This window comes from Staurois parvus, unplaced genomic scaffold (assembly GCF_062004578.1).
Source record: "Staurois parvus isolate SC_StPar_1 unplaced genomic scaffold, SC_StPar_1.0 ptg000276l, whole genome shotgun sequence".
Taxonomy (NCBI): domain Eukaryota; kingdom Metazoa; phylum Chordata; class Amphibia; order Anura; family Ranidae; genus Staurois; species Staurois parvus.
This window is the reverse complement of record NW_028318072.1, coordinates 462,713-534,801: the sequence shown is the minus strand read 5'-3', so window position 1 is coordinate 534,801 and position 72,089 is coordinate 462,713. Positions and strand designations below refer to the sequence as shown.

The 72,089-nt window shown below is 40.2% G+C and overlaps 1 protein-coding gene across 6 annotated transcripts; it reads left to right on the top strand.

The window, feature by feature from the left end:
• Positions 1–23,003: 23,003 nt before the first annotated feature.
• On the top strand, positions 23,004–71,860 carry PAX8 (paired box 8). 6 transcript variants are annotated; one of them, XR_016313371.1, is made up of 13 exons: positions 23,004–23,115; positions 24,408–24,517; positions 41,363–41,413; positions 42,414–42,579; positions 47,578–47,778; positions 53,023–53,105; positions 53,679–53,804; positions 55,664–55,839; positions 55,923–56,043; positions 61,583–61,681; positions 67,157–67,243; positions 67,336–67,410; positions 70,705–71,860. XR_016313371.1 is itself a non-coding variant. In XM_089681682.1 (12 exons), the coding sequence occupies exons 2-12, from the start codon at positions 24,493–24,495 to the stop codon at positions 70,779–70,781; spliced, it is 1,209 nt and encodes a 402-aa protein (XP_089537808.1). In that variant the 5' UTR covers positions 23,004–23,115; positions 24,408–24,492; the 3' UTR covers positions 70,782–71,860. The 6 variants fall into 6 exon arrangements, 4 of the variants coding, with proteins under 4 accessions (XP_089537808.1, XP_089537806.1, XP_089537807.1 ...); XR_016313370.1 differs by having other exon boundaries at positions 67,154–67,243; XM_089681682.1 differs by lacking the exon at positions 67,336–67,410 and having other exon boundaries at positions 47,581–47,778.
• The last annotated feature ends 229 nt before the right edge of the window (positions 71,861–72,089 follow it).

Below are 72,089 nucleotides of genomic sequence, written 5' to 3'. Positions count from 1 at the left end.
AATTGACAGCGCTATATAAGTACTTGAAATAAATAAGTTACATGTATTGGGATTTTGTTTAGCAAAGACATGTAGCAGAATACATTTTGGCCTAAATTTATGAGGAATTCGATTTTTAAAATTTTTTTACTAGACATGTGTGATAGCAAAAAGTCAAAAATATTGTTCTTTTCTCAAAATTGTCAGTCTTTTTTTTATTATAGCGCAAAAAATAAAAAACGCACAGGCAATCAAATACCACCAAAAGAAAGCTCAATTCGTGGGAAAAAAAGGACGTAAATTTCATTTGGGTGCAGCGTTGCATGACCGAGCAATCGTCAGTTAAAGTAACATAGCGCTGTAATGCAACAAATGGCCTGGTCAGGAAGGGAGGTAAATCCTCAGGAGGGCAAGTGGTTAAACCATATAAAACCTTACAATTACACTCACATGTATATGTACCTAAGGAGCGGCACTTGTACATGCAGTGCTTATGGTTAGAATGGTTGCTGCCGTCCCAAAGCCAGAAGCTGGCTTGAGCTTCAGGGATAGGATGTAACATGTCGGCTGGGGAACATGGCCTTCTTACTGTCAATGCTTTCTCACACTTATGGTGGCCATAGATGCTTTGATAAATAATCGATTTCTTTTCTGACCGATGTGTCCTGGTCATAATAATCAATCTATAGTTGACAACCCGTTTGGTTGATATGCCACACACGGGAAGTAGATTACGATCAATAGTTAGGATAGGATTGAAACTTTTCATAGTAAATTATTGATCATATCTCTGTTTTGACCATGCAATCTAATAATCTGATCAAAAGATCATTGTATTAATGAGCAAAGTATCTCAATGCTGCTGAAGGATACAAAAATATCAAGAATTTTCCACCCTGGCCAACTGACTCAGTTTGATCTAATGCAACTGAAAGTGAGTCTAAATCAGTCGGAAGGGGAATTTTGGCTATTTGATTTTTTGCAGATTCAATCGTTTTGATTAAATCGCAGATCAAGTAGATAAAAAAAAATAAAAACAATCAAAGCTTTTATGGCCATCATAAAATGGATACAAAAAGATTGATAACTTTCCACCCTGGCCAACTGACTCAGTTTGATCTAATGCAACTGAAATTGAGTCTAAATCAGTTGGAAGGGGAATTTTGGTTATTTGATTGTTTGCAGATTCAATCGTTTTGATTAAATCGCAGATCAACTGGATAAAAAAAATAAAAACAATCAAAGCTTTTATGGCCATCATAAAATGGATACAAAAAGATCGATAATTTTCCACCCTGGCCAACTGACTCAGTTTGATCTAATACAATTGAAATTGAGTCTAAATCATTCAAAAGGGGAATTTTGGTTATTTGATTTTTTGCAGATTCAATCGTTTTGATTGAATTGCAGATCAACTGGATAAAAAAAAAATTAAAACAATCGAAGCTTTTATGGCCATCATAAAATGGATTATTATTATTATTATTATACAGTATTTATAAAGCGCCAATAGTTCGCTCAGCGCTGTACATTACAAAGGGGGACAGAACATGTGACAGAACAATACCAATACAATGCAAAACATGAGGGGATTGAGGGCCCTGCTCTTTCGAGTTTACAATCTAGGAGATTGATAGAAAAAGATCGATAATTTTCCACCCTGGCCAACTGACTCAGGTGTCCGTTTATGAACCAGCGATAAATGATCGCTGCTCAGTTCTCCGGCATTCTCGGAGAACACAGTTCTCCTGTGAATGCCTTTTATAAAGCAGTTCTCCGAACGAAGGGAGAACGGTCTACAAACGCTGGAAAACAGTCTACAAACGCTGGAAAATGGCTGATTTTACTATAATCTCGCGAGATTACAGTAAAAGATCAGTTTACTAAACAGAGGTAAATTATCGCCGCTTAGTTTGCGGTTCCTCCGATTCTCCAGCTCTGGGCTGGAGAATCTGGAGGGAGAACACAGATCTCCAGTGAAGAGCTGAACATGTTACCCCCTCCCTCCTAGATTGTAAGCTCGTAAGAGTAGGGCCCTCTTACCCCTCGTACGCTGTCTGTCTTTGTTGTACTGTGCCATGTATTGTCCCCCCCTATTGTACAGCGCTGAGCAAACCCTTTGGCGCTATATAAACTCGTAGTAATAATAATAATGTTCTCCACTGATCTCCTGAGTGTCATAAACTCTGAATCACCAGAGAATAGCTGCAATCCTCTGAATCGCAGCTATTCTCTGTGTCATAAACGGACACCTATGTTTGATCTAATGCAATTGAAATTGAGTCTAAGTCAGTCGGAAGGGGAATTTTGGCTATTTGATTTTTTGCAGATTCAATCGTTTTGATTGAATTGCAGATCAACTGGATATAAAAAATTAAAAACAATCAAAGCTTTTATGGCCATCATAAAATGGATACAAAAAGATTGATCATTTTCCGCCCTGGCCAACTGATTCAGTCTGATCTAATGCAACTGAAATTGAGTCTAAATCAATCAGAAGGGGAATTTTGGCTATTTGATTTTTTGCAGATTCAATCGTTTTGATTGAATCGCAGATCAACTGGATAAAAAGCTTTTATGGCCATGATAAAATAAAAGAAAATAGACATTTTCTAGACAATTTTCATGGGGCCAAGGAAATTTACCCTCGTGCCAATCGTCCAACATTTTGGGTGTCTTAGGAACAACAAAAGAATAAATACAACTGGTGGGTGTCAGGAAGTTCTCAGGACTCAACCTTTTAACCTCATGGACCTCGGACAATTGTCAGTTGTGAAAAATTGTGATGTGTATTGGAAACATTGAGTGGTTTTGTGTAAGCTCTTCCATCATTCCCAGCAATATGATGGGGGGATTTAGATGCTCTGCTCCCATTTCCATCATCTCTTGTACTGTACTGGTGATGTTTATTTACAAACACCTTGCCTTTTGTTTGTGAATAATGTAAGGGGGGCGGTTAATTTGGGCTCCCTCCTTATCTGTGCCTCTGATCTAGAAGATAAGATATGGTTGGAGGGCTTCATAGGACACGACAAAGGAATAAAGGTTACTTTTGTCACTTCCTCTGATAAGGAAAGGCTTTGAACAGAGAATATCATTCTGGATGCTGAGGCATCAATCTGCGTTCTGACTATTTTATTAGCTATTTCACACTATAAGCCATGCCAAGAGTTCTGGATCCAGAGGTCAGAGTGTGATGTACTTAGCTCATAATCTGCCGAGTAAGATAAGCTTTTCCTGATCTTATGAAGGGGGCACAGTATGACTGCTTTGTAATCTCATTCCTAACAAGTATTGGACTAAGTAAGGGAAATGAGGCATGCAAGGCTGATAACCTGGAACCTTTTGCCAAAATATCCATCAATACATTTTACCAACAAATTGGATCATGCATGCGGCAATCTGATTATTTTAGAAGAAAGTTATCAAACTCTCATATGATCTCCTTCTTTAGCCAACACACACATCCAATTCAATAGACTTGATTTGTTAAAGAAGTCGAAGCTGTTCACATAGTTTAGTAAATAAGGTGAAACTCTGTTGATCTTGCGCAAGACATTCAAATAGAAACTATTTGATTTATTTCAGGTACTTATATAGCAGTCAATTTACGCAGTGTTTTACATATATATATATTATACATTCACATCAGTCCCTAACCCTCAAGGGGTGTACAATCTAAGGTCCCTAACTTACATTCAAAAACATACTAGGGATAATTAACCTACGAGCATGTTTTGGAGTGTGGGAGGAAACTAGAGTACCTGAAGGAAACCCACGCGGGCACAGGGAGAACATGCAAACTCTATGCAGGAGGTGCTGTGGTTGGGATTCGAACCAATGACCCTAGTACTGCCAGGTGGAAGTGCTAACCATTTAGCCACTGTGCTGCCCATTTACACATGGCTGGATAACTGAAATGAACATGGCTGCAGCTTACTTACTAAGCTAAGTGAAAAGCCTGTATTCATTTAGTAAATCCTCCCCATTGCATGCTGGGTAAGGCTAGACATACATGCATTGATTTCTTTCCTTCTCCACTGCTGGCTATTGTATTCAGACAGCCGCAGCTGTCTGAATACCCACACAGTGACTACATTTATTTATTTATGACAGGTACTTATATAGTCGTAAATCTACACAGTACTTTACATATATGTGTATATATATATATATATATATATATAGTACATACACATCAATCCCTAACCTTCAGCCTGCATTCACATATATACGGTGCGGTATATCGCATGTGATTCGCCCAGTAACTGCACCGCATTTCTGTGCAGATCACATGCGATTTGTGTGCTGTGCGATTGGAGCCATACATTTTGTATGGCTCTAATCGTACCAAAAAGGTGCAGGACCATTTTTTGGGTCCACACTAGAATCGGATCATATGGGTATTAACACCTATGTGATCCAATTCTGCACATCGCACCGCGTTTTGCAGACCGCTTTTGGGGTGTTGTTAACTTAACATACACCCCCGCAGCGGTTCGCATGAACAGGGTGCGATTCTGATACGGTGTGGAATTTGCACAGAAAACGCTGTGAATTCCACACAGCATCAGTGTGAACCAGGGCTCAAGGAGTGTACAATGTAAGGTCCCTAACTCATATTCATACATTTACATACTAGGGTCAATTTAGATAGGAGCCAGTTAACTTACCAGCATGTCTTTGGAATGTGGGAGGAAACTAGAGTACACGGAGGAAACCCACAGGGAGAACATTCAATCTCCAGGCAGGTGGTGCCTGTGGTTGGGATTTGAAATGACGACCCTAGTACTGCCTGGCGGAAGTGCTTACTATTTCAGCATTGATATTGCGACAATAGTTTGCACAGCACTTTACAACATGAGGGCAGACAGTACAGTTGAAATACACATTAATGCAGAAGGAATCAGAGGGCCCTGCTCGTTGGAGCTTACAATCTAAAAAGGAGGTTCAAGTGATTAAAAAGGAAACAACTGATTGGATGCAGCCACTGTTTGGCTGATAAATTTCCATCCAACTCCTTTGATTTTGAAAACTTTTGTCAAGCTAAATGGTGCCGACAGGACCAGCTCATACCTGCAGTATGCTGCAGAGTAGAGCCAAGCTCTATCACTTCATTTGTGCTTTACTAACAGTGAACTAGGATACATTTTCTAACTCAAGTGATTACTTGTAATAGGTGGCATATTTGTCATGTGACTGGACTAGTTATGCAATCATATCACCACCGCAAATTCCCCCACACCTAACTACAGGTGCATTCTAGCATGCCATCACTTTGATGGGACATAAATAGGAAGCTCATGCAAACACAGGAGAACAAACCTTTCACATACAGATAAGGAGTTCAATTGGTTGTACAATTGTGTGACCGTAAAGGATTTAAAAATGTAATTTGCTTTACCATGCGATCTGCAGTGGGCAAACGCACTGTGTTTACGACCTGTATTTGGAGTGTCATTAACTTAATAGTGACACCCGTTGTAGATCGCACCTGCACGGCATTTTGAACATTCTGTGCCTTCAAATTTTCTTGTCACTGCAGACAAAAACAAATGCCATTTTAACACCAATAATGGTTAGAAAATTGAGTGATCATTCTTAAAAGGAAAAATTTCAAATGATATTCTAATAATGCAGTGGTCTTCCAACTGCGGCCCAGAAATTGAATGCGTTCCTTTGCATGCTTTTATACAGCCCTTGGGGTACTATTACATCCAGTGACACCAACAATTGGGCATGTGTCCTCCCATTGACATAAAAAAAGGGGCACAATTCCTCCTAATGACACCAACAATGGGGCACAATTCCTCCCAATGACAACAAGAATGGGCCACATTTACTCCAAATGACACCAACAATGGGGCACTGCAGGAAGCTTAGTGGCTAAATGGTTAGCACTTCCACCTGGTGGTACTAGGGTCATTGGTTCAAATCCCAGCCATGGCACCACCTGTCTGAAGTTTGCATGTTCTCCCTGTGCCTGTGTGGGTTTCCTCCAGGTACTCTGGTTTCCTCCCACACTCCAAAGGCATGCTGGTAGGTTAATTGGATCCTGTCTAAATTGACTTGTGTATGTTTGAATGTAGGTTAGGGACCTTAGATTGTACACCCCCCTTGAAGGTTAGGGACTGATGAGAATGTACAATATATATGTAAAGCACTGTGTAAATTAACAGTGCTATATAAGTACCTGTAATAAATAATAATGAATATTCCTACTGCTGACACCAACAATGGGTCATTGTTTACTCCCACTAACAACAGTTTTTTTTCTACTCCCACTGGCCTCAGTCTGGCCCCCAACAGTCTGAAGAACAGTATACTGGCCCTTTGTTTAAAAAAAATGGGGACTCCTGTACTAGTGTATAACAAGCTATAGGTAGAATTGAACCATGCTGCTCATTGCAGAATTGATCAAAACAAATGGAACAAATTCAGCAGAATCTTTTCATTTTGACCAACCTCTATGTTGCCAAATTAGGGCAAAATAACAAGTTCATTTAATGCCCCTTCCCCCATCCCCACCTATCCAAGCCCTATACCTACCTTCCTTTAGCTCCCCCACTTTCACTTGAGTTCACCTTCAAGGTGAGATATGCGACTCTTTCTTCTCCCTTCCACAATATTGCTTTGGATGCAACCAAACCCCAGACCTTGATGCTGTCAAGAAGGAAGAGAGGGAGGTAATATGCTTTCATTACACCAACTCATATTGTACATAGGACTTTTTTACTTGGCCCTGACAGGTGAATGAAGTGGCACAGTAGAGAATGCAAGGTATGTATAAACAGTTGGGGTATTTGGGTGGAAAACTATCTTCTAGAACCCCCCACACATCCCAAATGTCAAAGGTAATACCAAGACCTGCTGTATCCCCTGCATTCATTAGTCTAAAAGCACCCTTATTATAGATTTCTCATTTTATCGGGTAGTACAATGACATGCCAGAAATATCGGACTCATAAGTACTTGTATCTTATTTGAGTGTGAGCTTTTGGTCAAGTTTCTATTAATCAGAGACTTTAGCAATGCAACATTTAGCAGTGGACAGACACTGAGTCACCTCTGCCCTTTAACTCATTAAACTTCTCTAGTAAGGGTTATAAAGTGTGTTTTCTTTTCATTAATTGATAGATTCTGTCTTCCCATGCTCAGGGTCATAAAGCTGACAGAACAGAGGCATTCTCAGCCTATTCCCACCCCTTATGCCTTTATGTGACAAGGGAATGGTCCCCCCTCCATTGTGAGGGTCACGACACCCTTCTTTGTAGGTATACATGTACTCCAGTGAATAAACAGGAGAGATGAGCTAATATTTATTATTATCAGGGGACTGAAAGTAAAAAATAATTGTCTTAATGTACACTAACACTAATGTAATAATGCGGAGAGCAATGTGTAAAATGCAGTAACACATACAAACCAATCAGAATTCAACATTTACTTATCCAATGCATTAAAATAAAATTTGTTTGGTACTTTAGTTTATTGAACTTTGCACATTACCACTGTTCTTGGCATTTCCTCATGAAATAACTATTGTGTTGAAATAATAAGGCGAGGAACTATGTGAAAAGTGCAGTAACCCATAGCCAATCAACAATGTTCTTTCACTGTCCTAGCAACTCTAAACCAATGAAAGGTTAAAGGTAATTGGTGGTTATAGGTTATTTGTCTTTGAAAATCATTACCCTTTGAACTACTCTATTAAGTACGGCCAAATAACACCATATAGATGTATGGACTGCAGTAAATTCGTTTAGAACATTTTGTAGTGAAAGAAAGTTAAAATGATATATGTCATACCGCTGTTCTCTGGATCATTAGGCCTTCTCACATCAATTCTGTTACAGTAAACAGGCCATATTTTAGCTGATGCAACACAAATTCAATACTATGTACACTAATCTTTCGGTGTCAAGTTAATGAAAAGTACGATTGTTTTCAGATGTCAAAAAGCACTTTCCAGCATGCTGGACAACGTCTGACATTTTCTATATTGGCTATAAAAGTAGTGATCTGCTGAATCCCAGAAACAATGGATGGAAAACAATGTGATGAAGAATATTGGTTGCCTTTATTAGCCCCTGGTGTTCATCTGATGATGATATGGGACATGCGCAGTTCTTCAAGAACTTGTATGATCCACCATACCATACCAATATAGGATGCGTATCTAAGTCTGTGTATTTTTTATGTACAAGGGGAAAATATAGATAGAAAGACCTTACTGTACTAGTCTGATGGGTAATATACTGGAGGGGCAGTACTCAATCAAAAGGTACCTGTAAGGCTATAAACTAGCAGTTATCACAATAGGGTGTTTAGATCCCTACTAGGGATGAGCAGACTGGATTCATTATGCAAATAGACTAGAAACAGGCAATCGCTATAATATGCTGGCAACTTAAACACACGGGGGAAACAGTTGGGTAATTGCGAGAATACATGGATGGATGTGACGATACGTGGGCTACAAACAGGCAACTCTGGGAATTCTCCATGTTCACTGCATCAGCTAATATCGTACTCTCATTTAGTGAATGGCTGCCTTTTGGCACAAGAACAGGTCTAGGATAGTAAAAAAGAACTTGTGTAACCCTCAGGAGCCATTTACAGCCCATTGTGCCTTTAAACACCACCAGAACCACATTCATTTTGCTCCTGCATTGACTCTAATTTTGGTGAAGTGATATCTAACTTTAGCTCATCCCTACTCCTGACATCCCCTAATGTGCAGGAAAGGGGTATTGACATAACATGATTTAATGTCTACCAGGACTTGGCAAACACTAGCTTTATGCTGGGTCATAATTAAACAACCGTGGATTTGTTTGGGTACTGCAGTTCTGCTCATTGTTAACACTTTCCCAACACCCCCCTCATCCAGAAGAACACTCCTTATGGAGTCCGGAAGCAAGTTGATGTCAGGATATTAAACAGGTGCTGAATATACTTTGTTCTCATTCTTAAAATATTCATGAAAGTATATTAATGTAGGCCATTTGGACCTTCTGGAAACCTGGCTGAGAAACTCCCAGTTAGCAATCTCCACATCCTACATTGTGGCTGGGATATAAAAACCATTGACTAAGAAATGAGGCCGGACTTGGGAATGGCTAACTAAAGTCAAACTTCTGGGAAGGGGGGGGGGAGGGGTCAAATTACCTACAGGTATGACAATAAAATTAAGGAACAAAGCTGTGCAATTTTTTTAACATCTATTGGAACCCCTGGACTGCATTGGCTATTTTCTGGAAAAGGTGAACTTAGACTTTAGGCCCAACTGAAATTTCAGTTTAAATCAGCTAAATATTCCAGGCGTATCAGAACAAAAGACATTCAAGATCGTATCTCCTAGATTGTAAGCTCTAAGGAGCAGGGCTCTCTGTTTCCTCTTGTACCAAATTGTATTGTAATTGTAATGTCTACCTTCATTTTGTAAAGAGCTGCGCAAACTGTTGGCACTATATAAATCCTGTATAATAATAATAATCTTTTATCTTGATTTCTTTAACGGGCAACCACAGCCTGAGTAGAGAAATGTATATACTGCCACCACGCTGCATACAGTAGTACAGTGGTCTCCAAACCAGGGGCGGACTGACAACTCATGGGGCCCCCGGGCAATAGGGGATCATGGGGCCCCTGTGCCTTGCCCAAACTCAAAAAAGCCTATGAAAAAGGTACCAGGGGCATCTCATGGGGCCCCCTACTGACCCCGGGCCCTCGGGCAGTGCCCGAGTTTCCAAATGGTCAGTCCGCCCCTGCTCCAAACTGTGGCTCGGGTGCTGGATGTGGCCCTTTGCCTGCTTTTATCTGGCCCTTGGGGTACTAATCCTTCCACTGACACAAATGATGGGGCCCTTTTCTCCCCATTGATACCAACAATCAGGCACTAATCCCCCCACTAAAACCAATGATGGGGCATTGTTTGCTCTCACTGACATTGGTGCATTTTCTACTGTCCCCCTAAAGTCTGGCCCCCCTAAAGACTGAAGGACAGTAAACTGGCCCTTTGTTTGGAAAGTTTGGAGACCCCTGCAGTAGTAGGACCATTGTTCTCTTTGTGGAAGCAGTGACTTCTCTGCACAGGTCTTATGCACCCCTGATATGTCAGTGATTTTGAAACAACATAAGCTTTACTAACTGAAGAACTATAGGTCTGGTCTGACTTAGTAAGGGAATGTTGGAGCTCTACAGAGAGACCAATGCTTCCACAACAGAGAGCAAGTACCCCACTCTGAGACTGCTGGCAGGGGACATGCTTTTTCCACTGTATCTGCATCATAAAGATGACAGTATATAGGTTGTAGTTGCTTTAGAAAGATGGCAGTGTAGTATATATATATATATATATACAGTCATGGCCGAAATTGTTGGCACCCTTGATATTTTTCCTGAAAATCAAGTATTTCACACAAAAAAGGTATTGCATTAACACATGTTTTGCTATACACATGTTTATTCCCTTTGTATGTATTGGAACAAATATAAAACAGAGGCAGAAAAGCAAATATGACATAATGTCACACAAAACCCCAAAAATGGGCTGGACAAAAGTATTGGCACCCTTAACTTAATATTTGGTTGCACACCCTTTGGAAAACATAACTGAAATCAGTCGCTTCCTATAACCATCAATAAGCTTCTGACACCTCTCACCCGGAATTTTGGACCACTCTTCCTTTGCAAACAGCTCCAGGTCTCTCTTATTGGAAGGACACCTTTTCCCAACAGCAATTTTAAGATCTCTCCACAGGTGTTCAATGGGATTTAGATCTGGGCTCATTGCTGGCCACTTCAGAACTCTCCAGCGCTTCTTTGCCATCCATTTCTGAGTGCTTTTTGACGTATGTTTGGGGTCATTGTCCTGCTGGAAGACCCAGGATCTTGGACGCAAACCCAGCTTTCTGACACTGGGCCCTACAGTGCGACCCAAAATCCTTTGGTAATCCTCAGATTTCATGATGCCTTGCACACAGTCAAGGCACCCAGTGCCAGAGGCAGCAAAACAACCCCAAAACATCATTGAACCTCCACCATATTTTACCGTAGGTACTGTGTTTTGTTCTTTGTAGGCCTCATTCCGTTTTCGGTAAACAGTAGAATGATGTGCTTTACCGAAAAGCTCTATCTTGGTCTCATCTGTCCACAAGACGTTTTCCCAGAAGGCTTTTGGCTTACTCAAGTACATTTTGGCAAACTGTAGTCTTGCTTTTTTATGTCTCTGTGTCAGCAGTGGGGTCCTCCTGGGTCTCCTGCCATAGCGTTTCATTTCATTTAAATGTCGACGGATAGTTCGCGCTGACACTGATGCTCCCTGAGCCTGCAGGACAGCTTGAATGTCTTTGGAACATGTTTGGGGCTGCTTATCCACCATCCGGACTATTCTGCGTTGCAATCTTTCATCAATTTTCCTCATCCGTCCACGACCAGGGAGATTAGCTACAGTGCCATGGGTTGCAAACTTCTTGATAATGTTGCGCACTGTGGACAAAGGCAAATCTAGTTCTCTGGAGATGGACTTGTAACCTTGAGATTGTTGATATTTTGCCACAATTTTGGTTCTCAGGTCCTCAGACAGTTCTCGTCTCCTCTTTCTGTTGTCCATGCTTAGTGTGGCACAGACAGACACACAATGCAAAGGTTAAGTGAACGTCTCTCCTTTTTATCTGCTTTCAGGTGTGATTTCTATATTGCCCACACCTGTTACTTGCCCCAGGTGAGTTTACAGGAGCATCACATGCTTGTAACATTCTTATTTATCCGCAGTTGTGAAAGGGTGCCAATACTTTTGTCCAGCCCATTTTTGGAGGTTTGTGTGACATTATGTCGAATTTGCTTTCTTTCCTCCCTTTTTTTGTTTTGTCCCAATACACACAAAGGGAATAAACATGTGTATAGCAAAACATGTGTTAATGCAATACGTTTCGTGAGAAATACATGATTTCCTGGAGAAATATCAAGGGTGCCAACAATTTCGGCCATGACTGTATATATATATATATATATATATATAGTATATCAATAATTTTAATTGGTCACCTATTCTGCATAAATCACTTTTGTGAAGGGAAGTTGCCTTTGGTACACATTTCAGGGTTGAATCACCAACATCTAATGCACAGATTAATCTAATTTGATAAGACAAATATGCTCTACACAGCTACATGACTCTTCCTCTTATACAAAGGTATTGCACCACTTCTTTGGCTACTATCCTACAAATTAAAATAACTTCTTTGGATTTATAGTATCCATCCAACCTTCTGCAAACCTAGAAATGTTAAATGAAGTATATGATACACTAAAGAGCCATAACCTTATGACCACTGTCAGGTAAAGAGAATAACATTGATGATCTCATTATAATGGCATTTGAAAGTCAATGGGATATATTAGGTAGCAAGTAAACATGTTGTTCCTGAATCTGAAGTGTTGAAAGCAGAAAAAATGGACATTGCTGTTTGTTGCATATGGGGCTGAACAGACTGATCAGAGTTCCCATGCTGACCCCTGTCCACAGCCAAAAGTGTCTACAATGGGTATGTGTAAATCAGAACTGAACCACAGAGCAATGGAAGAAAGTCTCCTGGGCAGAATCAAATATTCTTTTACATAATGTGGATGTGGAGGTGCATGTGTGTCGCTTACTGGTACAGGGGCGGACTGACAACTCATGGGGCCCCCGGGCAATAGGGGATCATGGGGCCCCTGTGTCCTCGCCCACACCCAAAAAAGCCTATGAAAAAGCCAATGAAAGGTACTAGGGAAATCTCATGGGGCCCCCTACTGACCCTGGGCCCTCGGGCAGTGCCCGAGTGCTCGAATGGTCAGTCCGCCCCTGTACTGGTACCTGGATGCAGTATGGGAAGAAGGCAGGTTGGTGGAAGCAGTGTAATGCTTTGGGAAATGTTCTGCTGGAGTACCTTGGGTCCTGCCATTCATGTGGATGTTACTTTGACATATACCACCTACCTTAACATTGCTGTTGTCCAAATACACCCCCTCATGGGATCATGATGGCAGTGGCTTCTTTCAGCAGGAAAATATGCCCTGCCACATGGCACAAATGGCTAAAGAATGGTATGAGGAACGCAACAATGAGTTTGAGGTGTTGACTTGGCCTTCAAATTCTCCAGATGTCAATCCAGTTGAGTATCTTTGGAATATGTTGGAAAAACAAGTGTGATCTATGGAGGCCTCACTTTGCAACTTTCAGGACTTAAAGGATCTGCCACTGATGGCTTGGAACCAGATACCACAGCATACCTTCAGAGGTCTAGTGTCATCCATGCCTCATTGGGTCAGGACTTTTTTGGTGGAAAAAGCTTCTTTTTTGCAGCAAAAGGGGGACTTGTGCAATACTAGGTGGGTCATCATAAAGTTATGGTTGATTGGTGTATAGTAAATATCTATGCTGTGACTGCCTTAAGTAAAACATATTTAGAGGTATAAGTAGCCAAAGATGAAATGTTGCCCTTTTCTGTAAAAGCTGAGCTTATCCATGTCTCCTTCCACCTCCTCTGCCTTCTTATTGGCTCTTTAACAGAACAGACAGTTTAGTTGACCCAACAAGTGGCTAGGATGCAGAGAGTAGGAAGCCACATTTGGCTCTTATAGGAGAGGTCAAGATTTGCATACAATTTCAGTTGCCTAGGTCTCTGGATATAATAATTATTTTGTTATTAATACTAGTATAATATACTATATACTAATAATACAGTGAATACTAATTTTCAGTTGCCCAGGTGAGTGAAATGTATACATAAAAATACAATGTACTGTATATTCTACAGTAGAAGATACTACATATTCAACACTTGGAGAGACTAAAAACAAGCGTAGGAAATCTAGTTGACCTTCCACTCTCCAATTGATCACTGGTAAATGAGCTGGTTTGGTGTGTAACTTCAACACCAAATGACTGGGTTTTTTTTCAATCCCCAGGGGGATTTGCATTGCAATACTACCCAGGGGCGGACTGACCATTTGAGCACTCGGGCACTGACCGAGGGCCCGGGGTCAGTAGGGGGCCCCAAGAGATGCCCCTGGTACCTTTCATGGGCTTTTTTGGGTGTGGTTTGAGTGTGGGCGAGGACATAGGGGCCCCATGATCCCTTATTGCCCGGGGGCCCCATGAGTTGTCAGTCCACCCCTGATACTACCCCAGTTTCACTGACTTTAATTAGAGTTCTTGGCAATTATGACTCAAAGAGTTAAATTTGCTGCACTAAGAAGTGAGGCTTCATGGCCATGGCACTGTGAATGAACCTGAGTGGGTATCATGTTTTTTATATGTGGGCAGTTAGTGAAAACATGGATCAACTGCCTGTTTTTCTAGTTCCTTTGCCTCCCATGTGAATTAAGCCTACAGTACAGATATACAGCAAATATGGCTAAAACAAATGAGACATTATTATTATTATTATTATACAGTATTTATATGGCGCCAATAGTTTGCTCAGCGCTGTATTATTTATGAGCACTAAACCAGGCAACTCTTCGAAAAACCTTGCTATCCAAAAGAAACTCAATGAGTTGCACCTTGTAAAAGAACGGGGTGAATACTTATGAGTCCCTCTGAAGGGCCAAGAAACTCTTCACTCACTTTAAAGACTCTTCACTCACTTTAATACCTACAGGCACTGCTGCTAGTTGACACTTCCAGGTGTGTCGAACAGCGCGTCTCCCATTAGTGACCAGCCTCACCTGTACACAGGAACATTCTAGCTGCAAGAGCATTTAAGATTTACACGGGAGAACGGGGAAGATCAGCTGACATGTTTTAGGTGGTCCCCTTATCACAGACGTATGAAAAAAGATGGATCAAAACTGTCATCTCATGTGTCTAGCCTGATACTGCCCACATGGAAGAAAAATATATTTTAAATATATTTTTAAAATATTCTTCCCAAATACATTGACATATATTTGAAAAGCTACAATTTTGGCCATATCCAATATATTTCAAAATATATTTCAATAAATATATATATATACTGTATGTTGAAATGTTTTTTTAATACAAAATATTTGAAAAATATTTTTTAAAATATATTTCAAATATACTGTATGTCTTTAAAAATACAAATCTACATTTTTGGAATGCATTTATAAATATATGTATAAATATACGTTAAAATGACTTTTTTATACAGTCATGGCCGAAATTGTTGGCACCCTTGATATTTCTCCAGGAAATCATGTATTTCTCACGAAACGTATTGCATTAACACATGTTTTGCTATACACATGTTTATTCCCTTTGTGTGTATTGGGACAAAACAAAAAAAGGGAGGAAAGAAAGCAAATTCGACATAATGTCACACAAACCTCCAAAAATGGGCTGGACAAAAGTATTGGCACCCTTTCACAACTGCGGATAAATAAGAATGTTACAAGCATGTGATGCTCCTGTAAACTCACCTGGGGCAAGTAACAGGTGTGGGCAATATAGAAATCACACCTGAAAGCAGATAAAAAGGAGAGACGTTCACTTAACCTTTGCATTGTGTGTCTGTCTGTGCCACACTAAGCATGGACAACAGAAAGAGGAGACGAGAACTGTCTGAGGACCTGAGAACCAAAATTGTGGCAAAATATCAACAATCTCAAGGTTACAAGTCCATCTCCAGAGAACTAGATTTGCCTTTGTCCACAGTGCGCAACATTATCAAGAAGTTTGCAACCCATGGCACTGTAGCTAATCTCCCTGGTCGTGGACGGATGAGGAAAATTGATGAAAGATTGCAACGCAGAATAGTCCGGATGGTGGATAAGCAGCCCCAAACATGTTCCAAAGACATTCAAGCTGTCCTGCAGGCTCAGGGAGCATCAGTGTCAGCGCGAACTATCCGTCGACATTTAAATGAAATGAAACGCTATGGCAGGAGACCCAGGAGGACCCCACTGCTGACACAGAGACATAAAAAAGCAAGACTACAGTTTGCCAAAATGTACTTGAGTAAGCCAAAAGCCTTCTGGGAAAACGTCTTGTGGACAGATGAGACCAAGATAGAGCTTTTCGGTAAAGCACATCATTCTACTGTTTACCGAAAACGGAATGAGGCCTACAAAGAACAAAACACAGTACCTACGGTAAAATATGGTGGAGGTTCAATGATGTTTTGGGGTTGTTTTGCTGCCTCTGGCACTGGGTGCCTTGACTGTGTGCAAGGCATCATGAAATCTGAGGATTACCAAAGGATTTTGGGTCGCACTGTAGGGCCCAGTGTCAGAAAGCTGGGTTTGCGTCCAAGATCCTGGGTCTTCCAGCAGGACAATGACCCCAAACATACGTCAAAAAGCACTCAGAAATGGATGGCAAAGAAGCGCTGGAGAGTTCTGAAGTGGCCAGCAATGAGCCCAGATCTAAATCCCATTGAACACCTGTGGAGAGATCTTAAAATTGCTGTTGGGAAAAGGTGTCCTTCCAATAAGAGAGACCTGGAGCTGTTTGCAAAGGAAGAGTGGTCCAAAATTCCGGGTGAGAGGTGTCAGAAGCTTATTGATGGTTATAGGAAGCGACTGATTTCAGTTATGTTTTCCAAAGGGTGTGCAACCAAATATTAAGTTAAGGGTGCCAATACTTTTGTCCAGCCCATTTTTGGGGTTTTGTGTGACATTATGTCATATTTGCTTTTCTGCCTCTGTTTTATATTTGTTCCAATACATACAAAGGGAATAAACATGTGTATAGCAAAACATGTGTTAATGCAATACCTTTTTTGTGTGAAATACTTGATTTTCAGGAAAAATATCAAGGGTGCCAACAATTTCGGCCATGACTGTATATAAAAAAAATTCTGAAGATATTTTAAGAAAATGTGTTTTTAAATTTATTGTTCATATATTTTGTAATAAAAATACAGTGTATATATATATATATATATATATATATATATATATATATATGTATAAATATATTTTGAAATATATTGAATATGGCCAAAATTGTAGCATTTCAAATATGTCAATATATTTGGGAAGAATATTTTTAAAATATATTTCAAATATATTTTTCTTCCATATGGGTGTTCTGACCTGATGGTCCCATGTGACACCTGGGCAAGGATCTAATGATTTAGGTGTACCTCTGGAAAGTGGCATCAAGTGCTTTCAATATCAGGAGCATTTATCTATTCTAGGATGTCACTGTGACTTTCCTGACCCTTACCTCATCTCATGGAGAAGGAACTAACTACTATTATGTTGGGGAGACATATGCCCAGTTATGAGTAACCCTAGGCAGATAGCACCTAAATTTGGACACCTACAACCACATTCAGGTTGGCCACACAAAAGGGGAGATTTACTAAAACAGGTGCACTCAGAATCTGGAGCAGCTGTGCATGGTAGCCAATCTGCTTATAACTTCAACTTGTTCAGGGTTAACCCTTTGAGGACCACAAGATTACGGAACGCCAAAAGAATCAATTTTTTGTTTTTAAAGTTCGTACACTTCAGTTGCTGTAACTATGCCATTTCATGAAATAATTGGCAAAAAGTTAGATCCATTTGTTGATAAGAACTAATATTTTGACTCAAACCAAAAAAAAAAAGTATTTTAAGTTCGTAATCAGATGATACAGGCAATTAAAAACATGGGACAAATACGTCCCTTGGTCCTCAAAGGGTTAAGCTTTGACAATAAAACTTGGATGCGGATTGGTTTCTATGATGAGCTGCACCAAATTTTGCACCATGCACTTTTAGTAAAAAAACTCTATAGTCAAATCCTTCCATGATGGAAGTTCAGTCCTTTACTGAATGCTGGGGCAAACACTGGACTAGGCTGTGCAGCTTATGTGCAAACCAGCATCATTGATTGCTGGGAACCAATAACAAGGGTGGGGGTGGAATCATTATACTGGAGACTACATAGGGGAGACAACAGAGAGCCCAATGTGCGCAGTCAGTGAGTGCACAGGGGGACCCGTCACCCTTGGGGCCCATATGCAACATGCACACTGCACACATTGCCGATACACCCCTGCTCATACTACATAATTGCTGGTGAAGTTTGCTGGTCTGACAGTGTGTGGTTAGCTTTAGAGTAGTCATATTCTGCCCAATATTCTTAAATGAGAAATCACTTGCAATAATTAGCAGTGTGTAGAGTAAAGCTGGCCATACAATATACAATTTTCTTGTACAATTTTTCTTTAGATTTACCAAAAACCATATATTATGAGGTCAAACCTAAACAACACTTTCAATTGTATCCAATAGGCAGGCCCTTACACCACATAGTTGAAGGTAAACCTAAAGGAAATTGTACAGATAATTTTATGAAATTTGTATAATGTATGGCCAACCTAACACATGCAACCATTGTACAGGTTGAGCAGACAAGGGGTGACAGGTCTTGGCAGTCCTCAGATGAAGTGAAGTTGGGCAGATATGTCCCAATGCAACCTTCTGAAGGTCTCCCCATCTATGAGTGGTTTTAAAATGCTTACCAATATCAGTACATGCTATTCATCAAGTTAAAATGTTTGTATAGCTAAAGCTTTTTCAGTTTTAAAAGGACAGGATTAAAGTGATACTAAACCCACAACACTAAAATCAGTCTGTATATGCAGTAAAGCATGCTTGTTATACTCATTGTAAAACCTAAGGGGTTAATCCTCTGCATTGTGTAAAAAGGCTGTTTGATCCTGACTTCTCTGATCCTCCCCTTCATTTACTGTTTCCAATCCACCTGCCATATTTCAGAGCAGCAGTCGCAAGTCTGCACATGCTCTGTTTTGTGTGTATTGCTAGAGAATTTTTTTTGGGGGGAGGGTGCTCTATACTGCTGATCAGAAAAGGTATTTAGTGGTTTATATTTACGAAAATAATTGAATTTCCATGTTCTGTGTACTGTGGGAGACCAGATATAGTGAATGCAGGGTCCTGGGCCCCTGTCACTTTTTTTATATCTGCATCATGTTCAGAAGATTTCCCTTCACTTCCTGCCCCAGAGATCCAACAAGATGTAAGAGGAAATCTCTACAAAGTGAGGGAAATCACTTCCTTCTTTGACAGTTGTCACTAGGAAAGGTGTTCTCATTAAAAGATATACTCTCACCTCTTGTTCTGGTCACAAATATATCATTTTGGATGTCCCACCACTTTCTGTTTTGCTTGCAATGATCATCAGGACAAACAGAAGGGTGAATCTAAATCTAATCTATTTTCAAGTATGTTTGGAGGTATTTCTCACCATATTCAGCTTTCTTAAAGTTTACTTAAAAAAAAAAAAGAACTAAATGCACTCACATTTAGGTAATAAAAAATGTCAATTTAGTAAATGTTTGCTTTCAGGCCTGCAGAACAATGCAGCCGTGATCAGTGTGCTGCACGGTACACTGCACAGGCTCCTGCACTGTTCACCTCCATCACAGATCCGTATGGAGCATAGAAATTCTGTTATAGACCTGGAGGAAGTAAACAATGGACTACTAGTGGGGTGACATCACCTCTCTGCTGCCAACACAATCTTTGAGTCATTCTGCTGCAGTGCCTGATAGGACTTATAGTCTTCCCATTCACAGATCCCTGTGAATGGATAACATGGCTGTGTGGGTGGAGCCACACACAGCTAACCTACATTCAAAAGGAAACAGAATGCTACAGAGAGAAGCAACCTGTCATTCAGGTAAGTGGGGGGGACAGTATGCAAGTGAGGGAGTTGATGAATGCAACCATGTTTCATGTTACATTCTAAATATATATATCATGAAATGTGGTATGAAATATGGACTATTGCAAGCCATAGACGGGGAGAAAACCGGACATTTTTTTTCACAAAAACAAAAAAATCGGTCGTTCAATCAGCCGAAAAAAAAAGTCGGCTGATTTTCGTCCCGTCTACGGCCGGCAATTGATATAATAGCGGTATCCCTGCAGAGAGCTCCGCTATATTTGACATTTAAAAGAAGAAGAAATAGAATATGAATAATAATAAGAAAAAGTTGCAACATTGTATCTATTTGTATCCATTTCGGATACAGATGTTTCTGTTCCGATACAAATAGATACAATGTTGCAACCCTTATACATTTAAATGTCAAATATCATAGCGGAGCTCTCCGCAGGGACACCGCTAATAGATTTTACATTTCTAAGGATTGCGGTTGCAAACATTGTATCTATTTGTATGGATACAAATAGATACAGATGTTCTTCTTTTTCTTTGGTCACAGCTCATGTGCATCTTTTTAATCGGGAAAAAGATCGTCCGATTTGCCCATCATTGCCATCAAAATCGGCCGATGGGCAAAATCGGCCGTTTTTTTTTCCCAACATGAACGATTAAAAAAATGTGTCAAAATCAAGAAAACCAGCAGACCAATTCAGCCACTAACGATCCGAAAATTGGCCGATTATTTTTTTGGACGAATTTGTGGCCGGTTTTCTCCCCGTCTATGGCCTGCATAAGTCTTTACCCCCTTCCTGCCCAGGACAATTTTCAGCTTTCAGCGCTGTCACACTTTGAATGACAATTGCGCAGTCATGCAACACTGTACCCATATGAAATGTTTATAATTTTTTTTTTCACACAAAGAGAGCTTTCTTTTGGTGGTATTTAATCACCACTGAGGTGTCCATTTATGACACAGAGAATAGCTGCGATTCAACGGATCTCAGCTATTCTCTGGTCATTCACAGTTTATAACACTCAGGAGATCATGTCAGCCCTTCACTGGAGATCTGTGTTCTCCCTCCAGATTCTCCAGCCCAGAGCTGGAGAATCAGAGGGACCGCAAACTAAGCAGTGATAATTTACCTCTGTTTAGTAAACTGATCTTTTACTGTAATCTTGCGAGATTATAGTAAAATCAGCCGTTTTCCAGAGTTTGTAGACCGTTCTCCAGCATTTGGAGACCGTTCTCCCTTCGTTCGGAGAACTGCTTCATAAACTGCATTCACAGGAGAACTGTGTTCTCCGAGAATGCCGGAGAACTGAGAAGCGATCTATTACCGCTGGTTCATAAACGGACACCTGAGTTTTTTATTTTTTGCACTATAAAAGAAAAAGACCGAAAATTTTGAAAAAAAACGTTTTTCTTTGTTTATTTTTATTTTATTTTTTTATTTCAGGTACTTATATAGTGCTGTCAATTTACACAGCACTTTACACATATATATTTTGAACATTCACATCAGTCCCTAACCCTCAAGGGGTGTACAATCTAAGGTCCCTAACTCACATTCATACATACACATATTAGAGCCAATTTAGCCAGGATCCAATTAACCTACCAGCATGTCATTGGAGTGTGGGAGGAAACCAGAACACCCGGAGGAAACCCATGCAAGCACAGGGAGAACATGCAAACTCCATGCAGGAGGCGCCATGTCGGGAATCGAATCCAGGACCCATTTACAGCAAGGCAGACGTGCTAACCACTAACCACTGTTGCAAACAGGTAATTTTTCTCCTTCACTGATGAGTGTTGATGAGGCTGCAATGATGGGCACTGATAGGCAGCACTGATGGGCACTGATGAGGCAGCACAGATAGGCAGCACTGATGGGCACTAATAGGCTGCACTGATGAGGCGACACTGATGGGCACTGATAGGTGGCAATGATGGGCACTGATGGACACTAACAGGCAGCACTGAGGGGCACTGACTGGCAGCACTGATGGGCACAGATTGGCAGCACTGCTAGGCACTGATGGTCAACACTGCTGGGCACTGATGGGCACTTTTGGGATTGCACTGATAATCAGGGCACTGTTTATCAGTGAGATGAATCCTTTCACAGTTGCCGGTTATCAGCAGTACTTTCCTCATACTGTGATAGCGTCAGGAAAGTACTGCCAATAGCCGCGTCAGGAAAGTACTGCCAATAACTGCTAAGTGTATTTACATGGTGATCAGTTGTGATTAGACACAGCTGATCACATGGTAAAAGGCTGCTGTGATTGGTCCTTTACTGTGTCATGTGATCAGCTGTGTCCAAAGGACACAGTGATCACAGAGAGCGCCGTGCGGGGGGATTTGTTCTGGGAGGACATCATATGATGCCCACCCAGAAATGAGCGATCGCGCTGTAGCTGTCATTTGGCTATAGTGTGGTCAAGAAGTGGTTGAGTAAACTGATTTTTTTAAATCAGTTGCAGTTTCTTAAATGGAGATCCTGCCAGTAACAGCACTTCCTGTTGCATACTGACAACGCTATGTCACTATGTCTCAATTAGAAGCAGCATTGTCAGAATGTTGTACAAGCTCTTTCAGCTGGCTATTGGGTTGCCTATCTGATAGACCTGAGTGAATATGATGAACCATAGTAGCTAAACTCAGTAAACATTCTCTGCCCCATTAGAAATTATTTTATATATATATGATATGTAATCATGTGAAAGGGATATAAAAAAATACAGAATTCTTCTTGCACATCATTAAATGACTGAGGTGTGCATAGATCCACCTTATTTACTAAGCCCATGCACATATACTTTGCAAAGTGAACTATCTATATTCCTTTAATAATGTACTCAATATTTCTATGATTATGGGCTTTTCCAGATGGTTGGTTATTCTTTTTTGAATACAAGAATCCTAAGATTGGAAAAAATATATGGCAGAAATATTACCATAAAAAGACAATGTATCTATCTATCTATCTATCTATCTATCTATCTATCTATCTATCTATCTATCATTCATCTATCTATCTATCTATCTATCTATCTATCTATCTATCTATCTATCTATCTATCTCCTGTCTATCTATATAATCAATCAATCTATCTATCTATCTATCTATCTATCTATCTATCTATCTATCTATCTATCTATCTATCTATCTATCTATCTATCTATATCTCTATCTTTTATCTGTTAATCCTATGTCATCTAGCATGGTGAAGTCCCTGAGAATCTTGTAGTGTAGGATGTAGAATCTTTTGAAATCAGCCATCCATGTGCAGATCCCTCCTTCCAGCCCCCCTGAAGCACCTGCAGCCAATCGGTGCTGTGTGTGTTGTACCAGGCAGCCCTGAGACCCCCTCCATGGGATAAATCCTCCCCCAGACCCTTTCCTTGGTGGACAAACTTCGTGTAAAGTGTGAAGGTGAGAGGTCCTCCAGAGACAAGACACAGCTGGGAGCATCCTCTGTCTTCATCATCTGTAGGTCCTGCCTCTATAGACTATATATGTGTCTGTCTATTTTTCTTTCTATCTGTCTAGCTATCTGCATTTATTTGTATTCCTTCTTTCTATTTATTGTTATGTAGTTTGATATTGTGCCAGTTTATATAAATGTTTTCCATGTTGCAGTTATCTATAGCTGTCATGCATTGAATTTAGAACGTACCTTTATGTGCTGCAAATGACCAGCCAGGTGGGTTTCTGTAGTTGGGAGGAGGAGGTTTTCTGTGTTCTGATCCCATAAGTGATTTTCAAGTGATATATGGAGTTGTCACCACTATCCGAATATTGTAACCACCTCTGCCTTTTAGTATCGGTGCCTCTTCCTGGGGTGTCTATGCCCTTTGCCATTTACTGAATGCCTGTTCACCCTGATCTCTCTATGTACCAGTGCCCCTGCACCATGGAGTACCTTGGCCGCTCAATATGCCTATTACCCCAGCCCTTTACTAAGTTCCTGTACCCTCTACCCTCCTTGGGGTTCCTAGATACCCCCTGTCTTTCTTGGGTTTCCTGTACTCTCTGTCTTTCATCGGTTTCCTATGTCCCCTGCATTTAATGGTGCTCCTGTACCCATGGCCTCAATGGAATTCCTTGCCTTACACTGAGTTTTTGTGCCCTCTGTCCTGTTTTCATTATGGGGTTTCTCTGTTCCCTGCCCTTTAGAGGGTTTTGTGCCCCTTGTCCTTTAGAGGGTTCCTCTGCCCTCTTCCCTTTTTGTTGTCCCTCTGTTCCCTACCCTTCATAGGTGCCACCTGCCCTCCATGGGGTTCCTATGCACTCTACCCTTCCTGGAGTCTCTGTGCCCCCTGCCCTCCATGGGCTTCCTCTCCCCCCTGCCCTCCATGGGGTTCCTCTTCCCCCAGCCCTCCATGGATTTCCTCCTCCCTCTGCCCTCCATAGATTTCCTCTCCCCCCTGCCCTCCATGGGGTTCCTCTTCCCCCAGCTCTCCATGGGGTTCCTCTCCCCCTTCCTTTCCATGCATTTCCTCTTCCCCCTGCCCTCAATGGAGTTCCTCATCCCCCCTGCCCTCCATGGGGTTCCTCTTCCCCCAGCCCTCTATGCCCTCCATGGGTTCCTCTTCCCCATGACCCCCAATGGGGTTTCTCTCCCCCCTGCCGTTCATGGAGTTCCTCTCCCCCTTGTTCTCCATGGGGTTCCACTACTTCATCCCTTCTATGTGATTTCTGTGTCCCCTACCCTCCATGTGATTCCTGTGCCCAGAGACCTTTCTGTCCTATACAATGAGTGAATGGTGTCTCCTCCACAGGTCGCCTGGCACAGTGGATCTCCTCCACTCTCCCTATTGGACTTATCTGAGGAGGACATCGTCCATAAGACAGCTCAGGACTATAATGCCTCATACCAGCCTCCGATCCGGTGAGTAGAGCCCTGTCTATGGTCCTGTACACACTCCTCACACATGGAGTTTGTAATATGTATATATTGTGGTGTATATAATGGTTTGCTATGTCAGAGGAAGCTCTCCAGCACAAATTAAGTGAACACTACCTAGGCTGGACCCACTAGAACAATACAGGAGCTGATGTACGAAAGAGCTGACAGTCTATTTGGTGTAGATGTCACATGGGTGGCTGGCAGGCTCTGCCCTGTGCTGGGGCACCCTATACCTATACCTTGTTTCACTGCTGGATCTGTATAAATATCCATTAATAATTATAGATTCAAGCTAAGGAGTTAGGGGTGACAGGGATCACCGACTGCTGGTCGGCTCTTGTGTGTTCAGATCGCAAAATGTGTGATTGTAGCGAACTCTGCATAGGAAATTTAGGGCATTTACCACTGTCTGTCTATCTATCTATCTATCTATCTATCTATCTATCTATCTATCTATTTCTATGAAGGTTTTCCATTTATGTATCTGTACATCTTTCTCTATAGTTAGCTATCTATATCTGTCTATTTATCTGTACAGCGATCTCTCTATGGGGAATGTATGGCAAATCTATCTATCTATCTATCTATCTATCTATCTATCTATCTATCTATCTATCTATCTATCTATCCAAGTAATCTCTCTATTGGAAATATATGGCAATTGTCACTATTTATGTCAACTGTCACTATCTATCTATCTATCTATCTATCTATCTATCTATCTATCTATCTATATCTATCCAGGTAATTTCTCTATAGAAAATATATGGCAACTGCCACTATTTAGTATGACTCACTCTATCTATCTATCTATCTATCTATCTATCTATCTATCTATCTATCTATCTATCTATCTTATCCTGGGAAACATTTCCTTTTTATATTGGTTTATTGTGATCTGTCTGATGAACGCAATATCTATGGATGTAATCTGGATGTCAGCTCTTCAAGTATAGGATACAGATATACATTCTATCCAATCGAATTTTACCGATTAGTTTTCACCGATGAATCTGTAGCTGTCTAGCGATGTTTGATAGATCCAGGCGGCGTGATGTCTTCAGCCATGTAAAGCAAGGAAAGGCATTTGATGGCTGGATTATAATGGATGAAATAATGATCTTAAAGTACAATCCAATTGCACATTAAAAGATTTGTGCCCAGATGAGACAGTAGGAGTGTCACCCCCTGTAGGTGAGGTCCTGCAGATATCAGTGTATTCCTGAATATGTAGAGGGGGCAGGAGAGTAGGGGGTGAGTGTACCCAAGGGCTGGCTGGTGTGTAGGTGAGGAGTGTATGGAGATCTGCCCAGTGCCTGTCTACACCCTCCATGTGTTCTATTATCACCATCCATTTCTGTTTATTCCTAACAACTGCATTGTCTTCATTTACTAATGTAAGCACCCATTGCCCTCCTCCCCTGTACTCATCATCTATAAATCTACAGTTATTTCCAGTGTCTCTATATCCCCCTGTACCAGGCTCAGCCATTGCCGATTAGTACACAATTATTATTGCACATAGTGATGCGCTCAATCTCTACCACTGTGCTGTAATAAACACAGACATAAAGACCAGATCGTACTGCTACCCGGCCAGACTGTCAGTGAATTGTATCCTATGCAAGGTATATCTGATTGACCATTCAATAATATCACCTACAATGGTAGAATAAATGTAAACTAATGTGACTAGGTGCACTCCTTTTATATATATATATATATATATATATATATATATATATATATATATATATATATATATATTCCTAAATTGTGTGTGTGTGTGTATATATATATATGTATATATATATATATATATATATATTCCTAAATTGTGTGTGTGTGTGTATATATATATATGTATATATATATATATATATATATATATTCCTAAATTGTGTGTGTGTGTGTATATATATATATGTATATATATATATATATTCCTAAATTGTGTGTGTGTGTGTATATATATATATGTATATATATATATATATATATATTCCTAAATTGTATATATATATATTTTTTCTTCGGAATCCCATGCAGGCGGGGTCCCGGGGACAGTGGTCGGTGATCTGCCCTCATTGCTCCATTAGAACACAAGTTAATTAGCAGATAATTTGCCCGGGTGGCCGGGAGGGGAGAAACCTTGTTGTGTCCCCTGACAATGACACTTTAACAGCCCTCCTGATGGATGCAGCTCAGGGGGAGATCAGGGAGGACCGCTTTGTTTTGATGTCATTTCAGCTCCGTGGATTTGTTTCTCCCTTTTAAAGAGGATATTTGTATTATTTTGTGTGTGTGTGTGTGTGTGTGTGTGTGGGGGGGGGGGGGGGGTCATAATTCACAGACCAGCCATGGCACAGCTATGCAGATCTCCCTGTGTATGCAAAGAGGCAGACATCCTTCCCGATTAATACAAAGTTTATCTGTAAATAATTACCAATACATATAAACAAAATTATATATAAACATTATTTGTATTTTATATTACCTGATTATATTATGATCTCCCCTTTCTCTAATTTTACTGAAATTGTAATTTATATATATATATATATATATATATATATATATATATATATATATATATATATCACAATTTCAGTAAAAATCATAGAAAGGGGATCTTAATGATCTTGATCTATCTATCTATCTATCTATCTATCTCTGGGGTTCTATCCCCATTAATCGGCAATGAACCTGTTTAGTAGCATCCCACGTCCATTTACGTATAATAGGTTTTATTGCTAAATGATACTAATTATGTCAGCTCTTCACAATCCTAAACGTATATGAAAAAAAAATCACAAAGAAAATACATAATACTATCAATGCAACAAAAATACTTCTGAATACTTGTACACCGCTACCACGCATGGCTTGCTATATATCTAAGAATGTATGCGTCTGTCTGTATCATTGTGTATGTCATAATACAATGTATTATGCCCATCATTATGTTTAATATTGTCTATCATTGTACACTGTGTTATTTACATATAGTCGTTATTATGCACTAAGATCGGTTACATTATTATACATTATCTAACATACATAAGATATACATTTGATATACACTTGATGTTCTCTAATACTACATTATTATATATATTATTTATAGGTACATTGTACATTATAGCACATTGCTGCACACATTACTCTACTAATTTATATATATATATATATATATATATATGTTACTGCACAATATTTTGTATGACATTACAATTTGGATGGAGAACTATTTATCAGGGTATGGATATAACTACGTTTTGTTCTTTTTTTCCCACCATGATTACATGATTAACAATAGATACTTTATAGTAGTTACTAAAGAGAACCTCGTGCAGACAGTGAAGGTGAGCGATCCTCTGCACGATGTACAAAACACATATGCGATTTCACACTGCCGGGGGAAGGATTTACAAATGCCCCAGTGAAGGATCATCCATTCTAGATAGTTTCCGTCAGAATTCCAAAATACAAAAAGGCAAAAGCATTTGCAGAACATCAGTATTGTAAAATGTTTTTTTTTTAATACTATCTATCTATCTATCTATCTATCTATCTATCTATCTATCAATATCTATCTATCTATCTATCTATCTATCTATCTATCTATCTCTATATCTATCTATCTATCTATCTATCTATCTATCTCTCTCTCTCTCTCTCTCTCTCTCTCTCTCTCTCTCTCTCTCTCTCTCTCTCTCTCTCTCTCTCTATCTATCTATCTATCTATCTATCTATCTATCTATCTATCTATATATATATCTACTAGGATTATAATAGTCATAGTAAAATACATTTAAAATCATGTTTTTTTATATTGTGCTGAACTATCCACTACCAATCGCTTTTGGTAGGACAAACCATTTAAACTGCACGTGTGCACATACACATCCTCTCCCATTCACCATTTTTCAACATATCCATCAAAGAAATGCCTGCAGCAGGACTGTGCACATGTGCATTATGGGGGAAGGTTAGATACAAGGGGTCATGATAATAGAAATGGTTCAAGTTTTGTGGTATGAAAGCAGATTGTGGCTTCATACATTTTAATAAATGCTTTTTATTATTTTTATTATTATTATTATTATTATTATTATTCATACTAATATTATTGTTATTCAAAACACTGAAAGAAAAATATAGATTCCATGATACAATAGTGTGTTTTTCTACTAGAACTCTGTGCCATAAATGACATTTTTCAGATTTATAGCAAATACACCAGATTCTGAGAACAGGAATGCAAAGGATCAGATATATATTGTTTTTTTTATTTTCAAAATAAAATGTCAACACTATTCAACTGAAATATGAGATGCCATTACATTTTCCTTTTAATCATTGTAATGACACATTTCCAAACCTAAATATTAAATACAATTGCAAGGCAGATACAATACATAAATGCTGCAATAAATACATATTTATTTAAAATATAAATGCAATAGTAAGGCAGATACAATATATAAATACAACAAATAAATATGTTTTTATTTAAAATACTATTTATTTATTAAGTAATTTATTTACTTAAAATACAATTGATAAATACAATACAGGAAACTGTGCCAAAAAAATTATAGAAAAATATCTATATTATTGTGACCTGAAACACAACTTTGCGATGAAGTGTGTTGCAGTAGCACGTTACCACAATGCATGTCAATGCAAGTTACATGCGCCAGCACATTGCAGTTGCATTAACTCTGAATGGCACCCCGATGCACTGAGGCAATACAGCTTCAACACACATGCATTGCAGTGCACCAAGATGCATGGTAACACACTACATACATTGTGGTGCACTGTAAAAAAAATGCTTCATGTCCATTTTTTGGTTTGTTATTATGCATTTGCAGTCCTGCCTTAACAAAACACACATCAAGAAATGAGAAAACGCATGTCAGCATGCATGCACAAGAGCAAAGAAAATGTGAATGGGCCCTAATTGTAAAATCCTTGTGGGTTTGTTCCTTTGGACATGTGCTTGGAAATATACTGTTCTGACTTTAGGGATTGTCTAAGTACAGCCAGTTGTTTGCACACATGTGCCTGAATTTCACACACAAACATTGCTTTCCCAGTTTAGCAAATCATTGCATTGTCTTAGAGGTCAAATGCATGGCAACCAAGCTTATGAGTACAGTAAACTGGGCCCTGTATGTTTAGATAATTCTTTAAAATTAGATTTTAACAAATTTTGCCGGTAATAGCCAATTATTATTATTATTATTATTGATAATCATCATAATCATAACAAAAATAATAATACTAAATCTAATAATAATAAATATAATAATAACAACACTAAAAATATGCTTTAAAACCATCATTCCCCCATTGATGGCAGATTGTGTGATAATGGCAACAAGCAGGATTACGCAGGCAATCTTGCAGGACACAGAATGATAATCCACCCTCACCAGTATCTACTGTATATACGCAATATAATTATAGTGATACATCCTATATATTCCTGCTGCTGGAGGCACATCCATTCAAGTGAGAAGTTGTGCTTCAGAAATCCTAATGGGTTTAGGAACTTTTGACAGTTTTTGTAATATGTTTTGGGGTTCTTAACCTACAATTACAGAAGCCGCCATACATTGTCTAATAAATCCCCATTCCCTTAGCCGGATTGTCAAAATCATCATCATAAGTCTTATTAGAAACCAATATGACTATAAAAGGTGTCAATCATTTTTCTTTATATATCAATAGCTAGGAAAACAACTGCTGAAAGAAAAATCATGAAGATTTTATCATATTTATAAAAAAAATGGCCAATCACAAGCTAGCTACAGCTAATGAGATTTTTGCTGTTGCTTTTGTGCAACCAAACATGGAATGAAGATACTATTATTTTATTTAATTCAGGTACTTATTGCACTGTCTATTTATGCAGTGCTTTACATATATATTCACATCAATTCCTAACCCTCAAGGAGTGTACAATGTAAGGTCCCTAACTTACATTCATATATACACATACTAGGGCCAATTTGGACAGGAGCCAATTAACCTACCAGTATGTCTTTGGAGTGTGGGAGGAAACCAGGGTACCTGGAGGAAGACCATGCAGGCGCAGGGAGAACATACAAACTCCAGGTGCCGTGCTGGGATTTGAACCAACAACCCGAGTACTGCCAGGTGGAAGCGCTAACCATCTATCCACTGTGCTGCCCACAATACAACTGTTAATGATGTTGCATGCATGTGATATGACACACCAAATTAATTTTTAAGCTGGACTTTGGGGAAAATTAAAAACTACCCCAAACACCTCCTTTTCCCCCTGCACTGTAAGAGTTCAAAGCTAAATTTTGTCTAGGATACTATTGAAAGCAGCTTTACTCACTTTATCCCCAAGAATTTGGGGTTTTCTATACTGTGTTTATAAGTAATGATATAAATTTAGATATTTGAATATGATTTTAAATAGATTTTTGTATTCTACAGAGTAGTATGATATCCCTAAAGAAAGAGACTATTTTTAACAAAGTTTGAAACGCGTCGGATACCATACGGCTGAATAAACCGTACAGTCAGAGCAATGTGATTGTGTGGTTTTGAATATGCCGACACTCTCTTCTTCCATCTGGGTTATGGACGAGGCCTTGGAATTCTCACTTACAATGCAGGACCGTCAGTCCTGCATTGTATTTGATGACATTGGAGTACTTGCAACCAATGGAGCACCAAAGAGAAGCAGTTTTGGGGGACCACTTACGCAGAGAGAAAGAAGACTGCTGGAGCGAGGGATAAGGTAAGTACAATTGCATCTAAAGGTAACCTAGACAAAAACATGCAGTTAACTCTTGCAGTGCAGGGGGAGTTTTGATTTTTTTTTTCCTGGAGTTCAGCTTTAATTTCAAATTCAATAAAGCAAAGTAATCCTGTATCAGTTTTAGAAATCATTCAGAGATTCAGTCCAATACCTTGAATATCTGGTTCACACACCCCAAAGGGGTATGGATACCCCCAGTTATGAACCTCAAGATTAAACAGAGTGCATAGTCCTTGTAATATTATTTTGAATAAACATGTAAAGATCTTGATGGTATTGTTTTCAAAACTGTATTTCTGCATGCAGTCTTGTAATTATATATGTATACAGGGGGCAGTCATATTTGTTCTTTATATATGCAGTCTCTATTTCCTGTTTTGTAGTGCTGAACAATGGTTGTGCTCCTCTCCTCTTCACAATGCAAGTCATGGGTTGAATTACTAAAGGCAAATAGACTGTTCACTTTGCAAGGAAAGTTGCACCTTGCAAGGGGATTTCCCCAAGAGCTTAGCGAGTGAAGTGAAGCTTGGCCGACTTCCATCATTCAATCATGTGCACACAAAAGTGCTTTCTTTGCACGTGATTGGATATTCTTTACAAAGTAAAATTTCACCACACTCACTAAGCTCTGGGGCAGTGATCTCCAAACTGCGGCCCTTTGCTTGAGTTTATCTGGCCCTTGGGGCACTATTTCATTAACTGATACCAACAATGGAGCATCATTCCCTCCAATGACACCAACAATGTGGCCCAATGACACATTTCATGGGGCACAATTCCTCTCAATGATACCAACGATGTGGCACAATTCCTCCCACTGACACCAAAGATGGGGCATTGCTTTTTCTCCACTGACATCAGGACCTTTTCTACTCTCAAAGGTCACAGTCCCCCCTAAAGTCTGAAGGAAAGTAAACTGGTCCTTTGTCTAGAAAGTCTGGAGACCCCTGCTCTGGGGAAAACTCCCTTGTAAAGTAAACGGCCTACTTGCCTTTAGTAAATCAACCCCAGTGAGCCAGGCAACCTTTTGGAGACACTGAACTCCCTGCGTGGCTGATATCTTATCGCAACAATTGTACCGAGATAAACATGGGGTCTGCCACTGGTCATAGCTTTCTGATGATGATAATGGTCAAGAGAAGAAGGAGGCAGTGAGAGAAAGGGTGTAGTTGCCATCATCCCTAATTGTATATATGTCAAACCAATTTGAACATCAAAAATGTGATTTTACAGTCAACTATACACATAAGTTAAAATATAACTTTTTTTATTTTTCATATTAAAAATAGTTAAGAAATTTTCTGAAAAAATTATATCAAATTATAGTTAGAGATATAACACATCATCATAAAAACAATATACTGTACAATAATGTGTTTTTTCAAAATCATATCAATCAATATCCATTATACACAGCGGTGTTCTCAATTTCTGTTTTTCAAAAGCACACAATCACATTGCTCAGACTGTAAGGTTTATGCAGCCATAGGGTATACAATGCGTTTCGAGCTTTGTTCTAAAAAGCCTCTTCCTCAGGGATATGATACCACTGTGTAGAAAACAGAAATAGAATTACCATCATATTCAAGAATCAAAATTTATATTATGCTACCACTGTGTAGAAAACAGAAATCGAACTACCATCATATTCAAGAATCAAAATGTATATAATTACTCATGAACACAGAATAGAAAAACCCAAAATCTTTCAAATAACTTACATAGAATACAGTATTAGGTTTTAGACAGACGCCACCCAAAAATTGTTTCCAGATGGCTTACCCCCACCATCAGGAAACCTCCAAAGTTGTGCAGAGATCGCCGGATCACCTTTCAAAAAAGCACTAAACAAAACATAGAAGTATATTCAAATAAACTGAAATAATCTGACCATTGAATACTTTTCAAAACAAATAGTAATATTGGAGTGTTGGTGTCTAAGATGTTCATTCTTACAAATATATGTATAAACTTTATATACTCCAGATAGTTTTGGAGCATAGATATAGCGAGTTAGCGCAGCCCAAACATTAGTCATTTTTTTTTTCATTCAACCAGTGGGCTGAACTAAAAAAAAAAGGACCCAATTCCCCTATCCACACATTTGGGTTGGATGGGGGATTCCTCCTTCCGAGCTGTTGTATTCTGACAGCGGAGAGCACAGATCAGCGCTGCAGGCTACAGTCTGCGGGGAAAATCAAACAGAGTGGTTGTACGGAAGTCAATTAGTAGATCGACTTTTGTACAGCCACAGTGCCCATACATGGATCAAAATTTGTCCGATCCCTGCTGAACCGGACAAATTTAGTTCCCATTATGGCTAGCTTAAAGTGGTTGTAAACATTTTTTTTTAAATTTTAATACCAAACAAGTTCATACTTACCTGCTCTGTGCAATGGAATTGCACAGAGTGGCTCTAAACCTCCTCTTCTCGGGTCCCCTGCCTGCTCTCCTGGGTCCTCCTCTCTGTTCAATACCCCCATAGGAAGCCACTTCTATGGGGGCACTTGTGTGAGCTTGCTCCAGAGCCCTGCTGTCTGTGTCTATTGTCACAGACAGTAGGACTCGGGCCCGCCATCCTGCCCTTGTCATTGGCTTTGATTGTCAGCAGCAAGAGGCAATGGCTCCTGGTGCCCAAGCAAAGCAATGAGATCTGGAATTAATGGGAGAGTAAGTATAAGGGGGTTGGGGGGGGGGATACTGATGCCTGAACATTTTTACCTTAATGTAAGGAATGCATTAAGGTAAAAAATGGTTAGGCTTTATAACCACTGTAAGCCAGAACGCTTTACAAGTGTATATTTACCAATACTAAAGTCATTGGAAAAATAGCAGCCTCCATACTTCCTCAATCAGCTTCTTTCAGGAGATAGAGTTATGCTGCTGAGCCACTAAGAGCTCCCTCTAGTGGCTAATCTACAAATTTCTATATTTAATACAATAACAAAATTTAGGCGAGCAACCTTGTAAAAAAAGTACACCTCCCTCCCCCAGCAACATCTCGAGTGTTATACTTACCTGTGCCGCTCCTTTGTGTGATCTTCGTGTGTATCCTGCTGGAATCTAGTTACCCCGAAAAGGGAAGTTAACTGAAATTGTTACTTTTCTATACATTTGGTAAATCAAGGGGTCACTTTAATCTAAACACTTCAATTTTTGCATGAAATATGAAGTTAGTGTCAGCACACTGTATTTTCTCATTCCACCTAAATATAATACTTACATTTCATCATTAAATGATAAAATAATAAAAATTAATCAATCTCAATTATTACAATTTCATAATTTAAATGTTAGTAAACCCAGGACCCTGCCTTCACTATATCTGGTCTCCCACAGTACACACAACATGGAAGTGCAATTATTTTAGTAAATATAAACTGCTAAATACCTTTTCTCATCAGCAGTTAGAGCAGTCTTGTGACTTCAGCAGAGCCCTGGTTAAAGCTTGTAGGAGGAGTTTTCTTTCTGCTCTAGAAGGATGTGAAACCCCTGACCTTTGTCTGGATAGTGCTGATTGGCCCTGTGCTGATCACATGCACTCTCCAAAAAATCCGAATCGAAATCTCACCAACGGGACACAGATATAAAACCTGACAGAAAGCTTAATGTGTTACTAAACCCAGGACCCTGCATTCACTCTATCTGGTCTCCCACAGTACACAGAACATGGAAATGCAATTATTTTAGTAAATATAAATGGCTAAATACCTTTTCTCATCAGCAGTTAGAGCAGTCTTGTGACTTATATCAGTGTCCAGCAGAGCACTGGTTAAAGCTTGTAGGAGTTTTAATTCTGCTCTAGGAGGATGCAGAACCCCTGACCCTCTGGACAGTACTGATTGGCCCTGTGCTGATCACATGCACTCTCCCAAGAAAAAAAATAACCTCTCTAGCAATACACACCAAACTGAGCAAATGCCTACGTTCAGTCTGTCTTATCAGGAGATAAGAGGTGGTTGCTTAAGCAAGGAGAGCAACAGAGCAATCAGGAACAAACTTCCTTGTTACACAATGCAGAGGATTAACCCCTTAGGTTCCACAGTGAGTATAACAAGCATGCTTTATAGGCATATATAGGCTGATTTTACTGTTGTGGGTTTAGTAACACTTTAAATAAACACAAGGCTGGGCTCCAGGAAAAGTAAAACTTCTGCCTTTCAGTGGTTTGGCACTGTAAAGGTTAAAGGCTTGTTTCTGTCTATTGGACAGAGTAAAGCAGTTTTACTCCCCTGATCCTCGGCTCCTGCAAGCTCCTCTGCACTGCAAGACCGGTCTCTGCAGACTCTTCTCCCCTGCACTCCAACAGGTATGCCTCTGACATCATGAAAACTGATGCAGAGCCCATTGCACATGAAGACGCAGCAGAACAGGTCAGTAAAATTACTTTTCTCATTCCCTTAAACAGGAATGAGCAATTACCACTTCCATTGGGGGTGTGATTTTCACTTTTGAGTTTAAAATTAAAAAAAAAAAAATATATATATATATATATATATATATATATGAAACCTTAGGGTGGAGCCAAGAAATCAGGGCTAGTCGGAAATAGCAGGCAATTTCATGGATGCCATCGTCAAGATGGCTCATTATAGTCCCAGCATGGCCAGCTATTCAGGGCCTCATCAGCATGCTGTGATTTGTAGTTTTTCAGCAGATAGGCACATATTGGTTGCAGTTTCAGCAATTCCAGTTGGGCAGTTATCAGCTGTGTCAGGGAATTGGTAGAAGGTTAGGGGGGAACATTCTAAAAACAAAGGATGCAAATGACCTGGAAAGATAATAATGATGAATCATCGACAGGCGACTGTTACAGAGCACTGCATGTCCATTGCAAGAGCCAAGTTGTCTACAGATACCAATCACATATAACTTTTCTGAAGCAGAACATCAAAAGAATTATTATTATTATTATACAGGATTTATATAGCTCCAACAGTTTGCTCAGCGCTTTACAATACAAAGGGATACAATACAGCAACAATACAATTCAATACAAGAGGGTTAGGAGGGTTCTGCTCCTTGGAGCTTACAATCTAAGAGAATGATTTTGATTGATTGCTGTGGGTGTTGAACTTTGCAGCTTGCTTATGTCGTTATGTTTTGTTTTTTTTTATAGTGTTACAGGTGATTTTGTATGTCACACTACTGCGAGTGCCATTATATGACTGCTTTTTTCCCTGTGTGGTTTTTTGACTTTGCACTACAACATCCATGATGCCTATTCCTTCTGTAAGATATATGTACAGAACAGGTTGTGAGCTTCATACCAGGATCCATCCTTTACAAACGATGTAGAATCAGAACTGTTTCAGAATGGGGGATTTGTTCTGCCTTCCCTTGATGAACATTGGGAGAGGTTGAGCTTGTTAGATGTCGTTTTTTTTTATGACTTTATTACCTATATCACCTGAGCATCAACTTTTCATTTTCATTCTTACAAATATATATGTATAAACTTTTTATACTCCAGATAGTTTTGGAGCATAGATATCGCGAGTTAGCGCAGCCCAAACAGTCATTTTTTTTCATTCAACCAGTGGGCTGAACTAAAAAAAAAAGACCTAACTCCCCTATCCATACATTTGGGTTGGATGGGGGAATCTCCCCCTGAGCTGTTGTATTCTGACAGCAGAGAGAACTGATCAGTGCTGCAGGCTACAGTCTGTGGTACTGATTGTTTGGGGAAAATCATACAGAGTGGTTGTACAGAAGTCAATTGGTAGATCGACTTTTGTACAGCCACAGTGCCCATACATGGATCAAAATTTGTCTAATCTCTGCTGAACCGAATTTCATTCCCTGTTTGGCCAGCTTAAAGTGGTTGTAAACATTTTTTTTTTATTTTAATAACAAACAAGTTCATACTTACTTGCTCTGTGCAATGGAATTGCACAGAGTGGCCCTAAACCTCCTCTTCTTGGGTCCCCTGCCTGCTCTCCTGGCTCCTCCTCTCTGTTCAGTGCCCCCATAGGAAGCCACTTCTATGGGGGCACTTATGTGAGCTTGCTCCAGAGCCCTGCTGTCTATTGACTCGGCCCTGCCACCCGACCTTATTACCTATATCACCTGAACATCAACTTTTCATTTGGCTTTGGTGTCCTGATGTTACCTGTTGTGATCATTCTTGAAACACATCCAGGTGATTTACCTGTTCACTTGCATCAGCCTTCGTTTTGTGACACCAGTGTACATGGTGGGCATGCATCCTAAAGGATTCAGTGAATAGAAAAGCAATAGAAGTCCATGGTGTTTACAACATATCTGATCACCATTTCACATAATGAGTCCTACCTAGCACTGGCAGTGAATTAGGATGTCTGTATTCTCAGTGATTTTAGCATTAGACCTGCATGATGTCATTGCAGAGAATCCCAGTTTTGGCTGAAGACTGTTTATGCAGGGGTTAATTAGTGTTGGGTTTAATTTAGTGGTTGGGTTGCTAGACTTAGGGATTCAGTATTTTAGGGGTCTCGTATTAGGCTTGGTTCACACTACTGTGATCTGAAAGTTGTGTGACTTTTGGTGCGACTTTGCCAGGCAAGTTCCTGGTGATTTGCTGATGGCTTGATGTGACTTGAGTACTACTTTGATGCGACTTTGAAGCTACTTTCATGCCATGGGACTTTGCCTGTGGCCAATGAGAATGTAATGTCAGATCCAAATCACATCAATATAGATGAGGTTTCAACTTGGAGACAAGTCTATGGGCACAAGTCGGATAGAAGTTGCCTTGAAGCAGTACAGGAACCTTTTCTAAAGTTGAAACGACTGCAGTAGTGTAATTAAGACAGCTCTCATTGACTAACATGGGATTTTACATGTCATGCAAATTGGGGGTCTCATAAGTCAGATCCCAAGTCACAGCAGTGTGAACCGAGCCTTAGGGTTAGAGTGGGTGGGTTGATTGTAAAGATGTAGATTAAGATTTAGGTGCTTAGTGTTTGGCTAGTTAAATGTCATGGGCTCATTTCAGGGGATGGTTAAATGCGTTCATACAGGGCAGTGGTGGGCAACCTTTTTTTTCAACTGAGCCAAATCTCGCCAAAACCACGATTGAAATTTATTTTGAGAGCCACATTTTTAAAACTGAAAATACATCCCCCATATAGTAATTCATCCCCCATAGTAATTCATCCCCCATAGTAATTCATCCCCATATAGTAATTCATCCCCCATAATAATTCATCCCCCATATAGTAATACATCCCCCATATAGTAATTCATCCCCCATAGTAATTCATCCCCCATATAGTAATTCATCCCCCATAGTAATTAATCCCCCATATAGTAATTCATCCCCCATAGTAATTCATCCCCCATATAGTAATTCATCCCCCCTATAGTAATTCATCCCCCCTATAGTAATTCATCCCCCCTATAGTAATTCATTCCCCATATTGTGTCAATTCACTTACCTTTGCTCCGCGCGTTCCTCTCGCCGTGTTCCCGTGCCGTTCCGGTCTTCAGGACGGACTGTGAGAGGAGAGGAGTTTGTCACGCTGCCCCGCCTACATCCTGGCTGCCCCGCCTACATCCTGACAGCCAATGTTTGCCATGCTCCGTGGGCCGGATTAAAAGGTCCGCCGGGCCGTAGTTTGCCCATTGCTGGGCTAGCTGCAGAGTCCTGACTTTTGGGGTGGCCGCCCGAGAAGAGGGAGGGGAGTGGGCGCCCGGCACACAGAAGAGCCGCATTAAAGTTTGTAAAGAGCCGCATGTGGCTCGCGAGCCGCGGCTTGCCGACCACTGATATAGGGGAAGGTGAGTATTATGGGGTGCTATAATATAAAAGTTACTTTATTCACTACTGTTAGAGAATCTGTAGATTTGAGGACTTATTTCAGTGCCAGAAGCCCAGAGCCAGACTCCTGGAACCAAGAACAAAAGTATGCTAAATGAAAAACTGTATCTGGTGAGTGCATCCAATGTCTATGGGCTCAGGTAGCCAAGGCTGACCATACATTATACAATTTTCTTGCACAATTTTCCTTTAGATTTACAAAAACCATATCATATGAGGTCAAACCTAAACATTTTCAATTTGTATGCAGTCAAACAGGCCCTTTCACTACATAGTTGAAGGTAAATCTAAAGGAAATTGAATAAGAAAATTGTATAATGTATGGCCAGCCTAACACTGCACTCATATTGTTGATTCAAAACAAACAAAAAAACAAAACAAAGCTAAACAAAAATCAGTGATGTAGTCCTCTCAGAGGGGGAAAAGTGAGCTGACCTTCAGGGCCATACGTTAGACTTTTTCCTCATGGTCTTATACAATGGAAGCTTGCCATGATCCACTTACTAATGAAATGTTTGAACCAGTCTATTTTATGTACCATTCACACCATTAGTTTGTGTATAACATCTGGAGCTGTATCATGAAAATCCTAAGCAAGGCTTTAACTATTATCTGTGCAAATAATAAGACATCCCCGTCGCACATCTCCAACTGGCAAGATTTGTGGGGCTGCGTTTTATTGTTATTAGTTTTCACTGTCATCATTTTTATATCTTTGTAATTGTGAACATTTGCAGGTAGGACCCTCCCAACATTTATTTGGCTATTACAATATGTTAAGTCTTACATATGAATTTTGTGACAGAATTGTATAAAAAGAAGAAAATTGTGATATTAATAGTTTCTACTGATAAAATGATCTTCCAGTAATAGTACCAAGAGCTCTGACTCCATGGAGCCTGCATGCAGATGACAAGCTGCTCTCTGCAATGGCGATTGGAAGAAAAGGCACCAAAACCAACCACTATCCATTCTGATTGCCCACCAATAACAATATGAATTTAAAAAGTAAAGCAATTCATGGAGTAAAGTACACTGCTATATAATGTTGTGATCTTATCTTACAATGGCAAGAAAGGATTGGCCCCATTGTACAGACACTTTTGTTTGGGTGTCAGAAGAGGATGTTACATTGGGGCAGATAATACCATTATGTCTTCACTAACTGTTACCTTTAAAAGACCTTTCCTGTACTTTTTATGTACTTCAGGAAGACATTGACTGTTCTGCATGGGGTAGTAATGTGGTGGATGAACTGGTATTAAGAGTGTCAAAATTCAAAATAATTCTGTTACAGTTGACAAAGTAATAGTAATGTTATACTATGGCATATTTTACCTCTAAGTTCTTTATATATATGAAAGGAAGGACTTAGGAGTCAGATATGTGATAGTGGGTACAAAAGTAAACCCTAAGGCCATGAATACACAGGCCATGGAAGCAGGTACACATCCAACACCTTTACTACGTTTCTCTACACTCCAGCACCCCACTGGAGGGGACATCCACAGCAGACTATTGACTGCATAGTGGAAGTTTAGGAAAATGTTTTTTCTATTTTTGTGTAGCTCTGTCAATTAAAAGTCATAGATGTCGGGTTTTTACTGCTGTTTTGTGTCCCCATTGGATGGCATTCACCTCCATTCCTGAGTCAGTAACAAGGATGTCACCAGGACAGGAAGAAAGGGCAAATCTCATCAGGACCATGGACAGTAACAGAAATTGGACATAGGATCTAGTCCTTTCTTACTCAAAGCATAAAAAAATATAGATTTTCAGTTTAATTTCACACAGTGCAATACAAAGCGTATGCTTTACTAAGCATGCATTCAAACTGAGCCAACAGACTGAATATTAATCTTTAAGAGCAGTGTTGATCAACTTCAAGTACTCCCAACAGGTCATGATTTCAAGTATCCTTTCATCATGTACTGATGACCAATTTAATGTTGTTGACTCAGCAATTGGCAGGCTGTTTCATCTGAAGAATATCCTGAAAATTCGACTCATTGGGGATAAGTAAGAATTGGAGTTAAGAAACACTGTTCTAGACTGAGCATGGGGGACTGTGGAGAGTGTAACAGGAAAATGGACTTCTTTTGGATATTTGTGTATACATAACCTAAGAATTGTATTGAGACATCAGAGTCTCCCAATACCCCACAGTAACTTTATTAAGTTGAGTTTTATTGTATCTAAACACTTCGTTTGTCCACAGAGCTCATCACAGAGGGAGGCCGCCCAGGACTTGCCAGCTCACTGCATATAGGTCAGCAGTTACATCTCTTAATGCTATGTCTGTGCTACAGGGTCACCCACCTATGGCACTGGTGGCACACATGTAGGTGGCACACATGTAGATGACTCTTTAGATGTTCTGTACAGTACCGTAGACATCAGCTTCCATCCATGCACACTGTAAAATTGTAGGGAGCCTTTTTTATCATCTATAATTTATGGAAAGGTGCTTATTGGCATATACTTAAAATGGAGTATAATTATACAGTTTGGACATTTGTATCTTTTGGGACTGGATAGATTTCAGGAGTGAGGAAGCCAATACTGTCATAAGGTTTCCTGAGCTTTCTCCGATTTCTTGTCAACAGAAGCTCATGTACCCCTTTAGGTGGAGCTATAATAATTCCCCCACCCAGTGACTGGACAGCCAAAAAGGAAACAGATACAAAGACATATCTATAAACTGCATATCTTGGATCCCATGCCAGCTGGTCATATGATTACATTTCTAGGAATTTAGTCACATGACCATTATTGAAATTAGGTTTTAAAGCTCAGATTGGCCAAAGATCATGTGACAAAATGTGTAGGCACTTAGTCACATGCTTGGGCGCTGTGGGTTCCAGGATCATCAATTTTTACCATGAAGGTCTTTCATGGCTTCTGTTACCCATTATGATGTTCAGGGATATCTTATTTTATTCAGGCTTCAATTGCCCATACCTTCTTATTTCCTTCCTTTCCCTACCTCTCCATATATATTTGTTTACTCATTTTATTGCGCAACATACACCAAATTACATGCTCTAGTTTTGCTGAGGGAGACTAATTAAAGCACACCTGTAGCTTGAAAGTATTCCACCATCCCTTTAATGTCTAGTACACACGTTATCATATAGTGTCTTAACAGTGCCTAGGCAGAATTTCTAATTATTACTGAATAGGAAACAGCATGTTATCCCTTACTATGTGCAAAGAATGATCTTAATATGTGCTTCAGACTAATATCACCAGTGGTTTTCTTCATCCAGGTCATGGTGGCCTAAATCAACTAGGAGGAGCATTTGTGAATGGGCGTCCCCTCCCAGAAGTGGTGAGGCAGCGCATTGTGGATTTGGCGCACCAAGGCGTGCGTCCATGTGACATCTCTCGGCAGCTGAGGGTCAGTCATGGATGTGTCAGTAAGATTCTTGGCAGGTAAGCAGCCAGGGAGTAAGTCATCTTATTGAAAGAAGAGTGTTCACCTAACCTCCCTTTGTACAGGAGAGTGTTCCCACTATGATACTTTAAACTTTTTATGTTGACATTGTCTATATTAGTTATATTCAGTACTGCTAGAAGAGTCCACACCACACTACCAATACAGAGATGCAACAGGAAGAAGGTCCAGCCACACACTGGAGGATTGATGAATATAGTGTACATTTATTGATCCATAGGACACACAAAACACCAGGACATGAATATAGGACCTGTTAACGCGTTTCACATGATCTCATGCTTAATCATGATGATTAAGCATGGGATTATGTCCAACGCATTAACAGGTCCTGTATTCATGTCATGGTGTTTTGTGTGTCCTATGGATCAATAAATGTACACTATATTCATCAATCCTCCACTGTGCGGCTGACCCTTCTTCCTGCTGCATCACGTGTGGTGGCGAGCCAGAGCCTGCACCTGTTGTGGATTGACCTGGATTGTTTGCCTGAGCGGTAGACCTCTGTTCTTTGGATTCAACCAATACAGAGATGATTTGAGTTTTGTTTTCTTTGTAATAGCTTAAAGCAGAACTCCACCCTAAAGGAGACATTCCACTTGTCTTCCTCCTCCCCTCCTCCACTGCCACATTTAGCACTTTTTGGAGGGGAGTAGGTACCTGGTTTTGACAAGTACCTACTCCCACCTCCTAACCCCCACAGCCTTCTGGGACACTTCAAAGGTCCCATAAGACTATGGCCCATTCACAAAGCGCAGCACGCTTTGCATATGCACAGTAGGTATCCAGCTGTGAAGGCTTCACTTCTGGTTTCTCTTACTGAAAATGCTGGCACCAGCACCCGAAGCTGATTGAAGAATCGGCTTGGGTGAGGACATCGCTGGACCCCAAGGACAGGTAAGTGTCTTTATATTAAAAGTCAGCAGCTACAGTAGTTGTAGCTGTTGACTTTTACATTTTTGGTTGGAGCCCTGAGCTCTGCTTTAAACAAAATTTTATAGACCACACACGGTCATATTTATTTAGAAGATTTGCATCTTCGTGTGTTCAGTCCCCATGCATGGCTCAGTAAGCACTGTGATGATGTGGGCATCACTTGTGATGACTGGAAGTGTATCAGACTCTGCAGAGGGTTACAATAATGAGAGAGAAAAAAATCGCCAACTATGGAAAGAAAAAGAATAGACCTCTCATTGGATGTGTGCTGCATCTACTCATTGATTAAACTAGAGGGGGGGGGGGGACTGTTTTAGTGCCTTGGCAAGGTAAAAAAACATTTGGCATAAATCCAGGAGATGGCATTCGTCCAACACATTAGCTTTTTGTAAGGTAAAAAAAATGATTGTTAGTAACGGTAAAATACATTTGAATATTAAATCATATTTAAATCCAAAACTTTTTATTACATTTTGGATAGAGTAGGAAAAGGTAAAAACTGCTGTCAGTTTTTTTCTTTTTTTTGCCATGTGTATCTCATTAGGGAGATTTCCCTTCACTTCCTGTCCTATAGACTCAATAAGTGAGAGGTTGTTTTTTCAATGTGAAGGAAATCCCCTCTTAGACATTTGTCACAGGAACAAATGTCCCTATTGGAAGATTTCCACTCTAAGAATTCAAAACTCTAGATTTACCTTCATTTTCATTCAAGGTGACGTTGGTGATGAGAACATTTAGAGAGAGAACATTTACTGAGAACCAGGGGCGGACTGACAACTCATGGGACCCCTGGGCAATAGGGGATCATGGGGCCCCTGTGTCCTCTCCCACATCCAAAAAAGCCTATGAAAAAGCCATTGAAAGGTACCAGGGGCATCTCATGGGGCCCCCTACTGAGCCCGGGCCCTCGGGCAGTGCCCGAGTACTTGAGTGGTCAGTCCGCCCCTGCTGAGAACAGAGACAGCAATAAAAACCTGACAGTAATCCTAAATTCCCTCCACTCAATCCAAATTTAAAAGAAAGGCTTGCATTTAGTTATACTTTAAATAATCTATAAAAAGATCAAAATCCTTTTATTTAAAAGTGCCCCCGACCCTTTTATAACAAAAACAAAAATAGTAGCTTCTACTATGAAGTTTTGCTCTTTGACAGAAAGGTCTTCCTACGGTTCAGCTACAAAACTTCAAGGTGACCCAAAAGGTCTATTTTCTACAGCGGGGATTAGGATTTAGCTAAAAACGTTACTGTCCATTATTTAGCAGCATGAGATTAATCCTATGTTGACAATTAGCTTACTGAGAAACATTGGGTGATATCTATAAAATATCATCTTTAGAGATCTTAGACTTGTACTTCAAGTAAATGTATTTTGTAAATGTAATTATTCATTGAATATTTTAATTCAGTGTATTAAATTAATGTAATCAGTTAAACATGTACATGTCACCACACGCAAATTGAATGTATTCATTTATTATTACATGTATTAAAATAATTTAATAATATAATTAAAGTGTTACTAAACCCACAACAGTAAAATCAGTCTGTATATGCAGGAAAAAATGCTTTTTATATTCACTGTGGAACCTAAAGGGTTAATCCTCCAGGGATATTTGATCCTTTCTTCTCTGATCCTCCCCTTCTTCAAGTGTCTCCTAAATATCTCCTGATAAAACAGAGGCTTGTGGGGGGGAAGGGCAAGATGCACATGCTCAGTTTGGTGTGTATTGCTAGAGAGTTTTCTTTTTCTTGGTATAGTGCATGTGATCAGCACAGGGCCAATCAGTACTCTCCAGACAGAGGTCAGGGGTCCTGCATCCTCCTACTGGAGAATGAAAACTCCTCCTACACGCTTTAACCAGTGCTCTGGTGAACACTGATAGAAGTCGCAAGACTGCTCTAACTGCTGATGAGAAAAGGTATTAAGCAGTTTATATTTACTAAAATCATTGCATTTCTATGTTGTGTGTACTGTGGGAGACCAGATAGAGTGAATGCAGGGTCCTGGGTTTAGTAACACTTTAATAATTGAGCGAGTACATTTTATTACAATGATATAATATGTAAGGCCTTATAAGGGGTTTCATTTTTCTAAATGTCTTAAATAAGAATTATTTGTGCTGCATCACAGTAAACCTTCATCTTCCAACTCCCACTGTCCTCTGCACACATGAATCTGATTGGTTGTATTGAGGCAGAAACAATTGAGTACTGTCCATGATACTTTTTTTTATTTGCACTAACATACAATTTTGAGGACGATTTTGTCTTTAAAATTGTATGTTAGTGCAAATAAAAAAAGTATCACGGACAGTACTCAATTGTTTCTGTCGCAAATGCACTAATACGGCTCCAATCACCTCAAGCAAAATGTTATATTGAGGCAATGTTATTCTTATATGAGGCACATTAATAAATAAGGAATGATTTGCTGCCTAAGAAATCAGACAATTGTACATCGCTAATTATACTGCCGCCAGGGCATCGGATGTTTTTTCAGTATCCCGTTTACTAGATAAGACAAACAAAGAGTCTCCCACACACATACACATCCCACATAGTCACTGTATGCCCTTGTTACCAGATACTTGGACAATGTTTGAAGCAATGAACTAGAACAGTCTGTCATACAAACTTCCGTAATAGAAATGACTTTGCTAAAAACATATTTATTAATGAATGAATAGCAATACAAAAACGATTAGAGGCTCTGATCCTCTCCAATCCATCCAAAACTAAAATTAAATAGTTGGTCTTCAATTGGAAGTTGGTCTTCTTTACCCAGGGCTTTTTTTCTCTGAGAACAGGTGCAGTAGCCCCCCCCCCCCTTCTGAGTCCAGGGGCGGACTGACCATTTGGAAACTCGGGCACTGCCCGAGGGCCCGGGGTCAGTAAGGGGCCCCATGAAATGCCCCTGGTACCTTTTTCATAGGCTTTTTTGAGTTTGGGCAAGGACACAGGGGCCCCATGATCCCCTATTGCCCGGGGGCCCCATGAGTTGTCAGTCCGCCCGGCTGAGTCACTACTTATCTCCGCCCCCTACCCACCTCTGAGCACCGAAACTTGGTTCCACCCCCTACCCACCTCCGAGCACCGTAACTTGGTTCCACCCCCTACCCACCTCCGAGCACCGTAACTTGGTTCCAACCCCTACCCACCTCCCAGTACTGCCCTTTTAGAGAATACAGAGCCAAGTATCATTTTGTGGTTCTAAGTAATTTGTATGGAATTTGTTAATGATAACAAGTAAATCAGTAAAATAGATTTCCCCGCATCCAGCAGTAATAGACCCACCACAGCAACAATAGATCCCCTTAGCAGCAATAGATTCCAACCCCAGCAACAATGGACCCCCGGAAGCAACAACAGATTTCCCAGTCAGCATCAATAGACTCTCCAGCAGCCAGCCACAATAGACTCCTCCCTCAACAGTAGATCCTTTCCCGCAATATTTGACCCCAAGCAACAATAGATTCCCCACAAGAAACAATAGATCTCCCCAGCAACAATAGACAGCCACACAAAATAGATGCTTTCCAGCAAAAATAGACCCCAGCAGCCAGCAATAGTAGACCCCCTTTCCTCAATAATAGATGCCTTCCAGCAACAATTGACCCTCCCAGCAACAAATGATCCCCCACCAACAGCAATAGATCTTCACAGCAACAATCGACCACAAGGCAAGAATAGCTCCCCCTCCAGCAACAATAGTCCACCCACCAACCAGCATTAGTAGACCCTCCAGAACACTCCAGCACCCCTTCCCATTACATATATTCGGTGCTGGAGGTGCCGGAACTGCATTCCCCTACGTTCCCAATAATAAAAAGCCCTGGCTATACCTTGTGGAGAATAAATATGGTTAGCACTCATGGTTTCATTTCAATACACTCTACTTTTTACTTTTTTCTATATTTACAGTTACAGTGATTATGCATAAGTCTGATTTACAGTTAGAATGAGATTACCTTAACTATTGCAGTGAGGGGGCAGGGGGAGACTGATGGTTTTGGATAATTATACCTTATTTTGCATTGGAGTAGGTACTATGAAACAGGCAGTATCCGGCCAGGAGTCATTGGCGGCTCAAAGCCTAAAGTTGCCACCCCAAAAGTGGTGGAGAAGATCGGAGATTATAAAAGGCAAAATCCCACCATGTTTGCCTGGGAAATCAGGGACCGGCTGCTGGCGGAGGGAGTATGTGACAATGACACTGTGCCCAGCGTCAGCTCCATCAACAGGTATATCAATGTATACAAAACCAGCGTGTAGTGTTGCACTGCTCAAAAACATCCACTCTAGCATAGCATAAACATAAATAAGTGCAAAAAACATTAAAAAAATCACTCGACAGTATAAGGGTAGAAATAATAGTCCCAAGAAAATCTCTTCAGAAATATTGGTGGGAAGCGTATTCCTACTGCTGAGTGAGCCCACTATCCCGGTGCTCTAAATCTTTTAAATAGTGTGCATCACCATGGTAACCGTGACAGATAGGTGGGCCCTCACCTTCATATATTGACCCATATGTAAAGACAGGTCAGACAGGCATCTCCCATGTGCTGTCAATTTTATTCAGTGCTTTACATATATATTGTACATTCACATCAGTCCCTAACCCTCAAGGGGTGTACAATCTAAGGTCCCTAACTTACATTCATATATACACATACTAGGGCCAATTTAGACAGGATCCAATTAACCTACCAGCATGTCTTTGGAGTGTGGGAGGAAACTGGAGTACCTGGAGGAAACCCATGCAGGCACAGGGAGAACATGCAAACTCCAGGCAGGTGGTGCTGTGGTTGGGATTCGAACCAATGACCCTAGTACTACCAGGTAGAAGTGCTAACCATTTAGCCACTGTGCTGCCCCCTAATGGGGGTAAGATATATCCTCTCCTCTGGAAATAATCCGCCTCTCTTTATAGCCACTATATCCTCAATGTCATCCCTTTAATAGCATGGCTGGCTTTCTGGGCAGAACTCACAATGATATAAAGCAACCATAGTTTCTTAAAATCCACAAGTAGTATATTAAAAGTACACTCACATTTGACAATGGTAAAACTCGCAGTAAAACAAAAGCTGCAAAGCTACAGTTGGCAATGTGCAGCATCTCCGATTGTACTAGCGGTGTTCCAGCTCTGACGTCACCCAGCTCCTCCCCACACGTATCGCCACGAATCATGGTTACCACGGTGATGCACACTATTTAAAAGATTTACAGATCCGGGATAGTGGGCTCACTCACCTGTAGGAATACGCTTCCCAGCAATATTTCTAAAGAGATTTTCTTGGGACTATTATCTATACCCTTACTGTCATGTGATTTTTTTTGTTTTTTGCACTTATTTATTTTTATGCTTTAATGTTCACTAGAGTGGATGTTTTTGCATCGCAACACTACAAACTGTGTATTTATTGTGTAATGTGATGAGCGCACACTATACGTGTTTGCAGCAGCTCCAATTTTTTGTTTTGTTCTAATATTGTTTGAATCATTGGGCAGCGCACTATTTTTTATCATCATTTAATATCAATGTACATATAATGCATATATGTTGTGGACATTTGATTGATTATTATTAATATATACTATGCCTTGCTGTTATTATTTTACTTTAAAAAAAACGGCTCTATGCAAGTGCTATTGTGTCAGGGATCAGCTGCAAGGATGGCCAGATCTGCGTGGCCACACTCAGAAAACTGGAACCAGACTGCATATGTGAACCAAAATCCAAATGAAAGAACACCTGACTAATAAACCTAACAAACAGCTAACTATATACAATATATAGAACATGGGAAAAACAGAAAAGCAGGGTAAACTAAAGGTGCAGGAAACAGATGGGAAGGGGGAACAAAAACTGGGGTCAGGAACAAAGGAGAGTAGGTAAAAGGCAGCAGGATACAGGGTAAAACGTACAAGGCAGGAGCAGGAACAGGATATAAGGCAACAGGGTCTGGCAGCAGCATGCAAAACACTGGAGCAAGAGGCACTAAAAAGGGAAGACCTAAATACCCTCCCACCAGCCAGCAAGCAGTGGAAACTGATTACTGGGATCTGCTGGCTGCTGGGAGACACTCGCTGGTGGATACTGGAATTGCAAACCTTTGCCTATGGAACTAAAGTGCCACTAGCAGGTGATCTAGGTCCTGACATTATATCACTGCTTCTGCTCTTTTTTATAGTGCATGCACAATATACCAAAAACGTATTTTAATTTTCATATAGAGTAGGTTAGAACCTTTGTAATGTTTGTATTGCCTGTCTGTGTCCCTGGTGGCTAGATTTTCCCTCTCTATTTAAAGTGCTAGGAAGTCCAAAATGTCATAGTTGTCACCTATGGAACTACAGTGCCACTAGCAGGTGATCTAGGTCCTGACATTGTATCACTGCTTCTGCTCTTTTTTATAGTGCATGCACAATATACCAAAAACTTATTTTAATTTTCATATAGAGTAGGTTAGAACCTTTGTAATGGTTTTATTGCCTGTGTCCCTGGTGGCTAGATTTTCCCTCTATGTGAACAGGGGGGTGCAGCGCTGTATAACCAAACAAATAATAATTACACAATAGTGAACAGTGACTGTAAATTAGTAATGCCACTATATGGTGGCTCTAGGTGAAGAGAGTGAAAAACAGTCCAGTGAAGGAGTGCTCTTAAGATCCAGGGTGATCTTCAGACGTCCAATATACAGGACCATCGGGTGATAAAATATAAAGACTGCGCACTCACCAGATACGCAATCTTTATGCGCATTTGTGTAAAATTATCACTAGACCTCCTGTATCATCATCCTGGTCTGGTCAGATCTGGTCAGCATATCCCTCATGGCCCGGTAACTGGATGGATGCAGCTGTTCCGTAGACTTGGCCGGTTCTCACCAGAATGTGTTTGGGTTGGATGAAAATGACCACCAGAATCTCCAAGAATCTCTCTCCAGAATTAATTTTGTTCCATTCATTCTTTCAGATCCATTTAGATTTTTTTTGCAATAACATTTTTCATTATAATAAGTAATCAGCTTATTCCATTTATCTTCATGGGTTGGACTAGCAGGGATGACTTAGAGTGCATAAGTAATCTCCTAGACTCAATTTGTAGGAGGGAATGCTGCACCTTCCAGTCCGCTACAGACACTAGGGTTCCAGAAGATCACCAGCAATGGACTTTGCCTGCATGGACTCCCACCTCACAAAGGTATGCCAGACACTTTGATCTCCAATCATGAGATGAAACGAGCAGATGGCGTCTGCCATCTGCTCGTTTCATCTCATGATTGGAGATCAAAGTGTCTGGCATACCTTTGTGAGGTGGGAGTCCATGCAGGCAAAGTCCATTGCTGGTGATCTTCTGGAACCCTAGTGTCTGTAGCGGACTGGAAGGTGCAGCATTCCCTCCTACAAATTGAGTCTAGGAGATTACTTATGCACTCTAAGTCATCCCTGCTAGTCCAACCCATGAAGATAAATGGAATAAGCTGATTACTTATTATAATGAAAAATGTTATTGCAAAAAAAATCTAAATGGATCTGAAAGAATGAATGGAACAAAATTAATTCTGGAGAGAGATTCTTGGAGATTCTGGTGGTCATTTTCATCCAACCCAAACACATTCTGGTGAGAACCGGCCAAGTCTACGGAACAGCTGCATCCATCCAGTTACCGGGCCATGAGGGATATGCTGACCAGATCTGACCAGACCAGGATGATGATACAGGAGGTCTAGTGATAATTTTACACAAATGCGCATAAAGATTGCGTATCTGGTGAGTGCGCAGTCTTTATATTTTATCACCCGATGGTCCTGTATATTGGACGTCTGAAGATCACCCTGGATCTTAAGAGCACTCCTTCACTGGACTGTTTTTCACTCTCTTCACCTAGAGCCACCATATAGTGGCATTACTAATTTACAGTCACTGTTCACTATTGTGTAATTATTATTTGTTTGGTTATACAGCGCTGCACCCCCCTGTTCACATATATGCTATTGAAGGTTTGATACGGTGCCTTTTGGGTGTACAGCTGCTGCTTATTATATATTATCACATAAGCGCTCACTTATCTTCTGTTTTTCTAGATTTTCCCTCTATTTAAAGTGCTAGGAAGTCCAAAATGTCACAGTTTTCACCAAAATATAATTTTTCTCACTTCCTGTTGCATCTCCTTGACAGGAAGTGAAAGGAAATCTACACAATGGGGCACAGAAGAAAAAAATAAACTGATAAGGATTTTAACTAAACGTTTTGACCATACATGCACTTTAAACTGGCCATGCACGTTACAATTAAATTATGTATTTTCCTTCAGATTTATCAAAATAGTGTAATGTGAGGTCTGAGGCAAAGTAAATGTACAGTCCTATTGTAACACGCATGGTCAGCTTAAAGTGACTCCAGCACTTTTTTTTTTCTAAAAAGAAAAATAAAACCACCCCAACAAAGAAAACAATTGATAGTTACCTGGCCCACTGCCCACACTGCTGAACTCTGACATCTGACACTCCAGGAAGTGTCAAAAGCTAAACGTTCTTCAGAAGGCTTCAGTTTCCAATTCCTACATAACAGCAGCATAGTCGGTGTGAGAGGTAAATATGAATTGCTTTCTTTGTAAGGATGGCTTTATTTTTTGTTTTGTTTTTTTCAATTGGATACAGTCTCTTTTAAGCACTGTTAAGCTGGCAATATACACTCACAATTGAAGCTCCCATTTTACATTTTTATTGGAGTAGGAGGGCTGTTTATTACATGAAATAAGTAATCACTAGGACCAAAATGGGATGTGAACAGGTATTAGTTATGGAACACGAAAACTGTGGGTTCTATAATTGAAGGTTTCTAGTCACAGCAGTTTGAGCCAACTGGCCCATAATAAAGTACAAATAGGCCCTACTTACCTTTGACCTACACGTATTTCACTGAAATTCATAAAAACATTACCAGACAAGTAGTAGTGTGGACACATCGGGGTTTATTTACTAAAGCTGGAGAGTCCAAAATCAGACTCCCTTCTGCATAGAAACCAATCAGCTTCCAGGTTTCATTGCCAAAGCTTCATTGAACAAGCTGAGGTTAGAAGCTGATTGGTTTCTATGCAGAAGGGAGTCTGATTTTGGACTCTCCAGCTTTAGTAAATAAACCCCATTAGTTCTATGGTGTCTAATAGAAGCGTCTTATCAGACAGTTATATGTTTTTAACTTGCTGATAGAGGCAATATTTTGCATACAGAGTACATATAGCCTATAATTTTGAAAGTTCTGTCCACTTAGACGCTTAGAAAATGTTCTAAAAAGTCATTTAAAAGCTGCCTTCAAATGCTTTATAACTGCATATGACATTAATAATGTTGCTTTAAATTGAAATAACAGCTCTGGATACAGTGTCAATGATCAGGAAGACTGTTGAAGGAAGAGGTGATGATGACATATTTGGTATTAACATTGCTATTAACTAATGTCTGTATCTGTCTTTACAGAATAATACGCACCAAAGTTCAGCAATTATTTAACTTACCTATGGAGACCTGTGTGAAATCCTTAAGTCCAGGACAAACTCTGAGTAAGTCAATCTACCTTGTAGTAGAACTGTACAATGATCATGTCTGATGGGGAGGTCACAACGGGAGATGTAGAGTAAGCAGGTGTCGTTTCTACAGAAAGTACATTAAATAAAATGCTAATGTTCAGTTCTTGGATGTTGGGTAAGTTTAGTGGTCACATTTGTATTGCAAGTTTGTGAAACATAAGCCCAATTCAAAAACCTAAATAGGCACCAGTAAAGTGGCTGGCAAGCACCCACCACCTGCTCATTTTCTGCAATAGTTCTTGGAACCTAGGCATGCAGTTTGTTTGGTTAGGGTGGTAGTTGTTTTTGGCTGATAATACATCTAGACCAGGAAACAAGGATTTGTCCCTGTTTAGCACTGCAGGGAGTTCAAACTCAAGCTTGAAATCAGATAAAAAGACTATAGCACTTTGGATGGATCTAGGATGGATCAATGGAAGGGAAGCAGCACCAAAAAGCCAACACAGGGATTTTTTTCTGGGTTTGGAAAGTTCCATGTTTTAGGTAAAAGAGGTATTATCTACTAAATATAAATGGATTTATGAGTATTTGTCTTCTTTCTGACAGTCCCCAGTTCAGCTGTGACTCCTCCGCAGTCGCCCCATTCTGACTCTCTTGGTTCTACATACTCAATCAGTGGATTGTTGGGGATAACACAGCCAAGCTCTGATGGAAAACACAAACTGGATGATAGTGAGTTCAAGGCCTGATTCCTTCCATATTCTGTATGACTTGTTCTATTATACATTTACCGAGTAAAAAACACCACTGCAGTAATCAATACAATCAACCAAACTCCTGATTCTATTAAGCTGTACTAAATCGTCCAAAGCTAATTTCTAATTGGTGTTAATGATTTACAGGGCTTAATGGTAATGTCCCTGTAGCGGCAGCCTTTTCGTATTATATAAAATACAGTATATTGCTATCAAAGGAGGTATAAAAATTAACAAATAAATAAGCCTTGAATCTGCAGGTCAGTTTCCTGATACTTCCCCTGCTCTAGAAGCTTGAGAAGTTTCTAGAAGGCAGTGGAGGGGGTGAGGAGAGGCTGATCTGCATATTTAAGGGATCTTGGCCAATCCCCAAGCAGGAGACTTGGTATGGGGCCAGGACAGCCCTTAAATATGATTGAGCCTGATCAGCAGGAGGAGTAGGTCAGTGTCAGATGGAAGGTGGAGTGAGAGGCTGGAGTGTGGAGCCTGGGAGGGGGATTAGGAGAGGGGCCTACCTGCATGCAGATGCTGGAAAGGAGGATCTCTTTGCTTCATCGTCCCCAGAGAGAGGACAGCCTGTGGAGCAGGAAAGGAGCCAGCCCAGCATAAGGCCTGAAGGCAGCCATCAACCCACCATGCTCACATGAGAGACAGAGTAAGTAATCCTACACCCCCTGAGCTGGAGAAGGGGAGAGGGCAATCAGATGGCAAACCCAAATAGCTTTTCATTTGGGGCTGCTTTGCCAAGGGGCAGTTTCTGGGTCCCCTTGCCCAGGGATCCCCTCAGGCAGCAGCATGAAGAGGAGGAGGTGGCACACCAGAAAGGCTGGAGAGCTCTTCAAAGGAGAGACTTTCTTACTTTTTGTCCACAGACTTGTACATAGTTGCTAAGGAGTTTGTCCTTGCAGTTCCCTTGGGTATTCCATACACCCCTCAACACTATCCAAGTTATTAAACCCTTAATAAAATCACAAAATTAAGCTCAAGGACTGTTTACTGACTCTGAATACAATGTGTGGAAGAAAATGCGTGTTGCCTGGCTGTGCAGAGCTTTGGGGTAACCCAAAACTCAGTGACCCCCTAAGGGGGTAGTGCTACATAAACACTAAGGATGATTAATAAAAACAGAAGAAAATCCTACTGAAATCCTTGCTAAGAATGAGAGGCGAGTCCTAACAGGCTGCTATGGCCAGAAGTTCTACTTTGCTCCAGCTTTCATAATTCAGCACTAATACCCAAAAAAAAGTTAGGAAAAAAGGAGAAGCTACTTGAAACATGCTGATGGATGGATTTCGAAAATCTGAAACCAAGAAAAGGGCTTTAGTCAAAGTGAATGCAAAAGCAAGATTGCTTGATACAGCTCAGAGCCAATCAAGTTTCAGCTTTTAATCACTGGAAAACAAGTACTCTGATGGGCTGGAATGGATAATAGCTCAGAGCCAATCAAGGTTCAGCTTTTAATCACTGGAAAACAAGGACCCTGATTGGATGGAATGGATAATAGCTCAACTTTCAAAAATCATCCTCTTTCTAGTTTTAATGATGAGCCAATAGCCACTAGTTTTTGGACTGTTCCACAAGATGAATTTTTATTTGTGCCTCCATTTCTAGACATAAAAATCCCTTTTCTAATTTTCAGATACAATAGTAGAATGTTGTAACATGTTAGCCATCAACAAAAGCAGAAGAAGGCCTGGGTACTTCAATTGCTTGCACTACAATCTAGTTAGCCAATAAATGGTATCACCCTAATTCTACACTTCTACTAATTTTCAAATAGCTATTGGTAAGACAATAAATGAATAAAATGACCCCTATTCTGTTTGTTGCTTTCAGGTGATCAGGACAGCTGCAGGCTTAGCATTGACTCTCAGGGTAGTGGTGGACTGAGCCGGAAACATCTGCGGACAGAAGGCTACATTCAGCACCCTTTAGATGGGTTGGAGTGCCCCTTCCAGAGACAACACTTTCCTGACTCCTACCCCTCAGCTAGTCACAGCAAGGCCGAGCAAGTGAGTGCAGCCAAAGATTATGTCATTGCTGTCATCTTATGAACTCTTCACTGGAGGTTAACTAACTATCTTCACATTTAAAGGCTCTCTATCCTCTACCCCTGCTCAACAATGCAATGGATGATGGGAAATCAGCACTGGCCTCTTCTAATGCCACACTCAGCAGGAACCTGTCCACGCACCAGGGGTACTCCACTCTCTCAGGTAAGTGCTCCGGCCAAGGCAGGAGCTTGTCATGTTCATAATAAAGTCCTCTTGTCCTCTCATTCTGGAGGAATTCTGCTTCACTTTCTATAATTGTTACACCATGACAAGAAAAAAAGAGAGATGACATTTGATTGGTTCCATATTATTGAATGCCTATAGCCATCAAACTGCCAGAAAATCTTCATCCGTCAGCACATATATTTTAAATGTAGACAGATTTGCATAGCAAAACAGACAAAATAAAAATTATTAAAAAATATTATTTTTCTCCTATTTGGATTTTTATAAATTTAGCACAAAAAAATTAATTTTGCAGAACCATTATAAGTCATTGGGAAATACAATGTCATTAAGTTCACAGTGGGATTAGATATTTTACACACGGCTCCATTAACCAAACAAATTACAATACCTCATACTTATTTAGCTTTGTTATTTTAAGTTTCCATCTCCATCTCATTTCATCATTGCAGAGCTGTCATCATTTTCCATTAAACAAGAGCCATCTGACAGTTCCAGTGCAGGCTCCACCCCTCCATCAATATATAGTCCCGCTTTTTTGGATTTGCAGTCAATTGGTTCAGCAGCTGCAGCCACACCCTTCAGTGCGTTTTCTCCTGCAGCTTCTGTGTATGGACAGTTCACCAGTCAGGCAGTTACAGGTATGGATGATTGATAGATGCTACAGTATTCACATATCCTGCATAATATTACCTGAAATATGTCTGACAGTTCTTTTGTAATACAGTAAGGCTCCATGCACACTAGCATTTTTTTAAGCTCCTAAAAGCTGTAATCAGCATTTTTTTTCTGCTCCTAGAAGCTAATAGTGTTATCCTATGTGTCCAGGCACACTATTTTAGGCTAGTAGCATTTTTCAAGCTTCAGCTTTTAGGATCAGAAAAAAAATTTGTTTTTGTATAATTTCTAGCTGCATTTTTCCGGCAGAAAAAAAAGCCAAACACTCCTAAACGCTGCTAAAACGCGCCTAACAGTCTTTTTCTAGCTTAAAAAAACACTAGTGTGAAAAAGTATTAAAAAGTTCTGTGTACTTACCTATTTTTAATCAGCTCCAGTCCAGTCACATAATCCTGCAGCTCTCTGGGAGCCGTGACTTCACTCATAGGCTCCCATAGCCCAGCTGTTGTCAAAGCTCCCTACTATTCCCTGCAGCAGCAGCTCACTGAGACAGGAGAGCAGGAACTGCGGGATCACACGACTGGACAAAAAAAGTACATTTCTTAGGTAACTATGCAGATCCTTTTTGTACAGATTAGGGAAGGTAGGTAGGAAGAGGAGAGAGAGAACATTTTTAAGAATAGATATAGTTGGACTTTTCTTCCACTTTAAGGAAATCTCCAATAAGCAACCTATACACAGTGCTAAACTCGAGCTCAACAGAACAGTAATTGGACAATAGAATGTTGGGCGGCAGTCTATAATTTAGAAGTACGATTGTCTCCTGGCTATAGACTGAGCCCTCTCACACAACTCTCATCAATCATCTATGGGTCTATGGGCATGTAGCCATCAACAGTATCATGTATCCCTGTTACATTAATGACAGGCTTAGTGGTCCTTGGATATGAAACATTCAATTCATAAAACAGAACTCCAGCTGTCATGCCAACACCACAAAACACTTGTCTTATGTCCTATATCTGGTCTCCCACAGTACACAGAACATGGAAATGCAATTATTTTAGTAAATATAAACTGCTAAATACCTTTTCTCATCATCAGTATATAGCAATTTTGTGACTTCTATCAGTGTCCAGCTGAGTACTGGTTAAAGCTTGCAGGAGGAGTTTTCTCCTGACCCTCTGTCTGGACAGTGCTGATTGGCCCTGTGCTGATCACATGAACCCTCCCAAAGATAAAAAAAAAACTCCATAGCAAGTCACACTAAACTGAGCATGCGCAGAGTGACTCCTAGAACTCTGTACTATTAGCAGATGCATTGGGGACAGTAGAAGAAGGGGAGGATCAGAAAAGACAGGATCAAACAGCTCTTTTACACAATGTGGAAGATTAACCCCTTAGGTTCCACAGAGAGTATACAAGCATGCTTTACTGCATATACAGAGTGATTTTACTGTTATGGGTTTAGTAACACTTTAATAACTCCTTGGCATCTTCTCAAAACTAATAAAATAGTTTTTTAAACTAGTTGTTGAAAATGTTTTAATCTTTATATCTTACCAGGTTGTCATACTCTAAATTAAATTTGAAAGCAGGAATGTGGTAGGAGGTCATAAACAGCAAACCGAGGGGAAGAGGGGAAAAGGTTTAGGTTGATGTAGCACAGTGGCTAAGTGGTTAGTACTTCTGCCTTGCAGCACTAGGATAATTGGTTCAAATCCCAACCACAACACTACCTGCTTGAATTTTGCATGTTCTCCCTGTGCCTGTTTGGGTTTCCTCCGGGTACTCTGGTTTTCTCCTACACTCCAAGGACATGCTGGTAGGTTAATTGGCTCCTGTCTAAATTAGTCCTTGTATGTGTATGTATGAATGTGAGTTAGGGACCTTAAATTGTATGTTCCTTGAGGGCAGGGACTAATGTGAATAAACATGTAAAGAGGTCTGTAAATTGACAGCGCTATATAAGTGCCATAAATAAAAACAAATGACAAAACAAAATGGGGTGGGAATAAATATTTTCACCAGTAAAACAGGCAGAGCAGTAGCACTGATTTTAAAATGATTGAGTCTGAAAAGTCTTGTAAATTATTTATCCTGCTCAGTCATACAACGTAGTAGGGTTAGCTGAATCGGTTCAGTATTGGTATGTGCATTTCCAGGCAAATCTTGTAATCTAGAAAATACACTTTGATGTAGTTCATCCGATTTTCCCTTTGTCAATGCATATTTTAAAAAAAAAAAAATATTTCACTTAAAAATAGATTTCTAATATTCCTGCACATCTAAAAAACTGCAAACAAGAAAAACTATATTTAAACACTAATGTGAATTGGAAAGTCATTCATGCCTTCTAAGAAAAACCTTATATTCACAATTCTAATTTTAACCAGTCATGATAAAAATACTAAAGCAACTCGAATCTCAGAGGAAAAATAAATAAAAAACTGATGTTGAAAACCTAGTTGTTTTTTTTTACTCTATGCCTTAATGGTGTTTCTGAAATATTATGTTGATTTTGCTTTGTTAACATTTGCTTGAAGACAAAAGCCAAAGACAAACCAGTATAATATTTTCTCCTAAAATCAGAATAATAGGTGCTGTAATACAAGCAAGCAAAGAATCAAACAATTTAATACAGTAAATTGGTCATTTTTAATCTATTGTATATTGTACATACAAAAAAAAAATTACGATCCTCACTATTTTGCCTTCCCAAATAAAATACAAACATATTTATTTCTTAAAAAACTAGATAAGGTAGTGGTTGAACGGAATAGGGCTACTACTATAAGAATGTGCCAAATCCATGATACAGCAAAGTCCTCTCCCCTCTCTGTGAAGCCATGTCCTATGCTGGAGTATCAAAGCAAATACACTCAGCACTCCCGCAGCAACATACAGTACACGAGGGGAAGGAAATGTACTGGTGTTCTCCTCCAGGGAGTTAGGCTGGTCATACACCAGCAGAATTTTATTTGAACGTTCATACAGGAATTTTGAAAAATAATTTGAATATTCCATCTTGCCATCACTGAGTCAACTAAGTTTGAAAGCCCTTCAGATTTTGTCTAGATCTGCTACTTGAAAGGAATCCCAGATGTATTAAACAGGTTTGTTAGCAGGTGCGCATTAATATATGCGTAATTTTCCCAAACAAAAACCACATTCACAGTTAGAATTTCCTTTGTTCAAGAAAAACATTTCCATCTTGTTATTTCAAATTTTCTTGTCACTGTGGTTGAAAATGATTGTCATTTTGACCTCATTAGCCATTAGAAAATCCAACAAAAATTCCGAAAATAAAAATTTTCAAACTAAATTCTTCTGGTGTATGGTTAGCTTTAGCCAGGCCAGTTGTGTGGACAATACCTTTTGTACAGATGCAATAATATCCTTGGACGTCGTACAGCTCACTGTGTCTCTCTCTGGCAAAAATTTATTAGCAAAGCTATTAATGGTTCACTTTGGTTCATTCTAAGCTTTAGGGACAATAAATGCAAGAATGTGTGTGCCAAGGAAGAATCAATGTAGCAGGTGGAAATGATCAATGGATTAAAAATTAATTTAAATTTAGACTTAGAGCTGATTCACACATGCGGTGCGGATTGAAGCTCAGATTTCACAGCTAATTGACACAGTAGTTGTTCAGCAGTTCAGGTCAGGTTTACATCTGGTTCAGGTCAGGATTTTGTCCTGTTCACACATGTGCAGTTTAGAAACGGTTCCCATAGAAGTCAATAGCCTGTAATCCGTACACTGGAGTGCACTGCTCAGAAATCGGACAGTTCTCTTTTTCAGCCTGCACTGACTCTGCACTGCCAGTGCACCTGACATACGTGAACATGCACCATAGGAAGCAATGTTAATTCACATGTCATATGGCTTGGATGCAGTTCACCAGCACTAAGGCAGTAAATGTGGCATTCTCCAGACATGCATTGCAGGCAGTAGTGTGTAGAGGTTTGGTGATGCCCAGGGCCCACAAGGGCCGGTTAACACTGGAAATTCCTGTGCAATTCCAAGTCATTTCCCTTCATTGCATTTTGACAGCCTATTCATTTGAATGGGCTACATAATGCAGTTGACCGTGGAAAAAGTACGGTCAAGTACTACTCTTTGAAAACGCACTGCAGCCAACCACATGGTACTGGTATATGGATAGTTCACAACAGCAGTTTGTTTTCTATCTCACAGTGCCAAGTATCTGTGATTTCCAGGTTTATAAGTTTTGCCCTTGCTCATTGTGGAATCGACAACCTATTCTGTTCAGATTCTCCATACATAGTCACATAAAATGTCTGGTTGAAAAAAGTCCATCCAGCTCAATCTTATACCCACAGTTGTCCAGGGGAAGGCAAAAAAAACCCAATAAATAATGATCCAATTTGCCTTCCATTGCTGACCTCTCCTACTGAAATTGCTAGTTCCCTGGTTGTCATAAAGATCCTTTGGCTTCAATAGAGTGGGAAACCAACCTAGATCAAGTAAAGATAGAATTTCTGACTTTTCTTTGGAGCTCATTTGCTGTATGTTTTCTTTTGGTCTATGACTCAGAAATAATAAAGCTAGACACAGCCAGTCAACTAACATTTATAGAAAACCACAAACAATGGAAACCCCAAGATTCTTTTCATGACAGGTATACTTTGGGGATGATTTACTAAAATTGGAGAGTGCAAAATCTGGTGCAGCTATGCAGAGAGACCAATCAGCTTCCATGTTTATTGTCAAAGCTTGATTGAACTAGCCGAAGTTAAAAGCTAATTGGCTACCATGCACAGTTGCACCAGATTTTGCACTTTTCATTTTTAATAAATCAACCTCTATGTCTTCTAATGTTACGCTGGGCTGCTACAAGGAACATCAATATTGCCTATTCACTTTTTTACAGGGCGTGATGTTGTGGGGTCAACTCTGCCAGGGTATCCACCGCACATACCCAGTGGTCAAGGAAACTATGCTTCATCTGCCATTGCTGGAATGGTTGCAGGTATGTTATGGATACCATTCTTACAGCTACTTCTGGTTTCACTTCTTCCCAATCTAACTAATGCTTTCCAATATGGAGAATGTAATGTCTGTGCCAAATAGGCTATATAGAAAATAATTCCCCCCCCCCAAACAGAAAACAATCCACAGTCTTGTAAATGTTCCAATTGCTGACAATTGAAAACTACTACTGAACAGGGGTCATGTTTCCTAGTCATACAGGATTTTTTTGTACCTGAAATTGCTTTGACAGCTGAAAGACTGTTAGTAATGTGGACCAGATAACTCTGTTCAGTATGGTGAGAAGTAATATTGTTAGACCTTTGCAGCAGTCTGTTCACACTGTATATACAAGTGATCTACAGTGAAAGAACCATTGGTGGTTGTTGCGCCATACTTGCAGTTTTGGGGACCCATGACTTCAGCAGCTGTCAATAGTTCTTTCCTACTAGAGGAACAGCTAGGGCTTGTGTAGATGGGCAGCTTGCTTTCAGGTGGATTCAGTTTGCTTTTGAGATTGGTTTTAGATATTTCTGAGTTCCATCAGAGTTCCTTCATAGGTGCTTCTGGCCTGGGTTGACCTCCTTCTGGCCTGTGCTGACCTCCTTCTGGCCTGTGTTGACCACCTTCTGGCTTGTGTTGACCTCCTTTTGGTCTGTGCTGACCTTCTTCTGGCCTGCGTTGACCTCTTTCTGGCCTGTGCTGACCTCCTTCTGGCCTGCGTTGACCAGCTTCTGGCCTGTGTTGACCTCCTCTTGGTCTGCAGTTGACTTCCTTCTTGTCTGCAGTTCATTTTCTTCTGACCTACAGATAACCACTTTTTGGCCTTCAGCTGTCCTCCCTCTATGCTGTATCAAGCTGCATTAGCATTCCCCTTGACTTGTATGAAGAGAAAAAGTGGTTCCAATGCAAATAAAAGTTGATGTGCAAAGACTGAGCCCTAATATTGTCTCTGATGGTATCTACTGTTTTCTTAAATGTGCATGCTCATGAGAATGCTGAGGTGAGGGGATTATGTGCAGTTAGATATTTTTCCTAATATACAACCATGTGTATGTGTATATGTATCCAAAGATATATGATGATGATATCTACTCAAATCAGCCAGTTTCAGCCAGACTAGGAAATAATTGCTCTATCAAGGAATACCAGCAGGCACTCCTGGCAAATGTGCCCCAGGGAACAATTCAACTGGGTTAGATTTTCTCCAGCCAGTCCCTATTGTTTTTTCTCAAGATAAAACTGGCACTGGAGACATCTGCACACTTCCTTTACAATGACTGGTTCACATGGATGCTCAGGTGATACTAATATGCCTGTACATGGACACATCACTTAGCAAAAATGATGTTTAATAATTTTATATTTTTGTTTTGTCTCGCTGATACCGAATTCCTTTACTGGTATTAGATGCCACCACATTTAGCCAGGGGTTTTTTTTTTTTGCTCACGGGGGTATCTAGTTATCAGATGTCATCTAGTGCATATCTATAAAATGATAAAGAACCATTGAGAATATGGCTGACCCCAGGTGACCTCTACAGGTATATTTAAATGAAAGAGAAATGCAGAATGCCAATTCCCCCCACCCACACAGCTCACAGCTCCGGAACCTGCTGAGCCAGCGTGTTACTGTGTTACCACGGAGATGCGCTTAATGCAGCGTTAAAAATATAAAGTACTTATGCCCCCTCCCCAGCCACACACACCCGCACGCACACACTCCTTCCTCTCCTGGAGCGTGAAATGAGATTGGTCAAGATAAATAAAGAGAAGCAGTTATAGTTTAACTCTGTGTGTATATGAGACAGAACTGTTCTCAGCTCCCAGTAATCTGCATGCCCATTTATCCTTCACGTAGGCATGTTAGGCTAATTTCCTTAGTGTGCAAGATGCTTTGGGAAAAATAATGAATATTTTATTTAACCGTTTTAATCTACCACTCTTTTGTACAAAGATTTAGTAAGGGTCGTATATTGTAATAATCTACATTAATGTGGGTTCTACTATATGTTATACTGTTTATGTATTTGTCTGGCTCATGAACAATGTCAATTTGGTGTTGGGCAGAATTATTTGAAAGTATAGATGTTTCACCTTTAGGCTACTTTCACACTGAGGAGTTTTTGAAGCGTTTTTGCATAAAAAAAAGTGCCTGAAATGCTCAAGAAAAATGCTTCCCTATGTATATGAATGTATATCTATGTATGTTTTCACACTGAGGCGTTGCGCCTGTGGTGCAGTGTAAAAACTCTCTCAAGAGTTGCTTCTGGGCAGTTCAGTGGATTGCTTTAAAAAAGGCCTGGATTCTTTCTTAGATACACAGAATATAAATGGATCCTAACATTTATAGGTAAAGTTGATCCAGGGAATATCCAATTGCCTCTCAGGGGATCAGGAAGGAATTTTTTCCCCTGCAGAAGCAAATTGGATCATGCTTTGCTGGGTTTTTTTTTGCTTTTCTCTGGATCAACTGTGGGTATAGGATTATAACTTTGTTTTTTTTAATGGTTGAACTGGATGGACTTTTGTCTTTTTTCAGCCAGACTAACTATGTAACTATGTAACTATGCAGCATCATTGGGGCATGTTTGGTGAGTTAAAAAAAAAAAGTCCCAAAAACACCTCTTCTTATTGAAGTCAATGGGAAAGCGTCTAAAAAACACCTGAAAAGCACCTCAAAAATGCCTCTGAGAAGTGTTTTTGGTGCACGTGTCCTTTAAAAAGCACTCAGAAAGCACGGCCAAACCACGCTAAAAATGCTTATGCGTTTTTGCTGTGTTTTTGACAAATCAGTGTGAAAGAAGCCTTAGAGTCTCAAGCTATCATTGGCAGGAATGCCCATTATATTTAATTAATCATGCTGTCCCATTCTTCTAAACAAAAAAGTGACCCAGGAGTTGCTTAGTCCCCTAGTAAGGAAGACTCCATTTTTCAGAAAGTCAAGTACGAACACACATCACGTCCCACCATGTCCATAGTAAATTATGGGATTGATATGGAGTATGAAGTTCTTTTATTTTGAATTAACAAACCTCCTTAAGTTGATACCAGTGGTTTTTACATCATTTAAGTCCTCATAGGATTTTTGGTTCTCAATTCCATACCAGAACAAAAATTCAAGCTTTTATTTATGATGTTTCCCCTGACAAATTCACCAATGAAGTATTTGAAAAGCACAGCATTGCTCAGACTAAATCTGAGCTGTAATTCTTAATGGTCTCTCCACACAATTACATTTTGAAGTCTACTGGGTTACTTCACCTACTGGACAAAGCAGATGTTCCTATGGTAGTTTTTGACTTTGCTGCTACACATTTTACAGTTTTGGGTGTTGATAGGATTAATTGTATAATTTTTCCCATCATTAGTAGACATTCTCTCATCTCATATAAGCTTATTTACACATAATCTAATACAAGTTAGGATCAGTGTGAAAAAAAAAATGTTCCTTGAAGAAGAAGTGGTCTATGCAGAGTGTTGCATTGGAAAGCAAATGTTTTTTGTCAGTAGTGGAAACGTGGTCCTGGGTGGCCCCATCCACTTTAGGGCACTCCCAATCCTCCTTTTGCATGTTAAATACATACAATGTCAAATACACGAGAAACCCAAACAGGTAGAGTAGTAGAAGAGCTTTCTAGTAATAGCTATGTCAGATATGAAGACCTGGGGATTCTAGTACAGATAGCTTACCATAGGAAGGCCTGAGAGATTTGGGAAACCAAGCTTGTGGTGTAAGTCTGTAGCATTTACCAAAAAAACAAAAATATCAGGTTTGGGTGGACTGACTTATTACGGCCATGGCAGGGGTGGAGCTGAGAATACCAGCAAGGAGATATATTCTGTTGCTATCCTATTGTATAAACAAATATGGTGGTCTTTAGTTCACTGTCACACCCACGGGTATGTTTACCACAAGGCAAACAAGGCATTTGCCTGGGGCAGCATTTTTCAGGGGGGCAGCACTGCCCCCTGGAAGAAGAGTCAGAAGAAGGGACACACGCAGCATGGGGATTGGGTGGGATCCAAGAGATGCTGTGGGATCCTTGACGGTGTATGCAGAGCCTGACTCTCATGCCAGGGGATGTCTGGAGCTGTGAAGGTGAGTGTCTTTCTCTCTCTCACTGGGGGGTGGGGGTTGGGGGGGCTGGTGTATGGAGGGTGGTGGTAGTGGAAGGCTTTCTTGGGTGGGGGGGTGGTGTTGGTTAGTGTCAGGCTCTCTCCGTGGGGGGGGGGTCCGATTTTTGTGTTGCCTAGGGCAGCACAAAACCTAAATACACCACTGGTCACACCAGTGCACATAGTCTTGTGGTGTGATCATTTCAAATCACATGACAAGTCAAACCCTATTGTCCTCAATGGAAGGAAAATAGTTCATGCACTACTTTTTGCAAGTTCAGGTGCGACTTGCATAGACATCTGTGCATGAAGTCCCATTGACATCCGACTTTGAAATCGTGCAAATTCAAATGAAGTCACACAGTTTCAAAGTCGGATTTGATGTGATCGAAGACTTGCTGAGTTTTTACTATAGAAATGTGTTTTTTGTTGAAAATGTGTTTTTTATATATAGAAAATCATAACAATGACATTCCTTCGTTTTTCTGCTAAATATGTTATCAAAAACATCTTGTTAGATATGTTTAGTAACACCTGTTGGTCCTGCCAGAAATCCAGTGAGGTTGTAACTTCTCCTAGGGACCTGACATTGCTGCCTCTGCTGCACTAAAATCCAAAGCAGTGTAAGCAGCCCAGCCCAGTATATATATATGGACTACAGAACTTATGTTATGAAGATGAGGAGAAGGAGAGGTGTTCTGGAGTCCAAATCGGATACAGTCTAGGGTGACAACAGTGCTCCTACCAGGGGCAGACTGACCGTTAGAGCACTCGGGCACTGCCCGAGGGCCCAGGGTCAGTAGGGGCCCCATGAAATGCCCCTGGTACCTTTTATAGGCTTTTTTGGGTGTGCTTTGAGTGTGGTCAAGGACACAAGGGTCCCATGATCCCCTATTGCCTGGGGGCCCCATGAGTTGTTAGTCCTCCCCTGGCTCCTACATTTATATAGTACAGTGAGTGAGTGTAGTCGCCGTACAACAGAAAGTGTGTTATTGGCAGGATTTCCGTATGAAAATATAGGATAAATAATCCTGAAAACAAAAACTAATGCAGCCACAATGGACTGGTAAGCTGGAAGTGCATTATATTTTTTTTTATTAGGCTTTGCATTTTATTTTTTTTATTAGGCTTACATATGCTTTAAGCCTTGCTCCAACCGTCAGGTAGGTTCCTGCATATTAAAAATAGTTCCTATTAGCCGTTTTCAGGAGTCTGCTTTACTTAGGTCCTGACTCTGTAGTCTGCAGATGGGTGGGCAGGTTGTCCTATGAAATATCAGCCGCATTGCCTGGTTGCACTGTTAAGGTAAGATGTTTCGCTGTTCTGTGTGACCTGACAGCTCTTGTTTTCCCAGCAGGAAGTGATTACTCTGGTAATGCATATAGCCACGGGGCTTACGCCGCATACGGAGACAGCTGGCGGTTCCCTGGTTCCAGCCTGCTAAGTAAGTACATTGGAAATAATAGGTTTTGTAGCACATTTATTAAAAAAAGAAGTAGTGACATTATTTTTCAAGCACAATGCTCTTTCTACCAGCTTTCTTCACTTCCCGGCACTGACTGTACCTACTATCCAGGTATACGTTGGCTAGACTGACCAGATGCTATACAGGTACAGCAATGTATATCCACCCATTAATTTCTTCATCCAAATTTCCCAATTAGACAGAGATTGGAGGTCTCACTATCATGAAATAAAAATAATTTAAAAAAAGCAAGCCTGCTAATACTAATCAATACCAGACTACTTTACCAACAGATTTTATTTCTGAAACCCATGAAGATTATACTGTATGCCATATTAAAGGCTTGTTTTATCACTGTTGGTTCTATCCCTCCAACAGGAAAAGTGTCTAGTTTTTGTTACAGGGCCACAGAACTGACATTTATAAAATGGCATATTTTAGTAGACTTGGCTCTGACAGCACAGAAAGCACCGTAATTGTGTAGTATACACTGATTAATAGACAGTCAGTACACTGCAGAGTTTGTGCTAGATGGTGTCTGGAACATTTTACCACCTAGAAGCTTCAAATCTCTTGGGGACTTCAGTGGCAAGACTTCTGTATTTGCGTTCCTTGGTTCTACACCTTTCAATAAGGGAAAATCCTAGTTTCCCTGCTGTATTCATATTCTATTTCATATTGCGGAGAATGCGCCAGGTGTAGAAACATGTCAAAGAAAGCCAAGTACCCAGCATTTAAATGTACAGAACTGGCAAGATCTCACCACTGAAGTCCTTCAAAAATAATCATGCCCACGGTGCAACGTATGCCACCAGGTTCCTTGTATAACTCAAAGACCATTTCTGGTTCCTATACTTTCTGCTGCCAGAGCTATTTTTTCACTTTGCACAAACATACAAAAATGTTGTACATGAAAGCACACTTGTATGTATTGTAAATGTATACAATACAATATGTATACGTACATACATACAATATGTATGTTTTGAAAGCAGAGACCATGTAAAATAAAATGGTGGTAGTTGCAAATGATATGTCACATGATATTTGCTTAACTGTTTATCAAATCTAGTTATTCGGTAAAAAGAATTTCAAATAAGTCTTACTCTTTGTTTTCTTTAGAAAACAGCCACAGCGTGAGTAGTGAAGCCTGTCCCCTACCAGCATACTGTTGAGAAGGAGCCTTGCTCTCTGTGGAAGCAGTGATCTCTCTGCAGAGTTAGACCTATAGTTTTTTATTTAGCAAATCCAGTGTGACCTGCTGATTATTGGGGTCTAGCTCTGGCTCACTGAGAAAGGGAGAGGTTCGGACTACTGCAGAGAGATCACTGCTTTTCCACAGCAAATGTCCTTCTCTACAGTTCAGTTGGGATTAAAGAATAAGATCACCTTTAGAACATGTTACACCTCTATTTAGGATGTAACATGTTCCAGCAACCCCCCTCCTCCCCACATCACTACCCCTTGAGCCCCACCTCTTCCCAACAGCCACCATCACATTTAAAATTGCCTGCCTGAACAGCCACGTCATTCATTCACGGAGACAACTACGGCAGATGGCTTGTATTTCTCAATAGACTAGCATAAACAACATATAGATGGCTCATAGGTGGGTAGTCAGAGAGGTCACAGAGGCAGAGCACAATTAGTCTCAGCAGCAACAGTACATAAGGGCATAGGCAGCACTTGGAAGGCAGTTCCTAAGAGATGTGAGTGCCCTGATCAGCGCACTTGTAGTCCATTGAGAAATGACAAACAGCAAAGAAGTGCACCATTCTGGGTGCAGCATAACACACTAAAAGGTATTTATTAAAACAATTGGCAACTCACATTTAAAGGGTTAAAAAGTGCTTGTCACACAAAGCCTGAGGCATTGAGAAAGGCGCTAGGTAGCTCTGAAATGCCTCTCCCCCTCTTTCCTCCAAGCGCCGACATCATGTCCAGCCACTGGAGCCCAGCATCCCATGACTCCAGGAGATCCCCGGCTTCTGGGAACATATCGGAGAGCAGCAGTTCCTTGTTTGGACTGAACACTTGATCCCACTGGACTCTACGTCACCCTGAAACCAGCGGCGGTTTATGTGACAATCCCTTTTTTATCAAAAATATATATCCCAGCGCCAAAAAACAAATCCTAAGTGATTATGCAGCTGTGCAACAGTGAAAAAACACCAATGATTAACAACAACAAAAAAGCGCAAAATCTACAAACAAAATTACACAAGTGAGCAAATAAAAATAAAAAAATATATAAAAATATATAAAAAAAAAAATATATAAAAAAAATCTCTTTTTTACCTTTTAAATGTGAGTTGCCAATTGTTTTAATAAATACCTTTTAGTGTGTTATGCTGCACCCAGATAGGTGCTTATCTTTATTGTTTGTCATTTCTCAATGGACTACAAGTGCGCTGATCAGGGTACTCATAGTCCATTGACACTTCCTCCAGCTTTCTGTTTCAATCGTTTTTATTAGAATTTTCTTTTCAAAGAGAAAGAACAAAGCATAACAAGTGCATAGATATTTAAACAGCATCTGTTCACGTAGTTACATTGGAACATACAAAAATCACAGAAACATAGTCGGGCACAAGCCCTTAACTCTTCCAGAGGGGAACCTGATGATGGCTAAGTAAATGCAGCAAGCGTCAAAGCTCTGGTCACAAAATAAGGGCTATACCAAATAACATAAAAAATCAGCAACTTAGATATAGTCAAAGTGAAGTAACATAAAGAAGAACATATTAAGTGACCAGGCCAACCCCTCCGGTCCCAATGATGCCACAGGCCTACCTGGTTCCCCATGAGACAGATCAAACTGTTGGAAACCACTATAGAAGCCCACAGAGGCCGTGGCACCATCAGTGTTGATCAGTAGAAAAAAAACAAGGCAACACAATGCTGTGGTTGGCAGGTAATGGTAAGTGTGAAGGCACATTGCCAATAAACATCAGTAATCATCTATCAGAAAACATAACTGCTTGAATCAATCAAGGCAGCCATGGACATAAAATGTAAAAAAAAAGGGGAGGGGGAGGGAGAGAAGGGATGTGGGAAAATCAAGAAGGAGAAAGTTTCCTCCAGCATTATAACTGAAAGCCCATACAGAGGTACAGGCAGAAAGCTGGAGGTTTTTGTAGGAGCCTGACATTGCACCCGTCATTCACTGATCATGGGTGCAGTGCTTTGTAGGTGGAAAAAAATAATAAATGCCCTTTTTTTCATGCAAAAATATGTGCATTTATTTATTTATTTTCTTAAAGGTGAACTTAGCCTTTAAAAATATAACTCTGCCAGGTTGTGTCTAGCAATATCCAATTCAATAGCTATGACTGACCCATATTTATGTGCTTTGGACGTTTTGTGATGTAGTCTTCATACTGGCTGAAAAATGAAATAATGCACTAAATTACAGATTTTTCCACTTTGACACTTTCCAGGTTCTCCCTATTACTACAGCACTGCTGCAAGAACTGCACCCACCCCGGCCACTGCTGGAGCATACGACCTCCTGTAGTTTCATAAAGATAACACCGTCCACCATAGCCAGGCCCTGGGAAAGTGACCAAAAAGATGCCAACATGGAGGCACAGTGACAATGTTCCTATGGACAAGTCTTCAGTTATCAGTTATCCATTAATACTACAGAGCAGAACAAAAAAAAAACATTATTAGAAAGCTGACTGTCAAAGTTACACATCAGGACCAGAGCCGTACTTTCCATTGTTCTGTATGCTTTACCCAAAGTCCTACATTACATTGTGCACAAGGACAAAGTACAGGGGAGTTGGTGTCAGTGAAAGCTTTTGGAGCAGCTGTTTGCTGATAACTGTTACCAAAGGTTGGGTTCCTATCAAGTCTTGGATAGTATATCATTATTGACACAGCATATGCATTTACTGGTTGTTGGGTTTTGTCTGGAGTTCCCTCTTAGTTTCTTTTTCTTATTTCATCAAGCATACTTTCTTGCCTTTCAAAATTAAAAAATAAATTATATGCCCCTATTTAGGAAGACTCTGATCCACTCAAACTACACCCACATTTGTTGACACTGCTTCCATTTCGGACAATCCCTGCACCTTTGTGGATTTGGAAACACAATCAGGATTGACAATACAAATCCATGTACTGTACACAGCATTAGCACCTATGAAAGGTGCTGTATATGCAATCACTTCAAATTAGAATAAGGTGTCTATACAGGAGTAGAATGCAGGTCCCATAAAACCTCCCCACCTAGTGTGCAAAGATCAAAGCTGCAGGGTTGGTAGCCCTGTGCATTGTGTGCGCATGTGTACACACACTCATCTGTCACAATGTTTACCTCATGCCTGAAGCTGGGCGTCGTGTGCTTTAGCTCTCCCTCTGCAATAAACTCGGGATCTCAGAGGTCAGTGCCGGTGCACTGCACCCCTAGTCCTCACCTAATGCCAATGCATGGAATCACCTACAGGACCACAGGGACACAGACGGGATGGTGCTTCCTCTGCATTACTGTACTTTCTCCACAGTCTGTGTACATACCTGAATTACAAATACTGTGTACATAAATTATTTGTATAATAAAATATTTTAAATAAATAAGCATGAACTACAGTTGGTTGTGCACTGTGTCTATTGTAGAGAGAAATATTGCATATGAATTGGAATGTTCTTTTCTATCCAGCAGGTTTCTTTTATGGGATTGTGAGGCTGGCCTTAGCTGCTTTACTAAAAGAAAACAAAGAAAAGAAAAATGGTTACAGAGTTGCATAGCTTATGAATCAAAGCAGTATTCCCCTTGCTAGTGGGTACTAGAGCAGGGTTTCTCAACCAGGGTTCCGTA

Bases quoted from the DNA above. Each gene is read 5' to 3' on its own strand.
- PAX8 (XM_089681679.1), top strand. From the start codon at position 24,493: ATGCCTCATACCAGCCTCCGATCCG. The intron at 47,779-53,022 runs GTATATCAATGT...CTGTCTTTACAG, and splicing joins AGCGTCAGCTCCATCAACAG to AATAATACGCACCAAAGTTC. The intron at 53,805-55,663 runs GTGAGTTCAAGG...TGTTGCTTTCAG, and splicing joins AAAACACAAACTGGATGATA to GTGATCAGGACAGCTGCAGG.